The sequence below is a fragment of the Coffea arabica genome, chromosome 5c (genome assembly GCF_036785885.1).
Source record: "Coffea arabica cultivar ET-39 chromosome 5c, Coffea Arabica ET-39 HiFi, whole genome shotgun sequence".
Classification (NCBI taxonomy): Eukaryota; Viridiplantae; Streptophyta; class Magnoliopsida; order Gentianales; family Rubiaceae; genus Coffea; species Coffea arabica.
In genome coordinates this window covers 31,251,261-31,323,349 of record NC_092319.1, presented here as the reverse complement: position 1 = coordinate 31,323,349, position 72,089 = coordinate 31,251,261, and the positions used below count along the sequence as shown (strand labels likewise).

The 72,089-nt window shown below is 40.5% G+C and overlaps 2 protein-coding genes across 2 annotated transcripts; one reads left to right on the top strand and one right to left on the bottom strand.

Annotated features, from left to right (window-relative positions):
* Positions 1-35,440: 35,440 nt before the first annotated feature.
* On the top strand, positions 35,441-66,739 carry LOC140007263 (uncharacterized). The gene is made up of 7 exons (XM_072049971.1): positions 35,441-36,427; positions 36,482-36,813; positions 46,009-46,207; positions 46,541-46,724; positions 47,685-47,956; positions 57,209-57,400; positions 66,611-66,739. The coding sequence occupies exons 1-7, from the start codon at positions 35,441-35,443 to the stop codon at positions 66,737-66,739; spliced, it is 2,295 nt and encodes a 764-aa protein (XP_071906072.1).
* A 3,138-nt stretch (positions 66,740-69,877) lies between these two features.
* LOC140007262 (uncharacterized) lies at positions 69,878-71,973 on the bottom strand. The gene is made up of 3 exons (XM_072049969.1): positions 71,560-71,973; positions 70,024-71,466; positions 69,878-69,916 (listed from the first exon to the last, which is right to left on the bottom strand). The coding sequence occupies exons 1-3, from the start codon at positions 71,971-71,973 to the stop codon at positions 69,878-69,880; spliced, it is 1,896 nt and encodes a 631-aa protein (XP_071906070.1).
* Between the last annotated feature and the right edge of the window lie 116 nt (positions 71,974-72,089).

The window sequence follows — 72,089 nt, the reverse complement described above, 5'->3', positions numbered from 1 at the left end:
TTTGCGTCTTTTTTTTTATCGAGGTATATAAGTTAGAATTCGGCCGAAACTTGTACTCTTGGAAAAATGAAATTTACGACTAAAAGAAATACGTTTTCTCCATTTTTTTCGACTCAAATGGTAGTTCAAAGTATAATTGCTTCCAAGTTTCAAAGTTTTAAGAGCGAGCATGAATTTTTCGGAATTTGATAAGTATCTTGAATACTACTTAAACGAGTTGAATTTACTTGATTTTCTTGAAGCGAAACTCCTATGTTTCGAACTCTGGAGAGTTTTACATTCGCAAATGATATTTTATCGCAGATTTGGACTCCAACCAAGGAGTTGGACCTAAACGTGACTTTTGAGAGGCACTAGATCTTTGGTGAGTGCTTCTAAATACCTGATTGAACTGGACACTTGTTTTCAATACTTGACCAATGTGATTTAATGATATGTAATTTGTTTGATCGGGCAAGAGTGTACTTTATCGCACTTGCCCTAACATGATATATACTTGTTTATTATTGCAATTGATTTGATATACTTGTAGTTGACTTATAAGTGCTGAGCGGCTGCATGTACCACACTCAATCCGAGTGGGAGGTGCCTCTCCTTCTCGTCTCCATACTTTTATCTTGATTCAGTTGATTGGAGTGTTATCTCATCGACTTTTGGGGACCCAAATCCCATTGGCTAGTTAATCGAGTCGAGTCGGCAAGGGTTTAGTCAATTAGATAACGAACCATGGGTATCTAGTGTTGTCAAGTGGAGTGCTATCTCCTCGACTAATTGGTATACTCGACTATTATCACTAGCGTTTAGTTGGTGTTCGGGCCCGGTAAGGGGGTTGAATGGTGGACGGATTGGAGTTAAGCGAAATACTACTGGATTGGTTACTTTACTTGAAAGTTGACAGAGTGTCAACTAATATTTGATCAAACTCTGGTGAAGCAATGGGAACTTGGCTCCTGAGAGCCATCCGTATCCTTATACTTTGAAATGATTATTGTTTATTGGATTATTGTTTCTTTTGAAAAACAAAAGCACTTTACACTTGCTCATTTTGAGATTTGCTATTTGAAGCATTATTGCTCACTTTTATGAACTTTTCATGCTCATTACTTTGCTACGTGATACTTCTACTTTGAAATAATGGTCAACTTGCTATTTGGAACCTCACTGAACTTTTAGCTCACTCTACGCCATTTGTTTTTCTTACAGGGGTACGAGCGAGGCGTGAGACTTGTACAAACTAGTGTGGTCTAGTTTGTTTTGGAATTTGCAATTGTTCTCGCGCTAGCACCCTACTAGGGGTTGATTGTACTTGGACTATAAACATTTTAATGTATTTGGGCATGTATGAGACTTGTAGTTGGATTTAAGTATCAATGTATATGCTAAGTTTGAAATTGTTGTTTTATTTCCTTTATATGGTTGTAAGTTCTTTCTTGAGTTAAGCGTGATTGAATCTTGGCGAGAGTTGGGCAGGCGGTTCACTAAACTCTAGGGTATGTCCTAGGAGGAGATGGGGCTGTCACATAAACAGTTAACATATAATTCGGAAAACACTCACCAAGGATTCAAATGACCACTCTCGAGTCTCGAGTTGGTTTCCTGGTTCACGGCTACTTCCTAGTACAAGTTAATAAGTTCAAAGTAAATATATACTTTGTAGTCGATCATTTGTGTGAGACCCCGGTCAGTTCTTAAGTTTGATATTAGGTTATATTCATTATTTGTACGGTAACATTAGGTTTTGGGACTAATTCGAAAACCCTAAGTTGGGGTTAGGATTGAAACCCTAGTTTTTGTATTAATCATAAGTTCGAGTGGTGGTTAAAGTTAGTTATTCTAGTGTATGTTTTAGTGTGGGTAAGTATAGGATTTGATCCATTTTATATAGGTTAAGTGAGTTTAGAAGTTAGGAAAACCCTAAACTAGAAAAAAAGCTTCTAGTGTTATGATTTGTTAGAATTCTAAGTTGGGTTCAAAACCCTAATTTTGCCTATGACAAAAATATTGTTGTACTTTTATGTGAGATAAAGTATGCTTAAGTATAGATGATTAAGATAGGAAAGTGATTAGTGAAGTAATTAAGTGTGATTATATGTTTTGGACTAGATTAAGTTATAACCCATGGAGTTAAGTGAAAGCTTTTCAAATGTTTAAGGGCAAGAGTTGATCAAATGCAAAGTTGAAGGTGTAAGGGCTTGAGAGCAAATTGGGAGCTTTTAGGTGATTGGTGGAAGTAGAAATATCTTCCAAGGATTTGACCAAGCTTAAATACCATAGGATGGGCAAGATTATCATAAGAAGCAAAACAAAATAAACTAAAGAGAAAGAGAGAGTGAGAGGCTGAGAGAGAGAGAGCAAGAGAGAAAGGGAAAGTTCTTCCAAGTTCAACTTCTTCTAGCTTCCATCTTGGTCTTGGAGTTTAAGACAACATCTTTGCTACTTGATTGTTGTGGGTTAATCATCAACAAGGTTGGATTGAAGGTAAATCATTTGATTTGAAAGATAACTCTTGGTGATTAAGTCTTGAAACCATGAAAGTGATGCTTTTGTTGTGATTATGCATTTTTATGGGTTGTATGATGATTATGGAGTAGTTTTATGGTTTATTTTGATGGTTATGTTGCTGATTTTGGTAAAGGCTAGGAGGAAAAGGTAGGGTTTCTTAATTTATGATTCATAGAGTTGGTTTGGTTGGGTTTTGGCTTGTTAATGGCATCTTTGATGTATTGATTTCACTTGTATGGTTGGTAGGTAGCAAATTCCAGATTTGTCATGAAACCCTAATTCAAAGAAAAGTTAGTTTGGTTGGGTTAGGGCTTAAGTGATTAGAGTTTGGTTGATTAGGTGGTGAAACTAGTGAAGTTAGTAGGATTAGCACCTAGATTATGGTTAGTTTTGGATAAGTCTTGGGATGAAATTGGGAAAAGGAATTTCGGTTCACTTGGAGAGCAAATAGGAGGTGATTTATGTGTGTTTATTTGGTATGAGTTTGCTTGGGAAACTTGTATAAGAATCGTAGCAACGGACTGTGCGGTTGCGATGTACAAAACCGGCAAAACTGGAACAGGGCAGTCCACAAATCCGAACTTGAGCTCTGTTTTTCTTTATGTTGCGTGCTGATTCAGAAGTTTCTCAAAACATGAAAGTTGTATTTTCTTAAGTCCTTAAGGTGTCTGCAAAATTTCAGGTCAAACGGATTAGTGTAGCCTGAGTTATAGCCAAAACACTTGCACCTATTTTAAACACTGGATTGTGTTACGTTTTTGAATTTTGCTTCTGACCATGTTCTGTCCGTCTTGATAACGTGTGAACTGGGTGTTGATCCCTTCATAAGAAATATAGACCTTGGTCTTAGCTTCGAAACAGTATAAAGTGCATCCAAATCCAAGTTCCGTAGCTTCAGTTATGACCAAAACAAGATCGGTTGTCAGAACTGCCTTCGAATTTGGACAGTTCTGACAGGAACTTTGAACCCCTTTTTCCCTATGCTCCATACTGATTCCGATTTTGGTCAAAACACAAAAGTTATATCCTTATAAATAAGCTTTCTAACGCCTCTAAAATTTCTTGATTCCGATCTCTAAGTCGTGAGTTATGGTCTTTCAAACAGGTAACCCTGGCTGGAACTATTTTGTACATTTTTGTCCTAATTCCATTGAGATCTGGTTTGAGGTGTCTTCATGAAAGTTGTAGCCCTTCTTCTTAGCTTCATAACGGTACCTCATGCACTTCGATCCAATAACCGTAGCCAGAAATTTGATCAAAACGGTTTTAGGTGCCAAATCTGCCGTTTCCGTTGCCGGCCGTTCACGTTTTCGTTTGCCGTTTTCCGCACTTGCATGTGCCAATTTTGCCGTTTTGCTTGTTTTAGTCATGTTAGTAGCCGTTTGTGATATAATGTGATGCAATCTTCTATTTCAGACAGTGGTGAGCTAGACGAAGCCGGTGGGGCCTACTAGCTATCCTTCGCGACTCGATTTTCATACTTTTGCTATCTTGGTTCTTTGAGTAAGTATTCGGGCCATTTTGTATATATAACTTGCTTATGTGTTTAAGGTGAATGAAAGGGTGCCTAGGTGAGGGTGTACTTCATCACACTCGACCTAAACCCTAATTTACATGCATATTCATAAATGACATGTCTAAATGAATTATTTTGGGTTTGAGCCCCTTGAACTTGTAGATCGGGGTGACGTTTGTGAGTTGGGGTCGATCTCCCGACCTAGATGGACAATTTGAGCTAGCCGGGGCTTGGTCGAAGCCAGTCCAACCTAGTCTGAGGTTACCAAGTTTGTGAATCCGGTTCACCGAGAATGTGAACCAAGTTTGTAGGTTCAAGTTGTGAACCAAGTTTATGAACCGAGCTTGTGAACTAAGCTCAATTTCGTTCGCTCGAGCAAGTTTGTGAGGTGATTGGCCAGTGAGGGTGATAAGGTGTTAGGTGGGAGTACAAGTGGAATTCTACGGACCTAATTTATGGTCGACGGAGTGTCGGCAGGAGATCACGCATGGCAAACAACTTGGCTTTGGAGCCAACCTGTATCCTTCCTTTGTATTTTTACTTTTGCACTTGACTGGACATTTTTGTGAAATAGTTGTTTATCTAAATGTGAAATTTATGATTTTACCCCGTTTACTTACTAAGCATATAGCTTACCCCGTTTCCTTTGTTTTCCTTAGTAGGGGACGACGCGGGGAACTCCTTGGCACATTCACTAGTATAGTTAGGTTTGCTTGTAATAGTTGGACAATTAAGATATTTGTTTTTGTTTTGGTGGGTTGTATAAGGACCCTCCTTAGGGTCCACTTTCTGCTGGTTGTTCATAACGTAATATAGTGGTCTAGATAGCTACTTTTGGAGATGTAAATAGAAATCTTTTGGCGTTGGATATATTGTGAATAGTACGCTTTTAGTTTATCTAGTTTTATTGTTTTGAAATTTCGAGTCCTGGCACGAGCTAGACAGGTATCCCGCCGATACCCTAGGGTTCGCCCTTGGGAGAAGCGGGGGCGTCACAATTTGTTATTCTTTTATTTAAACTTATTAAAATCAAGTTTGACCTTAAACTACAACTATAACATTCTCAATATTTATTTATCATTTTATTTTCGAAACTTATTGACTTTATTATTTTTATACCATGAAATACCTATCTTCAAGTTTATAAACTTGTATAATGTTTAAACTAATATACTTTCTCAATCCAGTATTAATTATGGCTTATAGATATTCCATTTTCCCTTTTAAGACTAACTAAGCTCTAGGTTGTTTGTGAAATAAATTTTGTTTCACAATCTTAACTTCTCATGTTTTATAGTCTCTTAAATATCATAAAAACTAATTTAAGTGATTAGGAGCCATTTCGTGTATATAGCTATAACAAATTACCTTAGAGTTTCTAAAACATTATATAAGTCTTCATCTCATTACCAATTCAACCATTCAACATAATTCAGCAATATTACTTCAAAATCCATTAAGTTTGGTAGTTCTAAAACAAGGTTAACGTACATATATAAATTTTAAGATCTTATAAAACATTTGAGCTAAGATTAAATCATTTCATTCTAATCTTAATAATTAAAGCTGATGGAACATTTATTTCTTCCCTTTTAGACTGAACTAGACTCTAGTTTGCATGTTATTCATATTTGTTCCACTTCACTAGCCTTCGAGTTTTAAATTCTTTAAAGTATTCAAAACAAGGTTAAGATGCTACAAACAGTGTGATACCCCAACTTTTAGGACCATCTTTTGTTAGCCTCAAAGGGAATATTAAGGTTTCTTTATTTTATTGTTTTGTTTTACATACTAGAAACCCTAAATTCTAGAAATAAAGTCTAATCAAAACCCTAGTTTCACTTGTGACTGACCGTTTTTTCAAATTTCTCATATTTCAACCGAAACCCTAAATTCAATTTATGGAATTGTAAAATCCCTCATGTTTTCTTAAAAATACCCTTTTATTTGGAAATTATTCATTTACTATAACCCTACTACCCATTCATTCCACAATAAGTGCAAATGAACCTAGAAAGTAAGGTTTCACTTTTCGTTTCCAAGTTGGAGCAAGTTAGGGTTTTCACGTGTATCCGCAGTATAATTATCCGGTACGGAGCGAGGATCAAATTTGGTGCTTAAGAGTGACTTTTGGGTGAGAAATAATGTGTGATTAGGAGCAATGATAAAAAGTTAGTGAATAGGAAGTAAAAACCCTAGTACGTGTGATTTAAGCAAAAACGTTGCGAACCGACGGGTACCGTGCACTACCGATTGAATGCATCACTTGACCACCACTTTCTTACCATACAAGTTCATTAATATTTGAGCAAAATATCTCCTTATTTCTAGCTGGCTTTGACCAAAATTTAGGGCTAAAAATGCAAGGAAAGAAAAAGAAATTTTTGTTGGCTTTGGTGGTGACAAGTGTCACACCCTTATGGCTCCTTGACCAAGCCAAGTCCAACCTTCTTATCATCTTGTTGGCTTCATTTTCACTCCATTTTTCTGCTGGTTGGCTGAGACAAGAGAGAGGGAAAGCGAGAGCAAGAGTTTCACCATTTCATCTTGAGTTTGAGCCATCCAAGTAAGGAAACAAAATTCTAAACCGATTAATTTGTGAGTTGTGACTTTGGGAAGCTAGGGGAACCAAAAATTTCAAGAGGAGGTGAAGTATTACTCTTGCAAGCTTCTTTTGTTGAGGTATAAGGTCTAACCCATAGCTTTGGTTCTTTTATTTTTGATTAAGATGTTATATAATTCATGTTTTGGTTAGATTAGTTGTGATACAACTTGTTGTGATGATTTTTAAGGTGATATATGTAAGTTAGGGTTTGATGATTTCTGCCTATACTTGCTATATGGAGGATATATGTTGTATCTAAGCTTATATAGGAGGTTGTGGTGGTGGATTGAGGCAAGAAATGAAGAAACTTTCATTGAATCCCAAAATTTCCAGATTTCTGGAAAATTTCAGCCTTGTTCTGTCCGGTTTTATTGCATCATGTTAGAGGATTAATTAGGCTTAGCATAAAACATGAAATTTGTATAGAATGATATTTTATAGGTGTCTACAAAATTTCAGCTCAATCGGAGCAACGTAGCCTGTGAAATGACCAAAATACCCTCGCTGCCCTAGGATATTTCCAGTGACCCGTTTTAGACAGTTCATCTAGTTGACTGCATATGTTCACTACTAGGAAAGTTGTACGCTTGAGAATTACAATCATGACTACTAGGAATACATTTTCCTTGTACTTTCGACTCAAATGGCATTTCCAAGTATAAATAATACAAAGTTATATAGTTTGAAAAGCGAGCGAGTGTTTCACGAATATTCTCCAAGTGAATTTCTATTTCTTGATTCTTATTGAATGAAACGTCTAAGTTTCGAATCTTAGTCATGTTTCAAAGTTCTCAAACTGAGTTTTATCGCAGATTTAGACTCCGAACCCGGAGCACAACCTGAAAGTGACCAATAAAGGCACTATATCTTTTGGTGAGTGCTTTCAAATACCGAATTGAACTTGATACTTGTATTTGATACGTGACCAATATGATTACATGTTATATACGTGAATTGTTAGGGCGAGAGTGTACTTTATCGCACTTGCCCTTACGTGATATATACTTGTTTATTGTTACAATTGATTTGATATACTTGTTTATGAGGTGTGCACTTCCTGGAATTCCAGAAACCCTGTGGCGAGTTACTTAGGTCGGGCCGGCCAGGGCTTGGTCGATTGAGTAACGAACCCTGGGTCTCTTGTTTTGTCGAGTGGAGTGATATCTCCTCGATTAATCGGTGTACTCGAGTATTACCACCCATGTTTATTGAGGATTTTGGACCCAGTAGGGGGTGTGAATGGTGGACGGAGAGTAGTGTAAGTAGTGCTCTACTGGATTGGTTACTTACTTGAAGGTTGACGGAGTGTCAACTATTCCTTGATCAAGCTCTGGTGATGCACTGGGAATTTGGCTCCTGAGAGCCATCCGTATCCTTATGTTTTGGAATGATTATTGCTTATTGGATTATTGATTCTTCTAGAAAACTTTTACACTCGCTTACTTTGAAATTTACTACTTGAAGTGTTATTGTTCACTCTTATGAACTTTTGATGCTCATTGACTTGCTACGTTGATATTCGTACTTTTAAAATGGTCAATTTGTTATTTGGAAACTCACTGGGCATTTAGCTCATTCCACGCCATTTGTTTTCTTTACAGGGGGTACGAGCGAGGCATGAGACATGTACAGACTAGCGGAGTCTAGTTGTTTTGAGTTTTGCTTTTGTACACATGCTAGTACCTGACTAGGGTTGAATGTACTCGAAATTTTAACACTTTGAAGTTTTTATTTGGTGTGTAGAAACTTTGTATCTGGATTTGAGCATCAATGTATATATGAAGTTGAAGTGGATATGTTATTCATTTTCTATGGATGCACGTGATTTTGCTTGAGCTATGAGTGAGTGCGTGAGTGAGTCCTGGCGAGAGCTGGGCAGGCGGTCCGCCGAACCCTTTGGTTTGCCTTAGGAGAAGGTGGGGCCGTCACAGATGGTATCAGAGCTCCTATCGAGCTCGTGCCGGGAGAAGGTTCTGGGATTGTGGGGATTGACTTGTTAAGTGTGGAACAATTGTCTATTGTTGGGGACCTTAGATATGTATGTTGGGTAGGAATCTCTAATACGGGTGATTTGCTCTTGAGCCTGGCCAGCTTGAGTAGTGGATTACCATATTTTTTGAATTCTTGTCCCCGAGTACCAAAGAGTGATACCTTTATGATAAGTTGAGATCTCGAGTAATATTAGGATAAGTTTGGATGGCAGAAGCAAAAACACAGGGAATGCGAATAGTCTGGACTTGAAAGATATTGAAGATATTCATGGGATTTGGGATCCTTATTATTCACGTGCTTCGAGTTTTGATTAAGTGTAGTGCCTGAGCAATACTTAGGATTAATGTCCTATAGGTTATGTGACTTTTTTGCTATGTATATAAAGAACCTGTTTATTATGCGTTTTATTACCTCTGTTTATCCCTTTGAAACGTGCTACATGAGCCATTTCTTATGTGACAGCCCCACCTCCCCCTAAGGTGAACCAAAGGGTTCGACGGACCGCCTGCCCAGCTCTCGCCGGGACTCAGTCGTTCACTCAAACAAATCAGAAATAAAACCTCAAGAAAGAGCAAACCAGGATCCAATTCATTACAGTCCTCGATCAAAACCAGAATTCAACCACAGAAATACATAGTACACGAATCCAAAACTTAAAGCGGAACTTATATACATTCCTATCTCAAAGGAGTTGCAAAATCAAAGGTACAAAAGTTCTCGAGTCATCATACATCCGACCCTTGCCCAAAGCTAGGGCGAGAACCATAACAAAAGAAAACCAAGAGTTAGACCCAGCTAGTCTATACAGGCTCTCGTCCTTGCACGCCTTCCCCTGTTAAGGAAAACAAAAGTAAAGGGATGAGTTGGAAAGCTCAGTGAGGTTCCGAACACATAGGCAAACAAGAAGTTCATTGCATTCATTACACGTAACCAATAATTCAAGATACAAAGATAAGATAAAGCGATAAACACATTCATTAAAAGGATACGTGCTCACAGGGAGCCATTCGTTCATTCGTTCGTTCATTCATTCTCCTTTCGTTTCCTTATACCTTCAATCATTTGAAAATGCATTTTATATAAGTAAAACCCTCATTCATTCATTCGTTCATTCATTCATTCACCCCCTTCCCTGACCGTTGGCCAGGCTCCACCAGATTTCAAGGTAATACTCGAGTATACCAAAACGTTCACCCAGGTCCCTAATCGCCCGACCGAGTCCGCTTCTGGCTCGAGATGACCGGTAACAAGGGGCAGTGGCCAGTTCAGCCAAAAGGCTTACATTCATGCACAAATAACATTTCAATCGTTCAATCATTGAAAACTTCACAATCATTTAGGCCAAGTGCGATAAAGTACACACTTGCCTAGAAAACTCATTTTAACAATCATTGAAAGCATTTAACATGTTATCAATCATTCATACCAGCCATGTAATCATGTAACATAACAAGCAAGGAACACTCACCAGACATGCGAGTGAAATTTCATAAACTTTCGCCCAAAGAGCGTCTTTAATCACCGTCAAGCCCTAAAATATTCACACAAGCACGATAAGACTCGATTACATATCATAACCAAGTCCACATACCACCAAAAGAAAGTTCCACAAGAAGATATAAACACTAGAGCAAACCAAGAAAATCCGGAAATGGAATTAGCTTTAGCCCTGAAAAAAACAGTTTTTGACCTCATTTTGCGGTAATGGCACCAAAGGCACTACGATTATCGGATGAAGGTACAAGACCCACCGTTTCGAAGCTAAGAGATAGGGCTACAATGTTCCAGAAGGAAACTATGTCCAGTTTCACAAAATGCATTCTGGTGTAAACAGCATAACTCAGCCTACTTAAGTACAAATCTAGAAATTCCAAAGCCATCTGAAAGCTTAGAAACAGGGCTACATTTCATCAAAAGACCTCAACAACCAATTCCGAAGCAATTCCAGCCAAAACAACCAATTACAGGCGCAATTCTTACATTCGGGTAAAACCAGGACAGCAAGGGTAATTTCGACTTTTCTCATTCTATTCTACTCCGATTGACCTGAAATTTTGTAGGAACCTCTAAAATATCATTCCCTAAAACTTTCATGTTTTAAACTAAGGCCAATTCGGCCTCTAACTAGGAACGATAAAACCGGGCAGAATGAAGAACATTGAAACTCTAACTTTCCAATTTTTCTTCCAAACAGAAATTGCTTGCAATTATCCACTTTTTCCACCTCCTAGATGCCTTAAATACCATTTCCAAACATCATACATAGCCACACAATCATATTCATATGAAAACAGAAAAATCCCCAATAATTAGAAAACTTCATCAATTCAACCAAAAATCAAGATTTAATCTAAAAAATTGCATCTCATACCACCACTAGTCATGATTTAAGCATCATTAGAGGGAGGAGAGTGGTTTTTTCACAACTCACCTTATAAGACAAGAAAGGAAGCAATTCAACACCTTAGCCTTCCAAACAACTTCACCAATCACCTTACAAGCACTAAACTAAGAGGTTTTATGGAAGGAATTCAAGATTAAACGGTTAGTTTGTGAGATTGGGCAAGATTGGAGCTTGAAAATTGAGAGAGTTTTCTTTCCTTTGTGCTTGAGAAGGGCCGGCCACAAGCTTGGAGATTTTGGAAGATTTTTGGTCAATTTTTGGTTTTATTTAGTAAATGGTAAAAGGATGAATAGTAAGTCAAATGTAGGAATTAATCTCTAAGTGACACATGTCACTTTCATTAATTGCTTGCCTAACTTTTTTTGTCTCTCTTACAACAATCCACTTGGCAACCTCTAAATATCTCATAACACTTGGTAAATTAAACTCAGTATCCAAAATTTAACCTAACTGGCCGAATTTTTCCGAACTTTTCGCACTAGCGGGTCCCACGTCCGAGATATGCTCTTAATTTTTCAAAAACTATCCGATACTAGAAAAATCATTTAAAAACTAACTTTACTCATAAAAATTATGTTTAAAACTTTCCGAATAAAGAAAATGTGGAAAAACGTGCAATTAAAAAAAATAAAACCCTAAAAATTTAGAAAATTACGGGTCCTCACACTCTCTCCGCCTTAAAGAAATTTCGTCCTCGAAATTTTTACCTTCATTAGCCTCAGACGAGTCCGGAACTGGTTGGTTATCCAACGCATACACCTTTGCCGGTACACTTGTTCGGTTTCTCTTTTCATTTGCTTGTTTTGATTTGGCTCCATCCCGTTGCGGAGTACTACTTTCACGTAACTGTCTCCTCGGACAGTTGCTAATTTGATGCTCACCACTTCCGCAGATTAAACACTTCCGCCCTTTCCGCCAACAAGCATCCTCGGTGTGGTTGGCCTTTCCACAATAGCCACAAGTCAAGTGGGAAGTCATCTTTTGGCTATCTTGCGAAATCTCCTCAGGTTCGATTTGGCTTCCTTTAGTAGACCTTTCACCTACCGCCCCTAATGTCCATGGTGGCCGGAATAAAGGAGTCACTTTCTGCACTTTCGGAGGTGTTATTGTTTCACTAAGTGCCTCACTCATGCTACTAGCTGCATCTCTGTTCCGAGTTTGGGAGGCTTTTACTTGTGCCTTTGCATTCTCAATTCGTTGGGCCTTCTCAAGGGCCTCCGTAAATGTATTCACTTGTGCTGCTACCAATGCCTCCTGGATGTCCAAATTTAGTCCCTGTATAAACCGTCTTACTCTTCGCCGTTCAGTGGCTACCAGTTCAGAAGCAAACTTGGATAACCTGGTAAATTTTGTCTCATATTCGGCCACATTTAATGTTCCCTGGCGTAGCCCAATAAACTCCTCCTCCCTCCTTTTTTGAACTAAAGGTGGGAGGTACTTCTCATGAAATTCTCTTATGAAGTTCGCCCATGTCCAGATAGTCTGTTCTCTTTCCCACTTTGCTCTAATTACGTTCCACCATGATCGAACCGGTTCCTCAAATTGAAACACTGCAAAGTTCACTTGCCTTTACTCAGTGTAGTTTAGGGCTGTGAAGATATTAACCATGGTTTCTATCCATTGTTCAGCTATGTCCGGATCAGGCCCTCTAGCGAATTTTGGAGGTGCAAACTTATGGAACCTCTCAAGAGCCTTATCCTCGCCCATCTCAGGGTTCCGGGTTTGGTTTACGGGTATTTGGCCTTGTTGATCCACTAATCTTGCTAAGATATCCGTCATTTGTTGCATTGCCGTCGCCATTTGGTCTCTGGTTGCAACTCTCGGTCCTTGTTCTTGCTCGACTGACGTTTCCCTTTCCGCTCTTGGTTCTGGGGTCCGTTTAGTTCCACGGCCTCGACCACGTCCCTGACTACGCCTCCCGTCCATATATATATTTTTTTTCCTTCTCTCTTTTCTTTTCCAGAGGTAATTTAATGAATAAAGGCGATAAAATAATTGAGATACCAAGTATACAAATAAACATATGTGCACATAACACTCCACATATCAAGAGAATAGAGGATCAATTACACAAGTACGGATCAAGTCAGGCAACTATTCATATACACATTTACATCAATGGACGTCATGTACTAAAAAGATACGGACGAATCAAACGAGGAGGTGATGTGTCGTCCCAGTCTCAGCTAAGGTAACCCCGGCCGGTCCCTCATGTCACTTACTATTCAAACCAGATATCCCTTAACCTCTCGTACTCACTCCAATCGAACAAAGCCTGTTCATATTCCCACAATACAAGTCTCAAATACTTAGCACTACCTCAACTCTGAAGTACTCGGGTACGAGAATCCGAAATAAGATAATTCACCGCTCGAGCTGGCCAGTCCCAAGAGTAAACCATCTACAATCGGAATTCCTCCCAGACGTACCTATCTATGGTCCTCAGATTCCACAGGAAAATTTAAGGCCTATAACGTTCACAACTCATAGCATATGCTCGAACGAGCACTTAATCCTTCATACCTATTCACCACTCAGTCCAGACTCACTCCGCGCAGAGACCACGCGAATCAGGTTCTGATACCAACTGTGACAGCCCCACTTCCCCCTAAGGCGAACCAAAGGGTTCGGCGGACCGCCTGCCCAGCTCTCGCCGGGACTCAGTCGTTCACTCAAACAAATCAGAAATAAAACCTCAAGAAAGAGCAAACCAGGATCCAATTCATTACAGTCCTCGATCAAAACCAGAATTCAACCACAGAAATACATAGTACACGAATCCAAAACTTAAAGCGGAACTTATATACATTCCTATCTCAAAGGAATTGCAAAATCAAAGGTACAAAAGTTCTCGAGTCATCATACATCCGACCCTTGCCCAAAGCTAGGGCGAGAACCATAACAAAAAAAACCAAGAGTTAGACCCAGCTAGTCTATACAGGCTCTCGTCCTTGCACGCCTTCCCCTGTTAAGGAAAACAAAACTAAAGGGATGAGTTGGAAAGCTCAGTGAGGTTCCGAACACATAGGCAAACAAGAAGTTCATTGCATTCATTACACGTAACCAATAATTCAAGATACAAAGATAAGATAAAGCGATAAACACATTCATTAAAAGGATACGTGTTCACAGGGAGCCATTCGTTCATTCGTTCGTTCATTCATTCTCCTTTCGTTTCCTTATACCTTCAATCATTTGAAAATGCATTTTATATAAGTAAAACCCTCATTCATTCATTCGTTCATTCATTCATTCACCCCCTTCCTTGACCGTTGGCCAGGCTCCACCAGACTTCAAGGTAATACTCGAGTATACCAAAACGTTCACCTAGGTCCCTAATCGCCCGACCGAGTCCGCTTCTGGCTCTAGACGACCGGTAACAAGGGGCAGTGGCCAGTTCAGCCAAAAGGCTTACATTCATGCACAAATAAAATTTCAATCGTTCAATCATTGAAAATTTCACAATCATTTAGGCCAAGTGCGATAAAGTACACACTTGCCTAGAAAACTCATTTTAACAATCATTGAAAGCATTTAACATGTTATCAATCATTCATACCAGCCATGTAATCATGTAACATAACAAGCAAGGAACACTCACCAGACAAGCGAGTGAAATTTCATAAACTTTCGCCCAAAGAGCGTCTTTAATCACCGTCAAGCCCTAAAATATTCACACAAGCACGATAAGACTCGATTACATATCATAACCAAGTCCACATACCACCAAAAGAAGGTTCCACAAGAAGATATAAACACTAGAGTAAACCAGGAAAATCCGGAAATGGAATTAGCTTTAGCCTTGAAAAAAACAGTTTTTGACCTCATTTTGCGGTAATGGCACCAAAGGCACTACGATTATCGGATGAAGGTGCAAGACCCACCATTTCGAAGCTAAGAGATAGGGCTACAATGTTCGAGAAGGAAACTATGTCTAGTTTCGAGTGTAACAAGGTCAAAAATGCAAGATACTACATCAGAACCGGAAAAACAGATTCACAAAATGCATTCTGGTGTAAACAGCATAACTCAGCCTACTTAAGTCCAAATCCAGAAATTCCAAAGCCATCCGAAAGCTTAGAAACAGGGCTACATTTCATCAAAAGACCTCAACAACCAATTCCGAAGCAATTCCAGCCAAAACAACCAATTACAGGCGCAATTCTTACATTCGGGTAAAACCAGGATAGCAAGGGTAATTTCGACTTTTCTCATTCTATGCTACTCCGATTGACCTGAAATTTTGTAGGACCTCTAAAATATCATTCCCTACAACTTTTATGTTTTAAGCCAAAGCCAATTCGGCCTCTAACTAGGAGCTATAAAACCGGGCAGAATGAAGAACATTGAAACCCTAACTTTCCAATTTTTCTTCCAAACAGAAATTGATTGCAATTATCCACTTTTTCCACCTCCTAGATGCCTTAAATACCATTTCCAAACATCATACATAGCCACACAATCATATTCATATGAAAACAGAAAAATCCCCAATAATTAGAAAACTTCATCAATTCAACCAAAAATCAAGATTTAATCTAAAAAATTGCATCTCATACCACCACTAGTCATGATTTAAGCATCATTAGAGGGAGGAGAGTGGTTTTTTCACAACTCACCTTATAAGACAAGAAAGGAAGCAATTCAACACCTTAGCCTTCCAAACAACTTCACCAATCACCTTACAAGCACTAAACTAAGAGGTTTTATGGAAGGAATTCAAGATTAAACGGTTAGTTTGTGAGATTGGGCAAGATTGGAGCTTGAAAATTGAGAGAGTTTTCTTTCCTTTGTGCTTGAGAAGGGCCGGCCACAAGCTTGGAGATTTTGGAAGATTTTTGGTCAATTTTTGGTTTTATTTAGTAAATGGTAAAAGGATGAATAGTAAGTCAAATGTAGGAATTAATCTCTAAGTGACACATGTCACTTTCATTAATTGCTTGCCTAACTTTTTTTGTCTCTCTTACAACAATCCACTTGGCAACCTCTAAATATCTCATAACACTTGGTAAATTAAACTCAGTATCCAAAATTTAACCTAACTGGCCGAATTTTTCCGAACTTTTCGCACTAGCGGGTCCCACGTCCGAGATATGCTCTTAATTTTTCAAAAACTATACGATACTAGAAAAATCATTTAAAAACTAACTTTACTCATAAAAATTATGTTTAAAACTTTCCGAATAAAGAAAATGTGGAAAAACGTGCAATTAAAAAAAATAAAACCCTAAAAATTTAGAAAATTACGGGTCCTCACACTCTCTCCGCCTTAAAGAAATTTCGTCCTCGAAATTTTTACCTTCATTAGCCTCAGACGAGTCCGGAACTGGTTGGTTATCCAATGCATACACCTTTGCCGGTACACTTGTTCGGTTTCTCTTTTCATTTGCTTGTTTTGATTTGGCTCCATCCCGTTGCGGAGTACTACTTTCACGTAACTGTCTCCTCGGACAGTTGCTAATTTGATGCTCACCACTTCCGCAGATTAAACACTTCCGCCCTTTCCGCCAACAAGCATCCTCGGTGTGGTTGGCCTTTCCACAATAGCCACAAGTCAAGTGGGAAGTCATCTTTTGGCTATCTTGCGAAATCTCCTCAGGTTCGATTTGGCTTCCTTTAGTAGACCTTTCACCTACCGCCCCTAATGTCCATGGTGGCCGGAATAAAGGAGTCACTTTCTGCACTTTCGGAGGTGTTATTGTTTCACTAAGTGCCTCACTCATGCTACTAGCTGCATCTCTGTTCCGAGTTTGGGAGGCTTTTACTTGTGCCTTTGCATTCTCAATTCGTTGGGCCTTCTCAAGGGCCTCCGTAAATGTATTCACTTGTGCTGCTAGCAATGCCTCCTGGATGTCCAAATTTAGTCCCTGTATAAACCGTCTTACTCTTCGCCGTTCAGTGGCTACCAGTTCAGAAGCAAACTTGGATAACCTGGTAAATTTTGTCTCATATTCGGCCACATTTAATGTTCCCTGGCGTAGCCCAATAAACTCCTCCTCCCTCCTTTCTTGAACTAAAGGTGGGAGGTACTTCTCATGAAATTCTCTTATGAAGTTCGCCCATGTCCAGATAGTCTGTTCTCTTTCCCACTTTGCTCTAATTACGTTCCACCATGATCGAACCGGTTCCTCAAATTGAAACACTGCAAAGTTCACTTGCCTTTACTCAGTGTAGTTTAGGGCTGTGAAGATATTAACCATGGTTTCTATCCATTGTTCAGCTATGTCCGGATCAGGCCCTCTAGCGAATTTTGGAGGTGCAAACTTATGGAACCTCTCAAGAGCCTTATCCTCGCCCATCTCAGGGTTCCGGGTTTGGTTTACGGGTATTTGGCCTTGTTGATCCACTAATCTTGCTAAGATATCCGTCATTTGTTGCATTGCCGTCGCCATTTGGTCTCTGGTTGCAACTCTCGGTCCTTGTTCTTGCTCGACTGACGTTTCCCTTTCCGCTCTTGGTTCTGGGGTCCGTTTAGTTCCACGGCCTCGACCACGTCCCTGACTACGCCTCCCGTCCATATATATATTTTTTTTCCTTCTCTCTTTTCTTTTCCAGAGGTAATTTAATGAATAAAGGCGATAAAATAATTGAGATACCAAGTATACAAATAAACATATGTGCACATAACACTCCACATATCAAGAGAATAGAGGATCAATTACACAAGTACGGATCAAGTCAGGCACCTATTCATATACACATTTACATCAATGGACGTCATGTACTAAAAAGATACGGACGAATCAAACGAGGAGGTGATGTGTCGTCCCAGTCTCAGCTAAGGTAATCCCGGCCGGTCCCTCATGTCACTTACTATTCAAACCAGATATCCCTTAACCTCTCGTACTCACTCCAATCGAACAAAGCCTGTTCATATTCCCACAATACAAGTCTCAAATACTTAGCACTACCTCAACTCTGAAGTACTCGGGTACGAGAATCCGAAATAAGATAATTCACCGCTCGAGCTGGCCAGTCCCAAGAGTAAACCATCTACAATCGGAATTCCTCCCAGACGTACCTATCTATGGTCCTCAGATTCCACAGGAAAATTTAAGGCCTATAACGTTCACAACTCATAGCATATGCTCGAACGAGCACTTAATCCTTCATACCTATTCACCACTCAGTCCAGACTCACTCCGCACAGAGACCACGCGAAGCAGGTTCTGATACCAACTGTGACAGCCCCACTTCCCCCTAAGGCGAACCAAAGGGTTCGGCGGACCGCCTGCCCAGCTCTCGCCGGGACTCAGTCGTTCACTCAAACAAATCAGAAATAAAACCTCAAGAAAGAGCAAACCAGGATCCAATTCATTACAGTCCTCGATCAAAACCAGAATTCAACCACAGAAATACATAGTACACGAATCCAAAACTTAAAGCGGAACTTATATACATTCCTATCTCAAAGGAATTGCAAAATCAAAGGTACAAAAGTTCTCGAGTCATCATACATCCGACCCTTGCCCAAAGCTAGGGCGAGAACCATAACAAAAAAAACCAAGAGTTAGACCCAGCTAGTCTATACAGGCTCTCGTCCTTGCACGCCTTCCCCTGTTAAGGAAAACAAAACTAAAGGGATGAGTTGGAAAGCTCAGTGAGGTTCCGAACACATAGGCAAACAAGAAGTTCATTGCATTCATTACACGTAACCAATAATTCAAGATACAAAGATAAGATAAAGCGATAAACACATTCATTAAAAGGATACGTGTTCACAGGGAGCCATTCGTTCATTCGTTCGTTCATTCATTCTCCTTTCGTTTCCTTATACCTTCAATCATTTGAAAATGCATTTTATATAAGTAAAACCCTCATTCATTCATTCGTTCATTCATTCATTCACCCCCTTCCCTGACCGTTGGCCAGGCTCCACCAGACTTCAAGGTAATACTCGAGTATACCAAAACGTTCACCTAGGTCCCTAATCGCCCGACCGAGTCCGCTTCTGGCTCTAGACGACCGGTAACAAGGGGCAGTGGCCAGTTCAGCCAAAAGGCTTACATTCATGCACAAATAAAATTTCAATCGTTCAATCATTGAAAATTTCACAATCATTTAGGCCAAGTGCGATAAAGTACACACTTGCCTAGAAAACTCATTTTAACAATCATTGAAAGCATTTAACATGTTATCAATCATTCATACCAGCCATGTAATCATGTAACATAACAAGCAAGGAACACTCACCAGACAAGCGAGTGAAATTTCATAAACTTTCGCCCAAAGAGCGTCTTTAATCACCGTCAAGCCCTAAAATATTCACACAAGCACGATAAGACTCGATTACATATCATAACCAAGTCCACATACCACCAAAAGAAGGTTCCACAAGAAGATATAAACACTAGAGTAAACCAGGAAAATCCGGAAATGGAATTAGCTTTAGCCCTGAAAAAAACAGTTTTTGACCTCATTTTGCGGTAATGGCACCAAAGGCACTACGATTATCGGATGAAGGTGCAAGACCCACCGTTTCGAAGCTAAGAGATAGGGCTACAATGTTCCAGAAGGAAACTATGTCCAGTTTCGAGTGTAACAAGGTCAAAAATGCAAGATACTACATCAGAACCGGAAAAACAGATTCACAAAATGCATTCTGGTGTAAACAGCATAACTCAGCCTACTTAAGTCCAAATCCAGAAATTCCAAAGCCATCCGAAAGCTTAGAAACAGGGCTACATTTCATCAAAAGACCTCAACAACCAATTCCGAAGCAATTCCAGCCAAAACAACCAATTACAGGCGCAATTCTTACATTCGGGTAAAACCAGGATAGCAAGGGTAATTTCGACTTTTCTCATTCTATGCTACTCCGATTGACCTGAAATTTTGTAGGACCTCTAAAATATCATTCCCTACAACTTTTATGTTTTAAGCCAAAGCCAATTCGGCCTCTAACTAGGAGCTATAAAACCGGGCAGAATGAAGAACATTGAAACCCTAACTTTCCAATTTTTCTTCCAAACAGAAATTGATTGCAATTATCCACTTTTTCCACCTCCTAGATGCCTTAAATACCATTTCCAAACATCATACATAGCCACACAATCATATTCATATGAAAACAGAAAAATCCCCAATAATTAGAAAACTTCATCAATTCAACCAAAAATCAAGATTTAATCTAAAAAATTGCATCTCATACCACCACTAGTCATGATTTAAGCATCATTAGAGGGAGGAGAGTGGTTTTTTCACAACTCACCTTATAAGACAAGAAAGGAAGCAATTCAACACCTTAGCCTTCCAAACAACTTCACCAATCACCTTACAAGCACTAAACTAAGAGGTTTTATGGAAGGAATTCAAGATTAAACGGTTAGTTTGTGAGATTGGGCAAGATTGGAGCTTGAAAATTGAGAGAGTTTTCTTTCCTTTGTGCTTGAGAAGGGCCGGCCACAAGCTTGGAGATTTTGGAAGATTTTTGGTCAATTTTTGGTTTTATTTAGTAAATGGTAAAAGGATGAATAGTAAGTCAAATGTAGGAATTAATCTCTAAGTGACACATGTCACTTTCATTAATTACTTGCCTAACTTTTTTTGTCTCTCTTACAACAATCCACTTGGCAACCTTTAAATATCTCATAACACCTGGTAAATTAAACTCAGTATCCAAAACTTAACCTAACTGGCCGAATTTTTTCGAACTTTTCGCACTAGCGGGTCCCACGTCCGAGATATGCTCTTAATTTTTCAAAAATATCCGATACTAGAAAAATCATTTAAAAACTAACTTTACTCATAAAAATTATGTTTAAAACTTTCCGAATAAAGAAAATGTGGAAAAACGTGCAATTAAAAGAAAATAAAACCCTAAAAATTTAGAAAATTACGGGTCCTCACATCTTACCTTGTTTATATGTCCATAGTTGGTTAAATCCAAAACATGGAGGGTAGAAGAAGTCAAGCCAGGGGAACTAACCGAGAATGCGGTCCTAGTCGGGGCCGTGGGGGTAGACAAGCACAGGAACTGGTGCAAGAACCGAGAGAGGAGAGAGAGGCAACGATTGAGCCACAACCTGAACCCCAGGCTGTAGGGGAGATCAAGTGGCAACCGCAATCTAACAAATGACTAATATTCTGGCCCGTTTACTGGAACAACAGGGACAAGCCCCTGTAAATCAACCTAGGGACCCTGAGATGGGCCAAGATAGGGCCTTAGAGAGATTCCAGAAATTCTCTCCACCTAAGTTCCTGGGAGGACCAGACCCGGAGGGAGCCGAGAAATGGCTAAAGGCCATGATCAACATCTTTGCCGCTTTAAACTATGCAGAAGATAGGCAAGTACAATTCGCCGTTTTCCAGTTCGAAGGCCCAGTCAGAGCATGGTGGAATGTAATTAGGGCCAAATGGGAAAGAGAGGGGATTGCATGGACTTGGGTGAACTTTGTACGGGAGTTTAACGAGAAGTACCTCCCTCCTATCGTCCAGGAGAAGAGAGAGGACGATTTTATTAAGCTTCGACAAGGAACTTTAAGTGTATCGAGTATGAAATCCAATTTATGAAGTTGTCTAAATTTGCTCCTGAATTGATAGCCACGGAACAAAGAAGGATAAGGAGGTTTGTGCAAGGGTTCAATGTGGAAATACAAGAGGCCTTGGTGGCAACCCAGATTAATACGTTTACGGAGGTTTTGGAGAAGGCCCAACGAATAGAAATTGCTAGAGCACAAGTGAGAGCTTTTCATGCAAAAAGGAGAGGTGTGCCTGGTGGAAGTCAAAGGCAAGGACAAGGAGATTTAGATATGCCACCCTTTAAGATGGGTCAAGGAGATGGTGGCGAGAAAATTTCAGAGACATCTAAGGAAATTACTCCAAGAGGAGCCTCGCGTGGCAGGAAGCAAGCAAAAGGTGCCTCACAGGGAGGCCAAACTCGAGTATCTTGTGGGTACTGTGGGAAGGCCAATCATATGGAGAATGATTGTTGGCGAAAGGCAGAAAAATGTTTATGGTGTGGTAGTGCCGAGCACCAGCTTGCAACTTGTCCCCGTAGGTCACACCTAAACCCTGAACATGCAAATGTGGGAGGAACTAAGGCAAGTGTGCCAGTTAGAGTGTACGCCTTGGACCAGCAAGCATTACCTGAACCATCAGAGATAGTAGAAGGTACGATTCGTGATTTCTATTGTTTAATCAAGTTCTAGCAGTAGTGAGACCTGAGAGCTAGAAACGGATATACAAGGAAAATACCCTACGCTATTTAGGAGTGCATGGATGAATTTCGAGGACGAAATTCTTTTAAGGAGGGGAGATTGTGATACCCCAACTTTTAGGACAATCTTTTGTTAGCCTCAAAGGGAATATTAAGGTTTCTTTATTTTATTGTTTTGTTTTACATACTAGAAACCCTAAATTCTAGAAATAAAGTCTAATCAAAACCCTAGTTTCACTTGTGACTGACCGTTTTCTCAAATTTCTCATATTTCAACCGAAACCCTAAATTCAATTTATGAAATTGTAAAATCCCTCACATTTTCTTAAAAATACCCTTTTATTTGGAAATTATTCATTTACTATAGCCCTACTACCCATTCATTCCACAATAAGTGCAAATGAACCTAGAAAGTAGGGTTTCACTTTTCGTTTCCAAGTTGGAGCAAGTTAGGGTTTTCACGTGTATCCGTAATATAATTATCCGGTACGGAGCGAGGATCAAATTTGGTGCTTAAGAGTGACTTTTGGGTGAGAAATAATGTGTGATTAGGAGCAATGATAAAAAGTTAGTGAATAGGAAGTAAAAACCCTAGTACGTGTGATTTAAGGAAAAACATTGCGAACCGACAGATACCGTGCACTACCGATTGAATGCATCATTTGACCACCACTTTCTTACCATACAAGCTCATTAATATTTGAGCAAAATATCTCCTTATTTCCAGCTGGCTTTGACCAAAATTTAGGGCTAAAAATGCAAGGAAAGAAAAAGAAATTTTTGTTGGATTTGGTGGTGACAAGTATCACACCCTTATGGCCCCTTGACCAAGCCAAGTCCAACCTTCTTATCATCTTGTTGGCTTCATTTTCACTCCATTTTTCTGCTGGTTGGCCGAGACAAGAGAGAGGGAAAGAGAGAGCAAGAGTTTCACCATTTCATCTTGAGTTTGAGCCATCCAAGTGAGGAAACAAAATTCTAAACCGATTAATTTGTGAGTTGTGACTTTGGGAAGCTAGGGGAACCAAAAATTTCAAGAGAAAGTGAAGTATTACTCTTGCAAGCTTCTTTTATTGAGGTATAACGTCTAAACCATAGCTTTGGTTCTTTTATTTTTGATTAAGATGTTATATAATTCATGTTTTGGTTAGATTAGTTGTGATACAACTTGTTGTGATGATTTTTAAGGTGATATATGTAAGTTAGGGTTTGATGATTTCTGCCTATACTTGCTATATGGAGGATATATGTTGTATCTAAGCTTATATAGGAGGTTGTGGTGGTGGATTGAGGCAAGAAATGAAGAAAGTTTCATTGAATCCCAAAATTTCCAGATTTCTGTAAAATTTCAGCCTTGTTCTGTCCGGTTTTATTGCATCATGTTAGAGGCTTAATTAGGCTTAGCATAAAACATGAAAGTTGTAGATAATGATATCTTTTAGGTTCCTACAAAATTTCAACTCAATCAGAGCAATGTATCCTATGAAATGACCAAAATACCCTCACTGCCCTAGGATATTTCCAGTGACCCGTTTTAGACAGTTCATCTAGTTGACTGCATTTGTTCACTATGATCCATGCTGATTTAGCTATTTGCCAAAACATGAAAGTTTTACAACTCTATCTTAGCTTTTAAATGCTTCAAAGAATGCTTTAAATGGACTTTGGTAGCCTGAGATATGACCATTTAAATGTAGTCCAGTTAATTAGTCACTTTGTTGGAACCTGGTTCGGTGAACTAGGAATTTGACTGGGTTACACTGGAAATTTGACTAAGTAATCTCATGAAAGTTGTAGGCCTTCATCTTTTCTTCGAAACGGTATAAGTTGCATACCAATCCGATAAGCGTAGCCTCGGATGTGTCCTTTCCGGAAAACCCTATCAAATCTGTCTTTTACTAAAGCTCATTTCCGCACTTGTTATTAACTTGAATTTTGTACTTGTATTGTCTTGAGCCTATTGAATGGCTATTGAAATGAATTTGTGTCGTGTGTAACTTTGGGGTTGATTGAGGAAAAGAATGAAGCCATAAACGGTTGGAAATAGGAAAATACAAAGGGCATGCTGCCCAAATTTCCGCTCGAGGACTAGAGAAATATACTTGCGACTTGAGTAAGGGTTAAGAGCGATTACTACTTGAACTATCTAGGATATTTGCATCTTCTTTTATCGAGATATATCAGTGAGGATTTGGCCAAACTTGTACCCTTGAGAATTACAATCATGACTACTAGGAATACGTTTTCCTTGTACTTTCGACTCAAATGGCATTTCCAAGTATAAATAATACAAAGTTATATAGTTTGAAAAGCGAGGAGTGTTTCACGAATATTCTCCAAGTGAATTTCTATTTCTTGATTCTTATTGAATGAAACGTCTAAGTTTCGAATCTTAGTCATGTTTCAAAGTTCTCAAACTGAGTTGTATCGCAAATTTAGACTCCGAACCCGGAGCACAACCTGAAAGTGACCAATAAAGGCACTATATCTTTTGGTGAGTGCTTTTAAATACCGAATTGAAAATGATACTTGTATTTGATACGTGACCAATATGATTACATGTTATATACGTGAATTGTTAGGGCGAGAGTGTACTTTATCGCACTTGCCCTTATGTGATATATACTTGTTTATTGTTGCAATTGATTTGATATACTTGTTTATGAGGTGCGCACTTCCTGGAATTCCAGAAACCCTGTGGCAAATTACTTAGGTCGGGCCGGCCAGGGCTTGGTCGATTGAGTAACGAACCTTGGGTCTCTTGTTTTGTCGAGTGGAGTGATATCTCTTTGACTAATCGGTGTACTCGAGTATTACCACCCATGTTTATTGAGGATTTTGGGCCCAGTAGGGGGTGTGAATGGTGGACGGAGAGTAGTGTAAGTGGTGCTCTACTGGATTGGTTACTTACTTGAAGGTTGACGGAGTGTCAACTATTCCTTGATCAAGCTCTGGTGATGCACTGGGAATTTGGCTCCTGAGAGCCATCTGTATCCTTATGTTTTGGAATGATTATTGCTTATTGGATTATTGATTCTTCTGGAAAACTTTTACACTCGCTCACTTTGAAATTTACTACTTGAAGTGTTATTGTTCACTCTTATGAACTTTTGATGCTCATTGACTTGCTACGTTGATATTCGTACTTTTAAAATGGTCAATTTGTTATTTGGAAACTCACTGGACTTTTAACTCATTCCATGCCATTTGTTTTCTTTACAGGGGGTACGAGCGAGGCATGAGACATGTACAGACTAGCGGAGTCTAGTTGTTTTGAATTTTGCTTTTGTACACACGCTAGTACCCGACTAGGGTTGAATGTACTCGAAATGTAAACACTTTGAAGTTTTTATTTGGTGTGTAGAAACTTTGTATCTGGATTTGAGCATCAATGTATATATGAAGTTGAAGTGGATATGTTATTCATTTTCTATGGATGCACGTGATTTTACTTGAGCTATGAGTGAGTGCGTGAGTGAGTCCTGGCGAGAGTTGGGCAGGCGGTCCGCCGAACCCTTTGGTTCTCCTTAGGGGAAGGTGGGGCCGTCACAAACAGATATATATATATATATATATATTTATATTTATATGTATAGTTACAACAAACTATCTTAGACTTTTGTTCACAAACTTCAAGGAAAGTTCATCTCTTCCCTGTTTTGGCCAACAAGTATAAGTTCCAGCAATAACATTCAAATTGTTCAACAAATCTCCATCTTTTATGTGCTTGAAACACTAAACACATAGCTCATAATTTGCCCACCCAAACTAGAACAAATAACACACAATTCCAGAAAAGAATCCCACTCAAAGCCTCAACTAATTCGGCCAGCAACATATTACAATTTCCAGCAGTATATCAATTTAACATATGGTGCTTTCTCCATAATTTTCTTCAGTTTTAACTCCAACTCATCATGCAAAAGATGATTCTCCAACTACAAAGTAAACTTGATCATCAATATAAAATTTTACAGCTAGAATTTCAAAGGAAAAACTGATCTGAAGTCTATTTCTCTATCTCGGTCAAGCTGTGATTGTTTTGGACAGCAATCAGTTTTTTTTAACAAGAAATTTCTCCATTAACTACATCAGTTCCCATTCAACTCCAACATGCATGCTAAAACTAAAAAATTATGAAAGGTATTCAGCTTCAACGTAGGAATTGGAACCCAAAAATCTGTCAAGAAAATTGTGAAATTTCCTTACTTCATCTCTCGGCTAGCTAGACAGAACCTCCAACTATTTCTTGCAAATATTCTCACTTAAGTTATCAACTCTGCTTTAGTTTCTCAGTTAGCACAAGAGTGTAAACATATAAATTGAATTCTTAAATAAAAATTGTTCCATAATCTCAAATGATAAGCTACATATCCAGTCCCTTTCTCTCGGATGATGCTATAAGAATTCCAACAGGTTTCTTTCTTTGTTTTCAACTCAAAGTTCCAACATTTACAAGTTCCTATAGCTAAATTTCACTTTATGCTAGAAATAAACATTTTCATTGTGACAGCCCCACCTCCCCCTAAGGCGAACCAAAGGGTTCGGCAGACCGCCTGCCCAACTCTCGCCGAGACTCAGTCGTTCACTATAGTCCTCACTTAAAACCGGAATAAAATCACAAGAATAAGCATAACAACGATCCAATACTTAAAGCGAAACTTATATACATTGCTATCTCAAAAGTAAGTATACACATCGAATATACAAAGGTTCTCAATATTGCATACATCCAACCCATGCCAAGCACTAGGGCGAGAACCATTACAAAATCAGAGATCTAGCCTAAGCTAGTCTATACAAAGCTCCCGTCCTGGCTCGCCTTCCCCTGTTAAGGAAAACAAAACTAAAGGAATGAGCTAAAAGCTCAGTGAGGTTCCGAACACATAATCACACAATCAATCCAATACATTAACATAGAGTATCACTAATTCAAGCAATATTTACAATGGAAAGCGATAATAACACATACACTAAAGGATACGGGCTCACAGGGAGCCATTCGTTCGTTCGTTCTCCTGTCATTCCCCTTATTCCTCCAATCATTTGAAAATACATTTTTGTAAGTAAAACCCTCGTTCGTTCGTTCATATCATTCACCCCCTCCTGGACGTTGGCCAGGCTCCACCAGAATACAAGGTAATACTCGAGTATACCATACGTTCATCCAGGGTCACCATATCGCCCGACCGAATCTGCTTCTGGCTCGAGTCGATCGGTAACGAAGGTGTGAAGACTCAAAAAAAAAAAAACTATTATTTTATGCCTGATTTATGGCTTAATAAATTATTTAATTGGGTTTTATTTCCAAGGAATATTTTCTAGTCTTATTAGACCTAAATACATGGTAATGTAACTTCGTTATATTTTTAAAATGATTCGTTTCAAAAATTAATTTCCTAGAGCGCGTTTAGTAAAAATAGTGAATAGTACTTGGAGATTTTATCCGCGTAGTAGCACAATAAGCTTGGAATATTGGAGACTTGTACTATGGTCCTAAAATAGGTAATCTTATGAATAAATATTCAAGTGAGAGTTAATAGTGCAATCGTTATAAGAATTTTTCGAAAGTTTCGCGTTATAGCGGTAAAATTGACGGTACGCGTTTTCACACGCGCGACTTCATTTGAGGGACTTTAGACCCTTATTTCGGGACAATTAAGAGTGAATAATATTTACATGAATATATATGCATTGGAGGTTTAGTGCACTAGCGAACCAAACGCGCGAGAAAAATCGAGTCCAAACGCATCCTAATTGCACTATTTCAAGTTGACTTTGAGATGGGTTTTGCACCACACAATGAATCTTACTTAGGAAGCCACAATTGAACCAACACCTTCTCTCTCCTCACTTCATTTGGCCGTGCAACAAGAAAGGAGAAGAGCTCTCCATTTGTCTTCATTTTTCATCTTCAATCCATGCACCAAAATTCATCCAAATCACACCAAACTTGGAGACCACTTAGCAAACCACTTGGAGGCTATTTCTAGCTAAGGAAGAGGGGAGCTTTCACGGTTTCTTGGAGCTTCAAGAGGGCCGAAAATTCTGACCTTGCAAACCAAAGGAGTAGGTAATGATCAACCCATGGATTCTTATCTTTTGGAGATTATATGGCAAGATTAAGCTCATGCATGCACTTAGTTACTTGATTATGGTGTAAAAATGTGATTGTGGGCTCTTGGAATTCCCACACTTGGGTTGTTGTTGCTGATGTGATAATTAATGGTGATTATATTGTTGGTTTAGTGATTATAATGATGCATTAGTGGTGGGTAATTAGTAGGAACTTCATTGGGTGCAAGAAGCAAAAACTTCCGATTCTACCCCTGTTTTATTCTGCCATTTTAAGGCCAGTTTTTAATGAACTAATGGCTTGAACTGGATGCTTATATGATGTATTAGAGGTGTGGAAAATTTCATTGAAAAATAATGAGGTTTGAATGGGCAAATGAATTTTTTTTAGAAACCAGCAAATCTGGAAAACTGATTCGAGTATGCTCTGACCAGCAGTAGTATTTTAGCTATAACTCTGTCCTCGGATGTCGAAATCATGTGCCGTCGGTGGCGTTTGAAACTAGACATTCCTAGCTTTAATTTGGTATAAAATGCACGTTCTAATTCTTTGTGAGAAAGCCGAACCAAATGTTTTAAGTTAGCTGTCCTGTTGCTCTGTTCGTCTGGAATGAAGTGGTCAGGCAGCAACTTGATGCCCGAATTTGAACCAGTTGGGTGCCGAATTTGGGAACGATTTCTTCTGTGATATTTTAACTCTATGAATGCATTTTCCAACGGCGTAAGCCATGCTTGATTTCGAGCTATAATGACTGAGTTGTGACTGAAGCAAGTGGACTGCTCTGTTTTGGAAAACCCTAATCTTTGGACTGGTTTGGAACAAAATCTTGGAGTGAACTTGTTAGTTGATGTTCTTGATATTAAACACTTACCAAAGGTATCATGGGTATATCTTAGACCCTTATTTCACAAATGAACCATGGTTGGATAACTTTCTTGGTTAAACGATTGGAATTTTGGAAAAAATGAAAGTCAAAGGCAGTTTGCCTTAGGATTTTTCTTGAACTTTGGTAGGCTAATTAACTACCTTGCCGAAGGTATTTTTCCCCGAAATTCTATAGAGGGATACTTTCCATATAGTATTGAAATACTGCCAATTTTGGTACCAATTCGAGTTCGTTTCGATACCCAATTAAATTACTAAAGTTAGAGGTTCAAATCTGGAAAATTCTCATCCAGTCTTGAATTTGCTCAACTTTGAACTACCGTATCTCGGTACTCGAAACTCCGATTCTTGATCCGCTTGTTTTGTCATACACCTCACTTGCAACACTAATTGAGCTGAAAATTTCAGAGGCCGGTTTGCAACGTGTGAATCGTGCCGAATTTTCAAAGTTGGCCGAAATCCAACTTAATTCTGCCATGAAAACCGACCCTGCGTCTTCAAGCTCATTTTTGACCACTTTTCACTTCGATTCATGGAAAAGTGTTTTCTAGGAACTTATAGTACTCTCTAACAGGTTTCCAACGGTATAAAGTTTTCCAATTCTCGACTTATACCGAGCGAGTTATGATTTTTCAAAGATTCATCATAAAACTGAAAAATTTTCCAATTCCAAAGAGATAGAGTTTTTCAAAAACTCTTTGTTCTTTTGATATTCTTAAACGTTTTGCTTACCATTTTCAAGATAAAAACTCAAATATTATTGTACATAATAAAAGGCAAGTTGAACCTCGATTTACGTGTAATTGAGGTTCCTTTTGTGAAATAATCCATAGTACAATCTTCTTGATAAGTGGGTTAATTGTATGATTATTCGCTATTAAATTGCCAGGCGCGCAAGGAGACCTTCAAGAGGATCTCACCGCGGACACTTGAACTCCCAGAAAATAATTCTTATTGAATTGCTCGGTGAGTGTCAAGTGTGTGAATTTTGATACTTGCGTAATTGTGGTATTTGTTGAAAGTTTTAAAAATAAGGGCGGGTGCGTACTTTATCGCACTCGTTCTAATTTCAAATGAATGAATGGAATGTATTGAATGAATGAATGAAATGCAATGTTATGTCATGAATGCTTGTGTCGTTGGAGTGAACCTCCTCGACCTTCAAATGAATGGGGGACGCCCAAACTCATAGGCCGTCCTTAGACTCGAGCCAGTAATGGGCTTGGTCGGGGATTGGGACGAGCCATGAGATTCAAATAAGCTCGACCTAATAAGAGGTCTTGCTTGGCATACTCGTTGAGTATCGCCCAATATTGGCCATTGTGGGCCCTTGGGGTGTACGGTGGACGGAGAGAAGTAAGTGGTGATCTACGGAAATAGAAATACCGACCCGGTTGACAGGAGGGTCAATGCGGGAAGGTATACGAACGACAACGGTAGATCGAGTGGAACTTAGCTCCTGAGAGCTACTATATCCTTGAATTGTTTCTGATTACTTTTCCTGTTTGATCGATTGATTATTGAAAAGACACGGCTTTATTTATTAAATCTGGGATTGTTATTTGACTAAGTGCTTGCATGTGTGTTCTTGGCCTCACGAGCGTTAGCTCACCCTATAGTTTTGTTTTCCTTAACAGGACCGACTTTTGGAGAAACATGGAGAAACCATCCGTTGTAATTTTGTTAAGACTCCTGTTATAAATTTTGACTAGGCCCTGGTTTGGGTTGTACTTTTGGAAATTGTAAACTTGAAAAGTTTGGACCCTGATGTGTACTTTGAATTTAAGTCGTTTCATGATTACCCGATGTACTGGTTATACATTAAGTGACTTCTTAAGCTTGAACGCTTCCGCATTATTGTATTCATGTCACTCTCATCGAAGTGTTTAGTTCGGTTTGAAATTGAATGGAATTGCTTGAGTCCTGGCGTGAGCTGGGCAGGCGTCCGCGGATACCCTTTGGTCCGCCTTAGGGAGATGTGGGGCGTCACAGTTGGTATCAGAGCACTAGGTTAGAGGTCTATATGCGAGACATATTAGATACTCTACCTTTAAGACTCGATATGGGATGACTTAATCCTACCCTAAGTGATACTTGAGGCGAGCTAGCAACTAAGTTAGTCCTACCTCAGGTGACGAATGGGATGAACCAACGATTAAGATAGACATGCATTGCAGGATTTTGGATCTGAGTAGTGCTTTAAGTTTCTAACCTGAAAAATATTATTATTGTTATTATTTTGCAGGGATGGCTGATGGAAACGGAGCCCCGGCAGCTAACGGGAATGGCCATGCGAATGGTCATTACGAGCCTCTTAGGACTATCTTCTACCGAGCTCTGGCAGGAGGAGATCGAGTTCGCTACTCACCTTACGATAGATACCCTCGATGTTCGTGTAGGTTGACTTTCGCCTACCTGAACCACTTGGTGCTTGCTTTGGACGACGAGCGTCGTCAGTTGGTGGATGCTAACCGCGATCTACAGGCTGAGGTAGACGCGCTTAGGCAGATGGTTAGCGCTCAGGGTGAGCGGATTGCCGAGCTTGAGGAGGTGCTAGAGGGTGAGGTAGCCACATCTGCAGTGGTTAACCAGGAGCTTCGGGATACTAGGGCTCGACTTACTAGGCTAGGACGGGATGTCCGTACTCGGGCTTTCGAGATTCTGGCTGATGCGACTAGTTTGGTTGAGGACGCTGCTGAGGTGATTCCTGAGGAGGAGGAGGATCCCGAGGAGGAGGTTCCTCCTGATAGCCCTGCTATGGACTAGGATCTTGGTCGTTGACCCTTTTGACTTTTGACTGGTACAGTTAGGACTAGTTAGGGTGACGCGAGTGCTGAGGCCATTGTATTTTGCATGCTTGTGTGGCCTACTTTTGGGCACTTGTTCTTACTTTAGTCTTCTGTGACTAAAAGTATACTTTTGAGCACCTGTGTGCTATATTTTGTGAATTGTCCCTAACTTGCTAATTGTACAAACTTGACATGCTTATGAATGTAAATTATTGTTAATTTCAATGCTTTCTTGGTTAGTTCTAAATTCGATATAATTCTTGTTTTCTTCTTAAATTAATTTATTTCTTTGCACTAGGCACATTTAGGCTAATGGAAGGACTAAGAAGTGGTCGAGGCCGTGGGCGAGCGTCTAGACAGGCCCAACCTCAGGGGGATGACCAGGGATCGGCAACTGGACCGACCCAGGGACAGGAAAACGTTGAGGGTAACCAAGTGGCTACTGCCATCAATAGGATGACTGATATCCTAGAACGTCTAGCGGAAAGACAGGGTCCTGGACCATTTAACCAACCTGGGGGCCAGGATAGAGGAGAGGATAGAGCTCTGGAAAGATTCCTAAAGTTTAACCCGCCTAAGTTTATGGGTGAACCTGACCCCGAGATAGCGGAGAATTGGTTAGAAAGGATGACCAACATATTCGCCGCTCTAGACTACACTGAGGATAGGCGAGTGAACTTTGCTGCTTTTCAATTTGAGGGAATAGCCCGTTCTTGGTGGGATTTAATAAAAGGAAAATGGGAAAGGGCTCGAACCCCTTGGACTTGGGAGAATTTCGCAAGGGAGTTTAATGAAAAGTTTCTTCCGCCCTTAATTCAAGAAAAAAGGGAGGACGAATTTATTAAGTTGAAACAAGGAACCCTTACAGTAGCAGAGTATGAAGGGAAGTTCACTAAACTTTCCAAATATGCTCCTGAGTTAGTAGTCGATGAACGGAGGAGGATTAGAAGGTTCATACAGGGACTTAATGTGGAACTTCAGGAGGGCTTGGCTGCGGCCCAAATCTCTACTTTTACTGAGGCTTTAGAGAAAGCGCAAAGGGTTGAGAATGCAAGATCTCAAGTGAGGGATTTCCACAATAGAAAAAGGAATTTCCCTAGTCGCACTTCTGGGCAGACCAGTAAGTTTGTACACTCTTCTAAAAAGGGAAGAGGGGAAGGAGGAACGAGAACTGCTGGAGCTTCGAGGGGAGCTCTATCTAGGGGAGGTCGTAGCGGGACGACTCAAGCTAGGGGAGTACCATCTGTAGGATCGACTGTGACCCCTCAAGTTACTTGTGGGTATTGTGGTAAATCCAACCACTCTGAGAATGACTGCTGGAGAAAGCTGGGAAAATGCTTGCTGTGTGGGAGCACTGAGCATCAAATCGCGAATTGTCCGAAATCGTTGAAGACAGGGGGAAGCCTGCAGAGGCCTGAAAAATCAACCTCTAAGCAGACCAGTGCCGGAGGGAGTCGACCGAAAGTACCGGCTAGGGTCTACGCATTGGACTATCCACAAGCTCCAGATGCGACCGAAGTGGTCGAAGGTACAATTCCAATCTTTCACCGCCTAGCTAGGGTTTTAATTGATCCGGGTGCAACGCACTCTTTTGTAAACCCTGATTTCATGAGTGGAATAGACTTGAAGCCCATTAAGTTACCATATGACTTGGAGGTTAAAACACCCACTGGGGACAAAAGTCTAATTGCTAATATGGTGTATAAGAATAGTGAAATTTGCGTGAGGGAAAGAAAATTGCTGGCCGATTTGATAGGCTTAGCGATTAAAGGATATGATGTGATCCTAGGGATGGATTGGTTAGCCCGATATAATGCTCAGTTAAATTGTAGGACGAAAATTGTAGAATTATGTATTCCAGGGGAAGCAACCCTGAAATTGGATGTGAGGGGTAAGTTAGCCTCGTCTGCACTTATTTCGGGAATTCGGGCTAGAAAATTGTTAAGTAAAGGAGCTCAAGGGTATTTGGCTTTTCTTATTAATACCCCTAGCGATAAGGTGAATCTGGAGGACACACCGGTAGTAAAAGAATTTTCTGATGTGTTTCCTGAAGAATTGGAGTCTCTACCCCCGGAACGGGAAATAGCTTTTAAAATTGATTTAACTCCGGGAACAGCACCTATATCAAGGACACCATACAGGATGGCTCCGGCTGAGTTGAAGGAGTTGAAGTTACAATTACAGGATTTGTTGGAACGGGGTTTTATTCGAGAGAGTGATTCCCCGTGGGGAGCCCCAGTTTTGTTTGTAAAGAAGAAAGATGGGAGTTTGAGGTTATGTATAGATTATCGAGGCTTAAATGATGCTACGGTTAAGAATAAATACCCACTACCCCACATTGATGAACTGTTTGACCAACTGCAAGGGGCGGTAGTATTTTCAAAGTTGGATCTAAGGCAAGGTTACTATCAATTGAGGATTTTGGAGAAGGACATACCTAAGACTGCTTTTAACTCGAGGTATGGGCACTTCGAGTTTGCAGTAATGCCTTTTGGGTTAACCAATGCACCTGCCGCTTTCATGGATTTAATGCATAGGGTTTTTAAGCCTTACTTGGATCAATTTGTGGTGATCTTCATTGATGACATTTTGGTGTATTCTAAGAATGTGAAAGATCATGAGAAACATTTGAGAATGGTTTTACAAATCTTGAGGGAACATCAGCTATATGCTAAGTTTAGCAAGTGTGAATTCTGGCTAAAGGAAGTGACTTTCCTAGGGCATATAATTTCTAAGAATGGGATTAAAGTGGATCCAGCTAAAGTGGATGCTGTTTCGAAGTGGAAACGACCGGAAAACCCAACGGAAGTTCGGAGTTTTATAGGACTGGCAGGGTATTACCGGAGATTCATCCAGGATTTTTCGAAAATTGCTGGACCTATGACTGAGTTGACCAAGAAAAATGGAAAATTTATTTGGAGTTCTAAGTGTGAAGGAAGTTTTCAGGAGTTGAAAAGACGGTTAACTAGAGCGCCTGTTCTAGCTCTACCAAATGGACATGATAGTTTTGTGGTTTACACCGATGCATCTAAGGAAGGTTTGGGATGTGTTTTGATGCAAAATGATAAAGTGATAGCTTATGCCTCTAGAAAATTGAAACCGCATGAAGGAAATTATCCGACCCATGATTTGGAGTTAGCGGCTGTGGTCTTTGCTTTGAAGAAATGGAGACATTATTTGTACGGAGTAAAATTTGAGGTTTTTACAGATCACAAAAGCCTTAAGTACTTATTTTCTAAGAAGGAGCTGAATTTGAGGCAACGTAGATGGATGGAATTTCTGGAAGATTATGATTGTACGATTAAGTACCATCCTGGAAAGGCCAATGTAGTGGCCGATGCTTTGAGCCGTCAGGTACAAATGGCTGGATTGATGGTTAAGGAATTTCGATTGTTGGAGGAAGTTAGTTATTGGAATCCTCGATTAGAACCAAGGGAAGTGATTTTGGGGAATATTGTGATAACCTCCACTCTATTGGAACGTATTAAGGAATCTCAGGAAAAGGATCCTGAAATGCAGAAGTTGGTGGAGAGAGTCAAGATAGGAGACCAGACCGATTTCACTTTGGGATCAGATGGAATATTGAGGTTTCGAAATCGGGTGGTTATGCCAAAGGATGAAGGGCTTAGAAAAGAAATTTTGGAAGAGGCACACCGATCAAAGTTTACAGTACATCCAGGAGGGAATAAAATGTACCAAGACTTGAAGAGTCTATATTGGTGGAAAAATATGAAGAAGGAAATTGCCCAATTTGTTCAGACATGCTTGGTTTGTCAACAGGTTAAAGCCGAACATCAGAAACCATCTGGGCTTTTGCAACCTCTAGAAATACCTGAGTGGAAATGGGAAAATATTACCATGGATTTTGTATCAGGCTTACCAAGGACACAGAGAGGCCATGATGCCATTTGGGTGATAGTAGATAGATTGACTAAATCGGCTCATTTTCTGCCGATTAATATGAAATATCCATTGGAGAAGTTGGCCAGATTGTACTTGGATGAGATCATCAGATTACATGGTATACCTGTGAGTATTGTGTCGGATAGGGATCCAAGATTTGTTTCGAGGTTTTGGCAAAAGATGCAAGAAGTGTTGGGGACTAAGTTGAACTTTAGTACCACCTATCATCCCCAGACTGATGGACAATCTGAAAGAACAATTCAAACTCTTGAGGACATGTTGAGGACTTGTGTACTGGATTTTGGAGAGAATTGGAGTAAGTTTTTGACTTTAGTGGAATTTGCCTATAACAATAGTTTCCACTCTTCTATTCAAATGGCTCCGTATGAGGCACTGTATGGTCGGAAGTGTAGATCCCCAATTTGTTGGGATGAAGTAGGTGAACGGAAAATCTTAGACACGACTACTGTATCATGGATTGAGGAGGCTAATGAAAAGGTGAAATTGGTACGGCAAAGAATTCAAACCGCTCAGAGTAGACAAAAAAGTTATGCCGACAATCGGAGGAAGGATTTGGAGTTCACTGTTGGAGATATGGTATTTCTCAAGATTACGCCTTTAAAAGCAAGTTTGATGTCCGGAAAAGGGAAGAAACTACAACCAAGGTTTGTAGGGCCTTATAAGATTATTCAGAGAGTTGGGAATGTAGCCTATAAGCTGGAATTGCCACCGAGTTTATCTCGTATTCATAACGTGTTTCATGTGTCCATGCTTAAGAAGTATCATCCAGACCCCTCTCATGTTTTACAACCGGAGAATATTGAGATTGATGAAACCCTGACCTATGAGGAGAGACCGGTAAAACTTCTGGATCGAAAAGTGAAGGAATTAAGGAACAAACAGATACCACTAGTGAAAGTTCTATGGAAGAACCATGGAGTAGAGGAAGCAACATGGGAAGTTGAAGAGACAATCAGAGAGAAGTATCCAAACTTGTTCATCAACCAAGGTAAATTTCGAGGACGAAATTTTCTTAAGGGGGAGAGGATGTGAAGACTCGAAAAAAAAAAACTATTATTTTATGCCTGATTTATGGCTTAATAAATTATTTAATTGGGTTTTATTTCCAAGGAATATTTTCTAGTCTTATTAGACCTAAATACATGGTAATGTAACTTCGTTATATTTTTAAAATGATTCGTTTCAAAAATTAATTTCCTAGAGCGCGTTTAGTAAAAATAGTGAATAGTACTTGGAGATTTTATCCGCGTAGTAGCACAATAAGCTTGGAATATTGGAGACTTGTACTATGGTCCTAAAATAGGTAATCTTATGAATAAATATTCAAGTGAGAGTTAATAGTGCAATCGTTATAAGAATTTTTCGAAAGTTTCGCGTTATAGCGGTAAAATTGACGGTACGCGTTTTCACACGTGCGACTTCATTTGAGGGACTTTAGACCCTTATTTCGGGACAATTAAGAGTGAATAATATTTACATGAATATATATGCATTGGAGGTTTAGTGCACTAGCGAACCAAACGCGCGAGAAAAATCGAGTCCAAACGCATCCTAATTGCACTATTTCAAGTTGACTTTGAGATGGGTTTTGCACCACACAATGAATCTTACTTAGGAAGCCACAATTGAACCAACACCTTCTCTCTCCTCACTTCATTTGGCCGTGCAACAAGAAAGGAGAAGAGCTCTCCATTTGTCTTCATTTTTCATCTTCAATCCATGCACCAAAATTCATCCAAATCACACCAAACTTGGAGACCACTTAGCAAACCACTTGGAGGCTATTTCTAGCTAAGGAAGAGGGGAGCTTTCACGGTTTCTTGGAGCTTCAAGAGGGCCGAAAATTCTGACCTTGCAAACCAAAGGAGTAGGTAATGATCAACCCATGGATTCTTATCTTTTGGAGATTATATGGCAAGATTAAGCTCATGCATGCACTTAGTTACTTGATTATGGTGTAAAAATGTGATTGTGGACTCTTGGAATTCCTACACTTGGGTTGTTGTTGCTGATGTGATAATTAATGGTGATTATATTGTTGGTTTAGTGATTATAATGATGCATTAGTGGTGGGTAATTAGTAGGAACTTCATTGGGTGCAAGAAGCAAAAACTTCCGATTCTACCCCTGTTTTATTCGGCCATTTTAAGGCCAGTTTTTAATGAACTAATGGCTTGAACTGGATGCTTATATGATGTATTAGAGGTGTGGAAAATTTCAATGAAAAATAATGAGGTTTGAATGGGCAAATGAATTTTTTTTAGAAACCAGCAAATCTGGAAAACTGATTCGCGTATGCTCTGACCAGCAGTAGTATTTTAGCTATAACTCTGTCCTCGGATGTCGAAATCATGTGCCGTTGGTGGCGTTTGAAACTAGACATTCCTAGCTTTAATTTGGTATAAAATGCACGTTCTGATTCTTTGTGAGCAAGCCGAATCAAATGTTTTAAGTTCGCTGTCCTGTTGCTCTGTTCGTCTGGAATGAAGTGGTCAGGCAGCAACTTGATGCCCGAATTTGAACCAGTTGGGTGCCGAATTTGGAAACGATTTCTTCTGTGATATTTTAACTCTATGAATGCATTTTCCAACGGCGTAAGCCATGCTTGATTTCGAGCTATAATGACTGAGTTGTGACTGAAGCAAGTGGACTGCTCTGTTTTGGAAAACCCTAATCTTTGGACTGGTTTGGAACAAAATCTTGGAGTGAACTTGTTAGTTGATGTTCTTGATATTAAACACTTACCAAAGGTATCATGGGTATATCTTAGACCCTTATTTCACAAATGAACCATGGTTGGATAACTTTCTTGGTTAAACGATTGGAATTTTGGAAAAAATGAAAGTCAAAGGCAGTTTGCCTTAGGATTTTTCTTGAACTTTGGTTGGCTAATTAACTACCTTGCCGAAGGTATTTTTCCCCGAAATTCTATAGAGGGATACTTTCCATATAGTATTGAAATACTGCCAATTTTGGTACCAATTCGAGTTCGTTTCGATACCCAATTAAATTACTAAAGTTAGAGGTTCAAATCTGGAAAATTCTCATCCAGTCTTGAATTTGCTCAACTTTGAACTACTGTATCTCGGTACTTGAAACTCCGATTCTTGATCCGCTTGTTTTGTCATACACCTCACTTGCAACACTAATTGAGCTGAAAATTTCAGAGGCCGGTTTGCAACGTGTGAATCGTGCCGAATTTTCAAAGTTGGCCGAAATCCAACTTAATTCTGCCATGAAAACCGACCCTGCGTCTTCAAGCTCATTTTTGACCACTTTTCACTTCGATTCATGGAAAAGTGTCTTCTAGGAACTTATAGTACTCTCTAACAGGTTTCCAACGGTATAAAGTTTTCCAATTCTCGACTTATACCGAGCGAGTTATGATTTTTCAAAGATTCATCATAAAACTGAAAAATTTTCCAATTCCAAAGAGATAGAGTTTTTCAAAAACTCTTTGTTCTTTTGATATTCTTAAACGTTTTGCTTACCATTTTCAAGATAAAAACTCAAATATTATTGTACATAATAAAAGGCAAGTTGAACCTCGATTTACGTGTAATTGAGGTTCCTTTTGTGAAATAATCCTTAGATTGTACTAATGTACAATCTTCTTGATAAGTGGGTTAATTGTATGATTATTCGCTATTAAATTGCCAGGCGCGCAAGGAGACCTTCAAGAGGATCTCACCGCGGACACTTGAACTCCCAGAAAATAATTCTTATTGAATTGCTCGGTGAGTGTCAAGTGTGTGAATTTTGATACTTGCGTAATTGTGGTATTTGTTGAAAGTTTAAAAAATAAGGGCGGGTGCGTACTTTATCGCACTCGTTCTAATTTCAAATGAATGAATGGAATGTATTGAATGAATGAATGAAATGCAATGTTATGTCATGAATGCTTGTGTCGTTGGAGTGAACCTCCTCGACCTTCAAATGAATGGGGGACGCCCAAACTCATAGGCCGTCCTTAGACTCGAGCCAGTAATGGGCTTGGTCGGGAATTGGGACGAGCCATGAGATTCAAATAAGCTCGACCTAATAAGAGGTCTTGCTTGGCATACTCGTTGAGTATCGCCCAATATTGGCCATTGTGGGCCCTTGGGGTGTACGGTGGACGGAGGGAAGTAAGTGGTGATCTACGGAAATAGAAATACCGACCCGGTTGACAGGAGGGTCAATGCGGGAAGGTATACGAACGACAACGGCAGATCGAGTGGAACTTAGCTCCTGAGAGCTACTATATCCTTGAATTGTTTCTGATTACTTTTCCTGTTTGATCGATTGATTATTGAAAAGACACGGCTTTATTTATTAAATCTGGGATTGTTATTTGACTAAGTGCTTGCATGTGTGTTCTTGGCCTCACGAGCGTTAGCTCACCCTATAGTTTTGTTTTCCTTAACAGGACCGACTTTTGGAGAAACATGGAGAAACCATCCGTTGTAATTTTGTTAAGACTCCTGTTATAAATTTTGACTAGGCCCTGGTTTGGGTTGTACTTTTGGAAATTGTAAACTTGAAAAGTTTGGACCCTGATGTGTACTTTGAATTTAAGTCGTTTCATGATTACCCGATGTACTGGTTATACATTAAGTGACTTCTTAAGCTTGAACGCTTCCGCATTATTGTATTCATGTCACTCTCATCGAAGTGTTTAGTTCGGTTTGAAATTGAATGGAATTGCTTGAGTCCTGGCGTGAGCTGGGCAGGCGTCCGCGGATACCCTTTGGTCCGCCTTAGGGAGATGTGGGGCGTCACAGAAGGGCAGGGCCCAATTCAACCAAAAGGCTTACAGCATGCACAAGTAACGTTTCAATCCTTGAAATCATTGAAAATTTCACATTCCTTTAGGTCGAGTACGATAAAGTACACACTCACCTAGAAAACTCATTTTGGAAATCCATGAAAGCACTTAACACATTATCAAACAATAACACAAGCCATGAAGTCAAGGAAAATATAGCAAACAAGGAACACTCACCTATGTACGCAAAACAACGTGCAAAATATCCTTCCGGATATTACCCTCAGTCACGGAGAAAACCTAAGATTAAACAAGAAAGAATATTACAGTTCATCTAGCACAAATAATTAGGCGAAATCGAAGAAACCCGACAAATGATGAGTAGAACGTATAAAAATGACTTTAAAGTGAAACTAAGGCATTTGGACCTGTGGACAGAAATAACTAGGGTTTCATAAACCAAACGTAGAACTAAACTCAAAAGGGTTATAAATTTCCAACAGAAAACACTTGAACCAAAGACAGGTCGGAATCCAACTAGATAGGCGAAGAAATATTGTTTTCGGGATCGTTTATGTAGTTCAAAATCAACTCATATTCAAGTAGCTAGAATTGCCTAAATGTCTTGATGAAAATCATGTGAAAAGGAGGACAAAAATACCTTAATTTCATACTTAAAATCTCACTTAAAAGTAGTTCATTTGTTGCCGAGAAAACCCTAACTCATCTGATGCGATTGAGCACGAGACCCAAAGTGTACAAGTAGACCCTGTGAAGGTGCCCCTAGGCCCGGTGACACGAGCACGAGCTAAGAGATTCAAGGAGTCCCTCCAAGCCTTGGTACGTGCCATCCAAATCCAAGAGAAACGTGCCATTGAAGGAATTGAGTTGGAATATCCTTGCACGACTACCAAAATGCTGCTTACAATTGAAGATGCAAGTGTTCAAGCTCCAAATAGCGGGTTAAGCTGCGGTTAAGTACCCGAGGCCTATGATCTATAGTTAGTTGGGCTAGCTTTCGGTCAAGTGAAGGCCCAAGGGGCTGGCCGAACTTTCCTTGTTATTTTTCCAGTTATTAGGTCTTAGTTACGGCTATTAATAGCCTCAAGCCGCATGTTACATTCAGTTTTTGAGAGTATTGAATAAAATTTCCAGAATTTCGTCCATTCCTTGTGGCAAATTCCCTTAGCTTGTGAAAGCTAAGTTGAACATCCTAGAGTTGATCCTAGGCTGTTCTTGACTTATCAATCAAGCACACATACTTGATTGTGGCGTCCTCTACCGTTAAATCTGTTCTTGAGTGGTCCAAGTTCAGATTCAACTCCATCAAATCTTCATCGTGTTCCTCTAGATCCGAAGTAGCTTCCGCGTCTCGCATCAGCTGGCATCAGAGCTGGTTAGAGGTATCACGAATATCCCTTTTTATTGTTTTTAGATCTGTTTTAGTCTTCTAAATTCGTAGCTCAAGTGCTCGGGTTTGTCAAGTCCTAAATCTGTCTTGGTTGTTTCCTTGTCAGAAATCTGTCTTTGTTGTTTAGTTGTTGTCCGAAATTTTCTGTCCAGTTTTGTCTTGTGTTTATGTTCTGTTTAAATCCAAAAAAAAAATCTATTGTGATGCATACCTTATTGTCATTCCCTTGAGTCGTTGCTGGAATTAATTTGTTGGGATGCCGAATCTGTTTGCACTTGTTTCTTGAACCTTTGTGTTGTTGCTTTGCAAAACTCGAACATCAAAACCTTATTGGGGAAGTCTTGAGCTTCTTGGATCAAAGAGGTTAATCTTGGCAGTCTTGAAACCTGAAATAAACCTTCAACCGTGTTCTTGTTTTCATGGAACTTTGATCTTGAAACCAAATCTGTCCAAGTTGTTTACGTTAATTGCTGTGAAATTGTGGTCTAAACTAGCTGGCTATTGTGTGAAAACACCCCAACAGAAGTCAAAAAAAAAAAAAATTTTTCAAGAAAGACGGCTCTAGTTTCCAACTCTTGACCAGCCTTCAAGTTTTACCAAATCTGAACAACCTCCAATTCTTGACCAGCCTTCAAGTTTTACCAAATCTGATTCAAACTTGGACTTCCAAATCTGAACAGCCCTAGTCTTGGTCAGCCTTCAAGCCACCAAATCTGAGTCAAACTTGGACTTCCAAATCTGAACAGCCCTAGTCTTGGTCAGCCTTCAAGCCACCAAATCTGAGTCAAACTTGGACTTCCAAATCTGAACAACCTCCAATTCTTGACAGCCTACAAGTTTACCAAATTTGGTGCAAAATCTGACTTCCAAATCTGACCAGCCCCAAAATTTCGAATTTGAACCACTTGGGACTCCCAAATCTGACCAAACTCCAAGGTTTCCAATCCTTGGCAACCCCAAGTGTCCAAATCAGATCACACTTTCCAATTCCGAATCTTGAATTCTTGAATGTTCCTAAAACCGTTGGAGCAATTGTGACACCCGATTGGGCTGAGTTTTAGGTAGTAGAGTGCCCATTATTTGAGCAGCCTAAGGCTACCCAAAATACTCCAAAACCCTTACCAAAAGGCCACGGACCAGCAGCTCAACAAATTCCAGAAAATTGGGTTTCAGGTAGAGTTTTCTAGTATTTTCAAAATTTCAGCATTCAAGTTAATTGTCTTACTTTCTTTTGAGTCGTTAGTTATTGTCCAGCTATATTCTGAGTCTTGAGTCGTGTCTGGGTCTTCAGTCATTCAACTCCATTTTATTGCTACTAGCTTGTGTGTCACCTGTTGACTAGTCAAGAACGTACATTGTGGTGACGCCTAGTTTGTTCAACTCAAGCAACTAGCAAGCCAAGGAATTGCTTGGTAAGATTATTAGAGAGTGATACACTTGAGTGAAACACGAGTGTGAGTGACCTAAACATCGTATTAAAAAAAGAAAAAGAGAGAGGAACTCGTTTTGTTTATTTGTTTTGCAGGTGGACTAAAATATGTCTAGTGGAGTTGGTGAACAAACCATGGACATCAAACTACAGTTGGAAGCCATGATGAGGGAGTTCAAACGATTGCTTAAGAATGAAATTGAGCCATTGCATGATCGAATTGATCAGTTGGAGAACTCGAAACCTCCACCTACCCCGAGTAAGGGCAAAGAATCGGCATACTCAAACGATGAAGAGGAAGCATTTGAGGGAAGGTACCAAAATGATCAAAGGTTCCAACGTCGAGGAGACGACACCATTAAAGGTGTCAAACTCAAGATCCCCTCATTCCAAGGCAAGTCGGACCCCGAGGCGTACTTGGAATGGGAACGAAAAATTGAGTTAGTCTATGAATGCCACACCTATACGGAGGAGCAAAAGGTGAAGCTAGCAGCCGTAGAATTCACTGACTACGCCTCCATTTGGTGGGACCAACTTAGACTAAGTCGAAGGAGAAATCGTGAGAGACCTGTGGAAACTTGGGAGGAAATGAGGAGTCTGATGAGAAAAAGGTTCGTTCCGAGCTACTATAGTCGAGATCTACACCGTCGGCTACAAGCTCTCAACCAAGGGTCCATGTCAGTTGAGGATTATTACAAGGAGATGGAAATGGCCATCATGAAGGCGGATTTGCGTGAAGATGGAGAGGCCACTATGGCTCATTTTCTACATGGATTGAGGCCCGAGATTGCCGAAGTAGTGGAACTCCAACACTACCTCGACATGAATGAAATGCTCGAGAAAGCGGTTACAATTGAACGACGCCTCAAGAGGAGGGGTACTGCGCGACAAAGCACTACTTATCAAGCTGGAAATTGGCGCACTTCTCAACCAAAGAGGGAGGAGAAGGCCGCAGCTCCTTCTTACCCTCCAAGGCCGAATGGCCTCCCTTCCAAGGCAACGCCCAAGCCTGACTTTAACGCTAATAATGCAGCTTCCAAACCACGTGGTCGAGACACCAAGTGCTTTAAGTGTCAAGGATTTGGCCACATCGCTTCTCAATGCCCCAGCCAAAGGACCATGCTGATGTTGCCAAATGGGGAAATTGTATCAGATGAGGAAGAGGAGTACGAGGGGATACCGCCTCTAGAAGAGGAAGAGAATGAATCGAGTGAGGAGATACCTACGCATGAGGAGATTGGATGCCTAGTGGTTCGAAAGGTCCTCACTACCCGCGCCAAAGAGGAGGAAATGGAGGTACAACGGGACAACCTTTTCTACACAAGGTGTCATATCAAGGATAAGGTGTGTAGTGTTGTTATTGATAGTGGGAGTTGTGCCAATGTCGCTAGTCTACTCATGGTAGAAATGCTAGGGCTCCAAGTTATCAAACATCCAAGACCTTATCGCCTTCAATGGTTGAACAATGAAGGGGAAATACGTGTGTTTAGACAAGTGAAAGTGCCATTCCGAATTGGCAAGTATGAAGACGAGATTACTTGTGATGTCGTGCCAATGCAAGCAAGTCACCTCATTCTTGGACGGCCTTGGCAATATGATCGCGATGTCGAATTCAAGGGAAGAGCTAATAAATATGTCTTTACTCATTGCAATAGAAAGGTGACACTTGTACCCCTCACCCCAAAACAAGTGTATGAAGATCAAATGAGGCTGCAAAAGGAGTATGAGCTAGAACTTGAGAGGAAAAAGCGAGAGAAAAGTGAGGAAGAAAAAGGAGAGAGTAGGGCCGAACCCCTAGGGAAGAAAAAGGCAACAAGTGGGTCGGCTATGAGAGAAGAAAATAAGGGGAAGCTAAGCTTGCTAGCAAAAGCCAAAGATGTAAGGCGAGCTTTGTCTTCCAACCAACTCTTACTTATGCTCGTGTGCAAAGAAGAGTTGGTCACTTCATTCATACCCACTGACTCCTTGCCTTCTACTATTTTACCTCTCTTGCAGGAATTTGAGGACATATTTCCTGAGGATGTACCTGATGGACTACCACCACTAAGGGGAATCGAGCACCAAATTGATCTCATTCCTGGAGCACCATTGCCTAACAAACCAGCCTATAGAATGGGTCCTGAGGAAACAAAGGAATTGCAAAGGCAAGTGGAGGAATTGTTGAGGAAAGGTTGGGCTAGAGAAAGTCTAAGTCCATGCGCTGTACCAGTGATTCTCGTGCCAAAGAAAGATGGAGCGTGGAGAATGTGCACCGACTGTCGAGCAGTCAATGCAATCACGGTAAAAAATCGTCACCCTATCCCTAGGTTAGATGATATGTTAGATGAATTGCATGGTGCCATTATATTTACTAAAATTGATTTGAAAAGTGGTTACCACCAAATAAGAATGAAAGAGGGAGATGAGTGGAAAACCGCTTTCAAAACTAAACATGGTCTATATGAGTGGTTAGTAATGCCATTTGGTTTAACTAATGCACCTAGTACCTTCATGCGTTTAATAAACCATGTTTTGAGACCTTTTCTTGGGAAATTTGTAGTGGTTTACTTTGATGATATTCTGATTTATAGCAGAAGCTTAGAGGAACACCTTGAGCACCTCAAAGCCATCTTTGAAGTACTTCGAAGGGAAAGGCTATATGCCAACCTTAAGAAGTGCACATTTTGTACTGATCGTGTTGTGTTTCTAGGATATGTTGTAAGTGCACAGGGCATTCATGTAGATGAAGAGAAGATTAAGTCCATCCAAGAGTGGCCAACACCTACCTCAGTAAGTGATGTGCGCAGCTTTCATGGATTAGCAAGCTTCTACCGTCGTTTTGTGAAGGATTTTAGCACCATCGCTGCACCTCTTACCGCAGTCATAAAGAAGAACGAGAAGTTCTTTTGGGGGGAAGCCCAAGATAAGGCTTTCCAATTGCTGAAACACAAACTCACACATGCACCACTCCTTGCAATACCTAACTTTGATCTCACTTTTGAAGTGGAATGTGATGCATCAGGTGTAGGAGTAGGAGCCGTACTCATGCAAGGAGGGAGACCGATTGCCTACTTTAGTGAGAAATTAAATGGCGCGGTCCTCAACTATTCAACTTATGACAAGGAGATGTTTGCCCTTGTACGTGCTTTGGAGACATGGCAACACTACCTACGTGCCCGGGAATTCGTCATCAAAACTGACCATGAGTCTCTCAAGCACCTAAAAGGACAACAAAAGCTGAGCAAACGACATGCCCGATGGGTAGCCTTCATTGAGTCTTTTCCATACGTCATCAAATACAAAACAGGTAAGTCTAATGTCGTAGCTGACGCTTTATCTCGTAGACACATTTTGCTCACTGCTTTAGATGCTAAACTCCTAGGCTTTGAACTCATGAAGGAGTTGTATAAGAATGACTTGGATTTTGCGAACGCTTATGCGAATTGGGGAAAATCTGACTTTGAAAAATTCTTCGTACATGATGGGTTCTTATTTTATCTTACCAAGTTGTGCATTCCTCGAGGGTCCATACGTAACTTACTTATTCAGGAGTCACATAGTGGTGGACTAATGGGACACTTTGGTGTCACCAAGACATTAGTTGTATTGCAGGAACACTTCCATTGGCCTCGCATGCGCAAGAACGTGGAGAGAATTGTTGAAAGATGTGGCGTGTGCCACAAAGCTAAGTCTCGGGTCAACCCAAACGGTTTGTATACTCCTTTACCCATACCTCACCAACCTTGGGTTGACATTTCCATGGATTTCGTGCTTGGGTTACCTCGTTCAAAGCGTGGCCATGACTCTATATTTGTTGTGGTAGATAGGTTCTCCAAAATGGCTCACTTTATTGCATGTCATAAGACGGATGATGCTTTACACATTGCTGATTTATTCTTTAAAGAGGTTGTTCATTTGCATGGCATACCTAGGACTATAGTATCTGATAGAGATGTCAAGTTTTTGAGCTATTTTTGGAAATCTTTATGGGGTCGGTTGGGAACCAAACTGTTGTTCTCTACCTCTAGTCATCCTCAAACGGACGGACAAACTGAGGTAGTCAATAGGACTTTATCCACACTCCTACGTGCAATCATAAAGAAAAATATCAAGTCATGGGAGGAGTGTCTACCTCATGTTGAGTTTGCATACAATAGGGCTGTGCATAGTGCTACACAATTCTCGCCTTTTGAAGTTGTGTATGGTTTGAACCCCTTAACTCCCTTAGATTTGTTGCCATTACCTTCTTCTGAGCATATGAACTTAGATGGCAAGAAGAAAGCTGAGTTCGTGAGATCATTACATGACAAGGTTCGTACCAATATCGAGAGGAGGACGGCCCAATATGTCCAACAAGCTAATAAGCACAGGCGCAAGCTTGTCTTTGAACCAGGTGATTGGGTCTGGTTACATTTGCGCAAGGAGAGATTTCCAAACCAACGGAAAAGCAAGCTGTCACCAAGAGGAGATGGGCCTTTTCAAGTCATTGAGCGCATTAACGACAATGCATACCGCTTAGATCTGCCTGGTGAGTACAATGTTAGTGCTACATTCAATGTTGCTGATCTAAACCCATTTATTGCAGGGGACGAGTACGATTTGAGGGCAAATCCTTTTCAAGAGGAGGGGAATGATGCGATTGAGCACGAGACCCAAAGTGTACAAGTAGACCCTGTGAAGGTGCCCCTAGGCCCGGTGACACGAGCACGAGCTAAGAGATTCAAGGAGTCCCTCCAAGCCTTGGTACGTGCCATCCAAATCCAAGAGAAACCGGCCATTGAAGGAATTGAGTTGGAATATCCTTGCACGACTACCAAAATGCTGCTTACAATTGAAGATGCAAGTGTTCAAGCTCCAAATAGCGGGCTAAGCTGCGGTTAAGTACCCGAGGCCTGTGATCTATAGTTAGTTGGGCTAGCTTTCGGTCAAGTGAAGGCCCAAGGGGCTGGCCGAACTTTCCTTGTTATTTTTCCAGTTATTAGGTCTTAGTTACGGCTATTAATAGCCTCAAGCCGCATGTTACATTCAGTTTTTGAGAGTATTGAATAAAATTTCCAGAATTTCGTCCATTCCTTGTGGCAAATTCCCTTAGCTTGTGAAAGCTAAGTTGAACATCCTAGAGTTGATCCTAGGCTGTTCTTGACTTATCAATCAAGCACACATACTTGATTGTGGCGTCCTCTACCGTTAAATCTGTTCTTCAGTGGTCCAAGTTCAGATTCAACTCCATCAAATCTTCATCGTGTTCCTCTAGATCCGAAGTAGCTTCCGCGTCTCGCATCATCATCCCTCTTTATGTTGGTAAGGAGTAAATAAACATTTGGAATTTCAAATTGAAGAGGTATCATGTTTTAAAATAGTAAAATGGCCATGATATTCACCAAGCGGAAGTATATGAGTTCAAATGAAAAATAGCTTCTCGAACACTCTTCGAGAGCACCAAAGTAGTTTTCCATGAAATACGCCCAACTTGACACAAAACACATTTCAAAAACCACTCTAACCTACTCACATTACAAGGAAATCAACGGACGACATGTCCTCTTAAATTTTTCGCTTTCACCCTACAATCCAAAACCCAACCTTACAAGAATCAAACACAATCATACATTCAGTTTATAAACGAGAAAACACGTTTAATTAAACCACAATACCCTTCAATCAAAGCTAATTAGAAGCTCAAAAGCCAGCCATTAGAAAACCCCCAAATTAAACCCTAAAAACCGGAATTTATCCCCTCAAGCGGAAATTTTCCGCAAACAACCGCAATTAATGTATAAAGGTTCCATTTAACACTATTTTAGTCCATCAATCCAAGACCAATCCATGACTATCATATAAAATCAGAAAAATTCCCAATAAATCGGAAAATGGTCCAACTTGACTTTGAACCATAAAATCATCCATAATATAGCATCTTTACCCTTTACAAACCACTAATTAACCAACTTTAGAACAAAAAGGGGGTTTCTTAACAACTCACCTTATGAGTTCAAGAAAGGTAAAAACTTAAGGCTTCTCCTCAAAAAATAACTCTACTATCACCTTTAACCCACCTTAGCTAGCACTTATACGGAGTGGTTTGAAAATCCAACGGTGAAATCTCAAGATTTGAGTGAAAATAGAAGTTGGAAAATAAGAGTTTTCTCCCTTCTCTCAAAGACACACGGCTGAGCTGAGGAACAAATGAAGATATTTTGGGCCAAAAGTAGGATAAGAAGGAAGGAAACAGCCGGTCAAACCTCATGACTAACTGTGACACGTCACAATCCGGCCGGATTCTTGGCCGGATTCAGGGCAGTATCAAAAACCATTTTTTTTCAAAACCCCAAAACAATCCGGCCAGCAATCCGGCTAAGAACTGGCCGGATTTGGCCCTTCAGCTTTTTCACAAAATTTCTCCTCTTTTCTGAGTTCGATTGCCGTGCTCAACCGCATTTCCAACACATACACATATATACATATCTCATACACAAATACGCGAAATAACAAATTGGTTAACAAATTTTCACTTAAAAGGGGGAATAAGAATAAACCAAAAGGCTGAGAAAATGCGAAAGGTTTAGGGTTCTCACACTCTCCCTCCCTTAAGAAATTTCGTCCTCAAAATTTTTCCATTAACGGAATCCATCAAAATCTGAAATAACCAATGGCTTGTATGTGAGGACTCGTAAAAACTATTATTTTTAAGCCTAATTTATGGCTTAATAAATTATTTAATTGGATTTTTACCACGAGGAATATTTTCTAGTCTTATTAGACCTAAATACATGGTAATATAACTTCGTTATATTTTTAAAGTGACTCGTTTCAAAAATTAATTTCCTGGAGCGCGTTTAGTAAAAATAGTGAATAGTGCTTGGAGATTTTATCCGCGTGAGAGTGCAATAAGTTTGGAATATTGGAGACTTGTACTATGGTCCTAAAATAGGTAATCTTATGAATAAATACTCAAGTGATAGTTAGTAGTACAATCGTTATAAGAAATTTTCGGAGGTTTCGCGTTATAGCGTTAAAATTGACGGTACGCGTTTTCACACGCGCGACTTTATTTGAGGGACTTTAGACCCTTATTTCGGGACAATTAAGAGTGAATAATATTTACATGAATATAAGTGCATTAGAGGTTTAGTGCACTAGTGAACCAAACGCGCGAGAAAACGAGCCCTAACCGCGCCAAACGCACCCTAATGTGAGTTGACTAATGGGTAATTTGTGGCCACAAGTTAGTATCTTCTCTTGGAAGCTTAAAAATCTGATCACTCTCTCTCTCCTCCTTCCCAAGAGTGCCGACCAGCCCTCTCTCCCTCTCTAACTCCATTGTTTCAAAATTTTACTTCACAAATCCTACTCAAACCACCACCAAAACATCTCCAAATTCAACCAAACTTGCACCATACTTAGCTTAACACTAGGAGATCATTTTGAGCTGCAAAAGGGTGCTGGAAATCACGGTTTCTTGGAGCATTTTGAGGGCCAAAAATTCTGATCTAGTACATTAAGAAGGTATAATATGATCCATCACCTTAAACTTGATTTATAGTAGTAGATATGCATCTCTAAGTACTTGCATGTAAGTAGATGACTTGATATTGTTGGAAAAATGTGAAAGTGGGTTCTATGAACTCCCACTCTTGGGTTGTTGCTGATTTGATGATTAATGGTGGATATATTGTTGGTTTAGTGGTTAAAATGATGGATTAATGGTGTGTAATTGATAGGAACTTCATTGGGTGCAAGAAGCAAAAGTTCCCGATTTTGCCCCTGCCTTGTTCGGCCATTTTAAGACCAATTTTAAATGATCAAATGGCTTGAATTTGATGTTTATATGACGTATTAGATGTGTGAAAAATTTCATTGAAAAATAATGAGGTTTGGTTGGGCAAATGAATTTTTTTTGTGAAACTAGCAAATCTGGAAACTGTTCACGTATGGCTTTGACTAGCGGTAGTGTTTCGGCCATAACTCTGCCCTCGGATGTTGAAATCACGTGCCGTCAGTGGCGTTTGAAACTAGACATTCCAGGATTTAATTTGAGATAAAATGCACATTCTGATTCTTTGAGAGTGAGCCAAACCAAATGTTTTAAGATCGCTGTCCTGTTACTCTGTTCAACTGGAATGAAGTGATAAGGCAGCAAATTGATGCCCGATTTTGAACTAGTTGGGTGCCGAATTTTGAAATGATTTCTTCTGTGATATTATAGCCCTATGAATGCATTTTTCGACGACATAAACCATGCTGTGTTCTGAGTTAAATTGACTGAGTTGTGACAAAAACAAGAGGACTGCCCTGTTTTGGAAAAACCATAATACTTGGACTGGTTTGGGACAAAACCTGGGAGTGATCTTATTAATTGAAGTTTTTGATGCTAAACACTTACCAAAGGTATCATGGATGTTTCTTAGACCTTTATTTCACAAATGAACCATGGTTGGATAACTTTCTTCGTTAAACGATTTGAATTGGGAACAGAAAGTCAAAAGGCAGATTGCCTTAGAAATTCTCCTGAACTTTGGATGATTAATTAACTACCTTCCCGAAGGTATTTTTCCCTGAATTTTGATAGAGCGGTACCTTTCATAAAGGAGTAACATACTGCAAAATTTTATACCAATCCAAGTTCGTTTTGATACTTAGCTAAGGTTCCAATTTTGGAAACTCAAATCTGGAAATTGTTCACCAGACCTGAATTTTCCTAACTTCGAGCTACCGTATTTCGGTACTCGAAACTCCAATTCTCAATCCGCTTGTTCTGACCAAAACCTTACTTACACCTCTAATTGAGTTATAAGTTTCAAGAGCTAGTTTGGAACGAGTGAATTCTGCCAAATTTCCAAAGTTAACGAAAAACCAACCTTAGCTCAATCCTGAACATTCTGGAACAGTGATTTCAAGCTCATTTTTGAATACTTTCCACTTAGATTCATGGAAAAGTGTCTTCTAAGAACTTTTAACACTTTCCAAAAGGTTTCTAACGGTATAAAGTTTTCCAATTTTGGGCTTATATCGAGAGAGATACGAATTTTCAAAGATTTATAATAAAACTGAAAATTTTCAATTTTCAAGGCAAAGGAGTTTTTCCAAAAACTCTTAATTCTCTTAGATTACTCAAACGTTTTGCCCTCGATTTTCATGATAAAAACTTAATTAATATTGTACTTAATAAAACGCAAGTTGAATCTCGATTTACGAGTAATTGAGGTTCATTTTCGTGAAGTATTCTTTAGATTGTACTAGTGTACAATCTTCCTTGATAATTGGGATATTTGAGTGATTATCCACTATTATCTGCCCAGGTGCACACGAAGACCTTCAAGAGGATCTTACAGTGGACTTTTGAACTTCCAGAAAATAATTCTTATTGAATTGCTCGGTGAGTGTCAAGTGTGTGAATCCTTGATACTTGCTTATTTGTGGTAATTGTTGGAGATTTTAAAAATAATGGCGGGTGTGTACTTTATCACACTCGTTCTAATTTCAAATGAATGAAATGTATTGAATGAATGAATGAATGAAATGTATTGAATGAATGAATGAAATGCAATGGTATGTTATGACTACATACGTCGTTGGAGTGAACCTCCTCGACTTTCAAATGAATGGGGGACGCCCAAACTCATAGGCCGACCTTGGACTCGAGCCGGCAATGGGCCTGGTCGGGAACTTGGGCGAGCCATGAGATATATAAGCTCGACCTAATGAGAGGTCTTGCTTGGCATACTCGTGGAGTATCGCCTTATAAATGACTTGTGGGCCCTGGAGGTGTACGGTGGACGGAGGGAAGTAAGTGGTGATCTACGGAAATGGAAATACCGACCCGGTTGACGGAGGGTCATCGCGGGAAGGTATACGAATGGCATTGGCAGAGCGAGTGGAACTTAGCTCCTAAGAGCTACTATATCCTTGAATTGTTTCTGATTACTTTTCCTGCTCGAATGGTTGATTATTGAAATATCACGGTTTTATGTAATAAATTTGGGATTGCTATTTGAACAATGTGCTTGCATGTGTGTTCTTGGCCTCACGAGCGTTTAGCTCACCCTATAGTTTTGTTTTCCTTAACAGGACCAAATCTCGGAGAAGAATGGAGAAACCCTTCGTTGTTCTTTTGTTTAGAATTTCTACTATATTTTGGCTATGCCCTGGTTTGGGTTGTACTTTTGGAATTGAAATGTAAAAAAATTTGGGCCCTGACGTGTATTTAGAATTTAAGTCGTATTATGATTACCCGATGTACTGGTTACATGTTAAGTGACTTGTTAAGTTTGAATGCTTCCGCATTATTTGTATTCATGTTGCTCTCTTCGAAATGTTCGGTTTGGTTTTAAGTTGAATGGAATTGCTCGAGTCCTGGCGAGAGCTGGGCAGGCGTCCCGTGGATACCCTTTGGTTCGCCTTAGGGAGATGTGGGGGCGTCACATTGTACCTTCTACGTTCTCAAAAGAAACGAGAATCTTCATTCCACTCCCTTCTTCATTTGACGGTCCAGGGTTGGTCTTGGTTGGTTGTTGGGTTCCTTTCTTTTCACGCAATTGCACCGGGCAATTAGCAATCCGATGCTTGGCGCTCCCACAACGCAGACATCTTCCCCCTTTTTTCCAACAACCCACCTCAATATGATTGGGTTTTTCACAATAGCCACAAAATGGGAAAGGAATTGAGGTTTGATCTCCTTGTGAGATACCTCTCAGTAGTCCTTCTCCACTTGGGTTTCTGTGAGAACCCGTAAATCCCTAATAATTTTCTTAGGATTTTTCCCATTTAAAGGCATAGTTTTTGCATTTTCTGGCTTAGGAAAATTCTCCTGGTAAATTTTATGAGTAATTATAGTTTTTAGATGATTTTTCTAGTATTGGAGAGTTTTTGAAAAATTACGAGTATATAATGGACGTGGGACCCACTAGTGCGAAAAGTTCGGAAAAATTCGGCCAATTAGGTTAAATTCCGGATACTGTGTGAAATTTATCGGGTGTTAAGAGATAAGTAGAGAAGGTGATTTGATTGATGTGAGAAGGAACCAAGTGATAAAGATGCATTTATGAAGTGCCAAGTGTCACTATATCCTTGGTTGGACACTATTCACCCTTTTTGACTTTTACCATTGAGTTAAATATCTCCAAAAAAATCACTAAAATTCACTCTTTTCTTCTCCTCCATGGCCGGTTCTCTCTTGAGCAAAGAAGAAAGAAACTCTTCAACATTTTAGCTTCCATTTAGCTCAATCTTCCAAAACCAATCACATAAATTAGTTTCTACTCCATAAAATCCCTTCCTTTGGTGCTAGTAAGTGTTTTTGTGGAAGTGTTCAAGGAAGCTAAGGTGTTCTACAACTCCTTTTCTCTTGTTTACTAGGTAAGTGGTGCTTGAACTTCCTCCTACACCTAATGATGCTTAATTTGTGCCTAGTGGTGGCTAAAGTGCTGAAATTTGTGGTTTATTTCTTGGTTTGAGATGAATTGGTGAAGTTTTTATTTTATTGATGAATTTTCTGGTTTAATGTGATCATGATGTTGTGGTTATTTATGATAGTTGGTAATGAGGGGTAATGACTCTAGTAGGTGTAAATGATTGGTAATTGCAACCAATTTTGGGTTTGGAAGGAATTTGAGGATGTTAGGGTTTCATAACCCCCTTTTCTGTCCGGTTTTGTATCATATGGTTAGAGGCCGAATTGGCATTTCCTTAAAACATGAAAGTTGTAGGTATTTATGTGTTTGAGGTGCCTGTAAAATTTCAGGTCATTTGGAGTAGTGTAGAGTGAGATATGTCGATTTTACTGTTGCTATTCTGGGTTGATCAGAATGTGCGAACTGCGCTTGTAATCGTCTGTTTTGACTGGAATTGCTTTGGATTTGGATGTTGGTGTCTTCTGATGAAATATGGCTGGATGTATTGGCTACCGCATGCCTTTGGAATCAATCCATTTGGACCTGTATAGACTGAGTTGGACTAATTACAGCATAGTGTGATTTGTAAACCTGCAATTACGGTTCTGGTTTGGTATTCTGCATTTTTGACCTAGTTGTGCTAGGATTTGGACTGAGTGACCTTCTACATTGTTGTAGCCCTGTCTTTTAGCTTCGAGATGGTGGGTCTTACACTCTCATCCGATAAGCATAGCGCATTTTGTGCCATTACCGCATAAGGAGGCCAAAACTGTTTTGTTGTTAGGGCTAATATAGTTACATTTCCTGATTTTCTGGTTTGCTATCATGCTTATATATGCATATGAAACCCTATTGGGGTTGTGATTGGCATGACTTTATGACTCGTTGTCGAGTCTCATGGTATTTGTTTACGTGTTCTAGGGCGTGACGTTAGTGCACGACGTACTTTGGACGGCGGTGCATGAAACCTCACCTACGTGAGTGGTGAGTATACTACTCACTTGGATGTTTATAATGTGGCTTTGCTATATGTGATTGTGATGCCTTGAAGGCTTGTTTGGCTATTGGAAATGATTAGGGTAAGGGTGTACTTGACCGCCCTCATTCCTTTTATTCCTGTGAATGACTGTTTACCGTTTCACTGTATTACTGTACTTGCTATATGAGTTATTGGATTTCATTCATGGGATATTGTTTGGGTGTCGGTTGGACGAGTATCCAACGGCCCTACTGTATTACTGAGCTCGACCCCGTTGGTAGTCACTTGAATCGAGCCAGCGAGGGCTTGGTCGTGAAAATTGACTAGCCACGGGGACTGAAATGGGAATCTTGTGGTAATGAGACCCTTGGTTCCGATGTACTCGAGTATCACCTAAAGTTACTGCTTGGAGTGCGGGCCCGGTTGGGGTATGTTGGGTGGAAGGAATGGAAGTAAAGTGAGGTCTACGGTTTGGTACTTTTAACATTGACGGAGGGTCAATGAGGTTGGATCAAGAATATAAGCGAGGAAATGGGCTCTTGAGAGCCGTCCGTATCCTTTTACCGTTTTGTTTCATTCCTTAATTGTGTACTTTAATTGAAAGGACATGCTATATGCTCTTTGTTGCTTATGTGGTAGTAACTCACTGGGCTTAAGCTCATTCCGTTCCATTTGTTTTCCTTACAGGAAAATGATCACTTTTGGAAAGGTTGTACTAGCAAGTTGAGCTCATGTAAATGTATCTTTTGAATAGCTCTTTGAATGAAACCCTAATGTGTATTGGGTTCGTTTTCTTCTGATTGGCAAACCAAACATGTATATTCATGATGAATGGTTTTTGTGGCATGCCATTTGGTTGTAAATGTTGAATTTCAATGTATGTATATGTTGGATTGATGTTTGGTTGAACTCCGGATTTTGACGTGGCCGGTACTGTTCATCATCGGCTTCGATTTTCATTTTTTTTTATTTTGTGATTTTGGCTTGTTTGCGCGCATTGGTATGTTCCGGAACGTAATGGATGGACGTATACTGATTCGTTAGTCCTGGCGAGAGCTGGGCAGGTAGTCCGGTAGCCCCTTTGGTTCGCCTTAGGGGAAGGTGGGGCTGTCACAGGTGGTATCAGAGCCTAGGTTTGAATTAGCTTGGGTGTTATAGGACTGCTTGATTTGAGGATTTGTTGTTTATGGCCTGTAAGCTTATATTTATGGTTAATTGTTCTTGTGGTGTAGGATGGCCGGACAGGGTGACCCTAGTACTAGTCCTTCGGGAGTGAGACCTCGCAGAGCACTCCCCGTGATCCCATATCAGATACGGCCAGGAGGGGCCGTTATTCGTTAGAGCCCATCTAACCGTCTCCGACGGTGCGCGTGTAAAGAGAAGTATGCCTATCCGAACGCTCTCGTGTTTGCTCTGGACAAGGAGCGTAAGGTGTTGGCTAGAGAGAATGCTCGACTTGAGGTCGAGGCGATCCAGGATAGGGCGACCAACGAGAAGCAAGCTGCACGTATTACAGAGATAGAATACGACGTGCTTGAGGTCGAAAATAGGGTTGACGACCTCTGCGCTCAACTGAGGGAGGCACGAGAGCGCGAGATTAAGCGAGCTCGTAAGGTCAGGGGTCGCGCTGAGTCGATCCTTAATCTTTGTGATGATGGCCTTGAGGAGTATAGCGATGAGGCTTCGTGTGCGGGGGCCGAAGCTAGGGAGGAGTCTACCCCGTCGCCTGGGTCCCAGACCCCGGCAACTGACTAGGCCTTGACTTCTAGGCTTCTTTTGGGATAGTTTGGTGGTTTTTGTATGTACATAGGGATAGGGATAGAGCCTTAGCTAATCGTTTTGGTTGTTGGATTAGCTACGTGTAAATTTCTTTTGATATGGCCATTCCTCGGGGGATCGTCTATGTTTTTCTGACTTGCCTGTACATGACTCGACTGATTGTATATATGTGTGTGGCTTGATCTTGCTTGGCTTGTATATATGTTTGTGATCATGTTTGCAATGTATAAATATGTGTTATGTGAAAGTTTCGAGTGTTACTTACATGCCTTGTTACTACTTTGGTTTAGTACTCTTGTCTAGACCAAGTAAAACTTATGGAAGGTACTGGAGTGGTCGGGGACGTGGGCGCGGAACTAGACAACCCACACCGGTTAGGGGTACGGGGGAAACCTCGACTGGACCCGATCTTGAACCACAAGCCGACCCTAATGTGCAAATAGCTGCTGCTATGCAGCAAATGACAAACCTGCTAGCACAAGTAGTGCAGCAACAAGCCCAGAAATCCTGGAAACCCTAATCCTGGAAACCCCGGAAACCCTGGCCATCATATCGAGAGCGAAGATAGAGCTCTCGAACGTTTTCAAAAGTTTGCTCCACCGAAGTTTGTTGGGGGACCCGATCCGGATGTTGCCGAGAGGTGGCTTGAAAAGATGGTTGACATATTTGTAGCCCTACACTACCCTGATGAACGGCATGTGACTTTTGCCGTGTTTCAACTTGAGGGGGCAGCCCGTTCCTGGTGGAACGTAATTAGACAGAAATGGGAAAGGGAGCAGACACCCAGGACTTGGGTGAACTTCATTAGAGAGTTTAATGCAAAGTTTTTCCCTCCTCTAGTCCAGGAGAGGAAGGAGGACGAGTTTATTAGGCTTCGCCAAGGGACTCAAACTGTGGCGGAATATGAGAGTCAGTTCACCCGCCTGTCCAAGTTTGCACCTGAGTTAATCATGACTGAGCAAAGACGGATTAGGCGCTTTATTCAGGGTTTGAATGTTGAGATCCAGAAAGACCTCGCCGTGGCTCAAATCAATGTGTTCAGCGAGGTTGTGGAAAAGGCTCAACGAGCTGAGAGTGCACGGTTGCAAGTCCGGAACTTCCAGGCTAAGAAGCGTGGCTTCCCTGGGAGTAGCTCTGGACAGGGTGAAAAGAGTACTCCCTCTAAATTTGGACGAGGAACGGGTGGTGGTCGACATTTTGGTTCAAGCAGAGGGACTCCATTCAGGGGTGGTCAAGCTGGGCGAGGACAAAGGGGAAATGCTCAGAGTGGCTCGGTTTCAGCATCTCGCGGTCCCTGCGGGCATTGCGGGAAGTCAAACCACAACGAAGATAACTGCTGGAGGAAACAGGGTAAATGTCTGCGATGTGGAAGCGCAGACCACCAATTGGCTACTTGCCCGGTCCTGAAACAAGATGGAAAAGGAAGCCAACTACCGCCGAGGACCAATACTGGACCAGCCAAGGGAGATGGGTCCAAACCTAAAATGCCGGCTAGGGTGTACTCTATAGAGCCCCATCAGGTCCCAGAGTCTTCGGAGGTCGTAGAAGGTACGATCCCTATTTTCCACCGTTTTGCCAAAGTTTTAATTGATCCTGGTGCCATTCATTCGTTTGTTAACCCTGATTTCATGTGTGGCATCGATATAAAACCTGCTAGTTTACCATATGACCTAGAAGTTAGTACACCTACGGGAAATCAACGTTTGGTGACTAGTATGGTTTATAGGGATTGTGATGTATGGGTAGGTGAAAGGAGATTTTTAGGAGACCTGATTAGCTTATCCATTAAGGGGTATGATGTGATTTTGGGTATGGACTGGCTAGCTAAATATAACGCCCAACTGGATTGTAAAACGAAAATAGTAGAATTTCGCATTCCTGGCGAGGCAACCTTAAGGTTGGATATAAGGGGTAGGTTAGCCTCATCTGCTTTAATTTCGGGCATCCGAGCTAGGAAACTGATAAGTAGAGGGGCGCAAGGATTTTTGGCCTTTTTGATTAACACCCCTACGGATAAATTAAAGGTGGAAGACGTGGCCGTAATGAGGGAATTTCCGGATGTATTCCCTGATGAGTTAGTAGCCTTACCTCCAGAACGGGAGATAGAATTCCGAATAGACCTGTTACCTGGAACTTCACCTATCTCAAAAACCCCTTACCGAATGGCGCCTGCAGAACTTAAGGAGCTTAAGCTGCAATTACAAGATCTTTTGGAGCGGGGATTCATTCACGAGAGTGGGTCTCCTTGGGGGGCTCCTGTCCTATTCGTGAAGAAAAAGGACGGAACCTTGAGGATGTGTATTGACTATCGGGGTCTAAACAACGTAACAATCAAGAATAAATATCCACTGCCCCATATCGACGAGTTGTTTGACCAGCTGCAAGGAGCAGTGGTTTTTTCAAAGTTGGACCTCCGACAAGGATATTATCAGTTGTTAATTAGGAAGGAGGATATTCCGAAAACTGCTTTCAACTCGAGATACGGGCATTACAAGTTCGCCGTTATGCCCTTTGGACTGACCAATGCTCCCGCCGCCTTTATGGACCTAATGCATAGGGTTTTTAAACCCTATCTAGACCGATTTGTTGTTGTGTTCATCGATGACATTTTGGTCTACTCTAAGACACGCGAGGAGCATGAGGAGCATTTGAGAGTGGTGTTGCAGACGTTAAGGGAACATCAGTTGTACGCTAAGTTTAGTAAATGCGAGTTCTGATTGGAGAAAGTAGCATTCCTAGGACACGTAATCTCCCACGAAGGCATTTCGGTGGACCCGGCGAAGGTAGAGGCCGTGACAAATTGGAAGAGGCCAGAAAATCCCACGGAAATTCGCAGCTTTCTAGGGCTAGCTGGGTACTACCGAAGGTTCATTAAAGATTTCTCTAAATTAGCAGGACCTTTAACTGACCTGACGAAGAAGCATGGTCGATTTGTCTGGAACGCTCGATGCGAAACAAGTTTTCAGGAACTAAAGAGAAGATTGACCATGGCTCCAGTGCTAGTTTTGCCAAATGGAGTGGACGGGTTTGCGGTGTATGCCGACGCATCGCGAGAAGGATTGGGGTGCGTATTGATGCAGAACCGGAATGTGATTTCTTTCGCCTCTAGGAAATTGAAGCTTCACGAGCAGAACTACCCGACTCACGATCTGGAACTAGCTGCAGTTGTCTTTGCACTGAAAAAGTGGAGGCATTACCTATATGGGGTGACCTTCGAAGTGTATTCGGATCACAAAAGTCTTAGGTACCTTTTCTCCCAGAAGGAATTGAACATGAGGCAACGAAGGTGGATGAAATTCCTGGAAGATTACGACTGCACAATCAATTACCATCGAGGAAAGGCAAATGTGGTAGCTGATGCCTTGAGTCGTAAGGTGCAAGTAGCAGGGTTGATGATTAAGGAGTGGGATTTATTAGAATCCGTGTGTGAGTGGAGACCCTGTCTTGAGGGTCATAAGGTGATATTTAGTAATGTTAGGGTAACCTCCACTCTACTGGAACGTATTAAAGAGGCGCAAGGCGAAAATTTGATGGTACGGAAGTGGAGAGAGAAAGTGGAAAAAGGTGAAACTACGGACTTCAATTTAAGTCCTGAGGGCATTTTGAAGTATCGAAACCGAATAGTGGTACCAAAGGATGAGTCGTTGAAAGCAGAGATTCTGGAGGAAGCTCATCGGTCTAAGTATACAATCCATCCGGGCAGCAGAAAAATGTATCAGGACCTGAAAGGAACCTATTGGTGGGACAATATGAAAAAGGAAATCGCTCAATACGTACAAAAGTGTCTCGTTTGCCAACAGGTGAAAGCCGAACATCAAAAACCATCGGGTTTGTTACAACCCTTGGAGATACCCGAATGGAAGTGAGAAAACATCACCATGGACTTCGTTTCAGGTTTACCGAGAACGCAAAGAGGACATGATGCCGTTTGGGTGATCGTGGATCGATTAACCAAATCGGCCCATTTCTTGCCGGTGAACATGAAGTATTCAATGGACAAGTTGGCCCGACTGTACATGGACGAGATAGTAAGACTACACGGTGTTCCTGTGAGCATCGTCTCCGACCGGGATCCACGGTTTGTATCTCGGTTTTGGCAGAAGTTTCAAGAAATCATGGGGACGAAACTCAATTTGAGCACGACCTATCATCCGCAGACGGATGGCCAGTCAGAACGGACGATTCAAACGCTCGAGGACATGCTACGAACGTGCATTTTGGACTTTGGAGGCAACTGGGATCAGCACATGACCTTGGTAGAGTTTCCGTACAACAACAGCTTCCATTCGTCAATTCAAATGGCTCCGTACGAAATCCTCTACGGACGCAAGTGCCGGTCGCCGATTTACTGGGATGAAGTTGGCGAAAAAAAAGCACTAGACCCAGCAACTATTCCATGGATGGAAGAGGCTCAAGAGAAGGTCAAGTTGATACGGCAACGAATCCAAACAGCTCAAAGTCGACAAAAGAGCTACGCAGATAATCGAAGAAAAGACTTGGAGTTTGAAGTTGGAGATCATGTATTTCTCAAGATCACACCCTTACGAAGTATCACAGCGGGCAAAGGAAAGAAACTTCAACCGCGGTACGTCGGACCCTACAAGATCCTTCAGAGGGTAGGAGTGGTCGCGTATCGATTGGAACTGCCATCCAGTCTCCCTCGAATCCACGATGTGTTGTGGCGACCCCACTTCCCCCTGAGGCGAACCAAAGGGTTGGCGGGCCGTCTGCCCAACTCTCGCCAGGACTCACGCAAGCATTCTAGCCCAAATCCTTTCAAGGATAACTTAATTTATTACAAAAACAAGTTTTCTCGAATGGAGTCATCCTTAAAGTCACAGAATCTTCAAAGATAGCGATGATGAAATCGCCAGTCGAGGCCCTTAAACGTCCTACGTGCTACTTATCAAAGTACAAAGTCATCGCAAACCGTATAGATAAAATTCATAAATCCATAATACAACTTACAAGCCAAGTAATCGAATTAAGGTTACACATTTTCCAGCTTCAAGTGGCAATCCAAAGGAAAAGTGAATTATTTCAAATAACACATTACAGTCCACATAATAAGTTATAATATTCAAATACAATTCAAAAAGGAAAACATAAGTAAGCTTCCAGCTTTCAGTTTCCAGAACCTGTTAAGGAAAACAATAAACGTGGGGTGAGCTAAAGCTCAGTGGTGCCCCAAAACATGCAATCACATAAATCAAACAGCGGTTAATAATTTAAATCAAATCGAAACAGTTAGGAAAGCGTGTAACAGCACAAGGTAGGATACAAGGGCTCTCAGGAGCCATTTTCCACGCTTGATCAGATATCATCGTAGTTGACCCTCCGTCAACTTTCCCTACTTAATTTCCATGTAGATACACTTATTTTAATCCTAACCCGTCACCGTTCATACCTCTGCTTTGGGCCCAAACTTCATCTACCGACGCAGTATACTCGAGATATACCCGTAATAAATTTGTCGAGGGATTCACCCAACGACGTTTTGGTAGTTGGATTCAGATGTCGAGGGATTCACCCAACGACGCAACTACAGATTCAGATGTTATGGTAGTTGGATTCAGATGTCGAGGAATTCACCCAGCGACGCAACTACATTTAGATTCATTAGAAAATGTTTCACACATGTCACCACTCGAACGGCTAGTGCGATAAAGTACACACTGCTCACTTCGATGGATCAAAATCATTTATTGCATTTTGACAATTATCACATAGCGAATTGATAAAGCGCTTAACCACATAACATAGAACAAGCAGGGACACTCACCAAGAGTGAAGTTCAGATATTGGATTGAGGATCGAGTTCCGCGTCCTCGTAAAATCCTAGAATATCAGAATTTAAGCCATAAGTTTTCTATTGGAACTGTTGGCTTGCGCATGTAGAGTTTTCTAGCATGTTGCTAGTTTATTTTTTTCAAAATATTTTACTTGGAATCGAGCTTGTGAGAACCGTACAATATTTCTTATAAGATTTCTGGAATGCTTTTCCTCGAAGAAAATACTATTATTATTTTCTTAAAATAAGTCGGCAAGATAATTAATATCAAGGCTAAAAGTAAACCTTAAAAAAAAATGTTCATTGGAGTGGTTGTGCCTACAAAATCTTTGCTAAGGCTTTAGGGTAAGGTCTATTGAAAAATGTTGCTAGAATAAGGTTTTTCTTTTCTTCTTGCCAAGCAGGTTTCTACGTTTAAAACCAAAGTGATCGAGTTTCACCTTTCAAATTTTCCTTAGTTCCGACTAGCCTTAAATGATTTATAAAGAACGAAGGAATTTGGAACAAAACTAAGGTTTTGAGTCTGGGAGAATCATTTTCCCAAATTGATAAGGCTAGTCTAACTTAAGGAATAAAAGTCATGTTGCCCAAGTTTCTAAGGCAAAAATAGTAGACACTATGTTTAGCAATACGATGCTAAATCTGTACCGTTCGAGACTTAAGGAAAAATATTTTTCATTTACTTAGTCAAGCGTTTACTTGGAGTCACAAGGTCGGTACAACTTCTCACATTTTCGATTCCAATCCAAAATCTCATTTCCTCAATATTGCACAACTAGAATTTAAACAGTAATAACACTAGGGCTCGTCAATTCTTAGCCCTGTGTTCCAACAAATTTATATCTAAGCATAAGCAGGAAAATTTACCAAGGCTTCGTCAATACTTAGCACTTGGTAATCAGTACTTATATCAACTCACAGTTTCACAAAATAGTAGCACAGATTTCTAAACAATTTCAGCAATTCAGTTATCCATGCAGGGTGGGAATTCATAGTGCCCACCACCAACCAATTTCCAATAAATCAACCATCAATTCAAAAGTGGGAATTCGTAGAGCCCACCGTCAACAATTTCGACACATGATGCTCCAATGAAAATAATGTCGACCATTAGCTTTGCGAACATTGGAATACGAGTAGAAATTGTTTCACTAGCCAGGCTTAAGCATACGTTTAGCAAGTACCTTCTTACCCTCTAATTCTTTGTAAAATTCAGGAACACCCTAGGGTCAAACCACAATTCAGTCAAGAGTTTGAACCACTAGTAATATAAGGTCTCAATCCGATTTCAAGTTGAGATTTAAAATGAAACAGGTCATTCATGCCAAACAGTTTACTTTGAAAATTCACCGACAGTAGTACACATGGAGTAAAAATACGAAATTTCTACAGGGCGAAGATCTATGATTCTAGTTTCAAATGCCGCTGACGGCGCCTTAAACGGATTTTCCTACACCAAGATATAACCGTTTTATCGAGACTGGTCAGGGACTTCCGAAAATCTGGAGTTTCATTTTTCACTTATGAAAAACTCCTTTTTCTTTTCTTTTCACACCAAAAGTTTTTATTCAAACCATCGTACATTTCTTATAGGGCTCCAAAACAACATCTTCCAAGCATCATTTTTCAAGAAAAATTTCCAAGAACCAAGCAAATTTTCAACTCAATTCTCGGTTGTCTCAACGAAAATTCCAGCAATTGTATACTAGCGTTTTTTGGTTTCAGCTTTATATGTACTAATTGGTTCATTGCTGAACAAATTGTATATCTTAAAATTTGTATCTCTTATGAAATTCTGAGCCACCATAATCCAAGGAAATAAAATAAATTTCCAGAAACAACTTGAAATTTTCCAACGATATTGAAATTCTGGTTCATACCCCTTCGGCTATCACCCAAAATTTCCAGCAACCCATCTACTTTAGTTCGAATTTTTCCCTTGGTTTAATCATGGTGTTAGTTACTCAAATTCAGCATTTAAACACATAGCAAGATAATGAACATTTCCAGATTAAGAGTTGAATTTAAACCATGGTTACAAACCCCAAAATTTCCAGAAATTTTTCTGTTTGGTCCGGATGATCTTGCTTTAAGGCAGATTGCACTTTTGAATTTTTATTCCTCTGTTTTAACAACTAATTAGCTACATGCAGGGCCTAAGTACTTATTATTAGCTATATAATTATGATTATAAGCCCAAATTACAAAAATCAAAACCAATTTAAGCTGCACTACCCCAAGCAAGCTCACGGCAAAATTTTCTAGCCAAGACAGAATTTTCCACAGCTTTGTTTTCACCATTTGATTGCGAAATTTAACACATGCAAGACTCTAATCCTGATAATCATCCAAAATCCAGTTAGATAAACATCATTCATGCTCAGATTGTCCAATTCAAACCCATTCAGCAGCCAAAATAAAACAAGTGCATCAAGCTCACAGCAGGAGCTTTATAGCTAACCAAATTTTTTTTTTTTTTGTAGGCCTTCACTATGCCATCCGAAGGTACAATCAGCATGCAAAATAGAAATCATCACATTTTCATATGACTAAATCCACTTAAGTGCTCAAATCGTCACAGGAAATCAGAATTGGAGTGCGTTATCATCTCAGCTTTCGGATGGTACCTCATCATTCAAAACAGAATTTTCTAATGATTCCATTCAACTTCCGAATGCTCTAACATCACATACATATTACTAGATAACTCCAACTACCTCAGATTAATCCTAAAATGATCCAGAAATTACCTCACCACTAGTCAAGCTTTCACACGAAAATCTGGAAAATGTTTTCCTCCTCTCGGCTCACAAGCACGTGACAGGGTAGTGGTCCTGGTTCAGTGGGTTGCGGCTGGAATTGGCGAGGTGCAGAGTGGTTAAGGTTGCAGTTGTGATGTTGGTCTGAGGTTATCGAAGGTGGTGATGGTTCTCTGGTTTCTCCCTCAGCTTACGGACAAGACAAAAGGGAAATGCAACTCGCGGATAGCACCAGAATTGGAATTTGCAGCTCTCAACTTCCTCCCTCACTCTCGGCTATATGGTGCAGCTCAAACTTTTCTCTTCATTCTCGGTCGATGATAACCAAGTGAAGGTGGGGTGTTTTGGTATGTGGAATGGACTGAGTGAAGTATTGCCGTGGTTATTGAAACATATGTGGACAGAATTTGTGGAGTGTGCGAATTGTTTTGCTTGTGGAAGTGGTGATGGTCTTGATTGGTGGATGTTGCGGTGCTGCCTTGGTTGTCTGTTCAGTTTGTGGCTGTGAATGGAAAGGGTTGTATGGTGTTGGCTCAGTTGGGGTGTGGCCGAGCTTTGTGTGCTGCAGTGGAGAAGAGTTGTGGAGTTTGTGAGTTTTTTGATTGGCTAAGTGGGCGGCAATGAAAGGTTGTAAGAGGGAGTGTTTGGCCGTGCATGATGATGGTTGTGGTATAGTGGAGATTTGGTGAATTGCGAAGGGCATTTTGGTCCTTTCACTTGGCCCCCTAACCTCTTCTTAATCCTCAATTCTATCTTAATTTCAACAATTGTCCCCAATTGTGATTTGATGGTCTAATATACGTTAGTATACTTAAACCGTTTTATCGAATCTTTATCGTTTACTATTTGGTATTAAGGTTCCTACATTCTTACTTTATTAATTCCTTATTAAAATCAAGTTTGACCTTGTAATAAAAATCTAACATTTATCGTTGGCACTAAACAGAAATTATCATTGGAATTTAAATAATTTATTTTAAGGCGAAAATTTAATCCAACCCTAAAGATATTAATTTAGTCAATTAAAACAAAGAAATTTCATAACTTTGGAAAAGTATAGTATTTTTCACATAAACCTATTTTTACACGCTTAATTGTGAACAATTAAAAGTAATGCTAGAAGTTATTGAACAATAAAAGAAATGCAAATGAAATATGCACTAATTTATATATCCATTTTTCAGGGTTCTCACATCCTCCCCTCCTTACAAGAATTTTGTCCTCAAAATTCACAATTTCTAAGAAAATAAATCAGGATACTTTTTCTGCATATCAACTTCTAATTCCCAAGTTGCTTCCTCAAGTCCATGATTTTTCCATAGGACCTTCACCAGAGGGATTCTCTTATTTCTCAACTCCTTTACTTCCCTTTCCAAAATCTTGACTGGTTCTTCTTCATAGGTTAGTGTCTCATCCACTTCAATTCCTTCCAGTTGTAGCACATGGCTCGGGTCAGGATAATATTTCCTAAGCATGGAAACGTGAAATACATCGTGAATCCTAGCCATGCTTGCAGGCAATTTCAGCTGGTATGCTACATTCCCAACTTTCCTCAAAATTTCAAAAGGTCCGATATACCTTGGCTTCAGTTTCTTACCTTTCTTAGATACTACTCCGCTCTTCAAGGGTTTAACTCTTAGGAAAACCTTGTCCCCTATTTCAAACTCCAAATCTTTCCTCCTTGTGTCGGCGTAGCTCTTTTGTCTACTTTGGGCAATTTGAAGCCTTTCTCTAATTAGTTTCACCTTCTCCTGGGCTTCTTCTATCCAAGGTATGACTGTAGGGTCTATAATCTTCTTTTCTCCAACTTCATCCCAATGAATCGGAGATCGACACCTTCTCCCATACAAAGCTTCATAAGGTGCCATTTGAATCGAAGCCTGATAGCTATTATTATATGCAAATTCTACCAAGGTCATATATTTATTCCATTTACCTCCAAAATCCAATATACACGATCTCAGTAGGTCTTCCAAAGTTTGGATTGTCCTTTCCGATTGCCCGTCGGTTTGGGGATGGTACGCAGTACTAAATTTCAACTTGGTCCCCAAAGACTCTTGAAATTTCTGCCAAAAACGCGAGACAAACCTTGGATCTCGGTCGGACACGATACTCACTGGAATACCATGTAGCCTTAGGATCTCTTCTGTGTACAACTTGACCAATTTCTCCAATGAAAAACTCATGCTCACAGGTAGGAAATGTGCAGACTTAGTGAGTCGATCGACTATTACCCAAATTGCATCAAATCCTTTTTGACTTTTAGGCAGTCCCGTTACAAAATCCATGGTGATGTGTTCCCATTTCCATTCAGGGATTTCTAACGGTTGCAACAAACCAGAGGGCTTCTGATGCTCTGCTTTTACTTATTGGCAAGTTAAACATTTCTGTACATACTCTGCCACATCCTTTTTCAAACCTTCCCACCAATATAAACTCTTCACATCATGATACATCTTGGTCACCCCCGGATGTATAGTATACTTTGATCGATGTGATTCTTCCAAAATTTCTTTTCTGATCTTTTCATTTGCCGGAATCACAATACGATCTCGGAACCTCAATACACCTTCAGACCCCAATTTAAAATCTAGGATTTCCCCTTTTTGCACTTTCTCCAAATTCTTCTGAATCACAGGGTCCGATTTCTGAGCCTCCTTAATATGCTCTAGTAATGGTGATTTCAGAGATAGATTCCCAAATAATATCTTCGATTTCTCCAAGCGAGGGTTCCAATTACTTATTTCTTCTAGCATGTCCCATTCCTTAACCATCAACCCCGCTATTTGGGTCTTTCTACTTAAAGCGTCAGCTACCACATTTGCTTTTCCTGGATGGTGGTTGATCGAACAATCATAATCTTCCAAAAATTCTACCCATCGCCTTTGTCTCAAATTCAGTTCCTTTTGGGAGAACAAATACTTGAGGCTCTTATGATCTGTAAAAACCTCAAAAGTCACGCCATACAAGTAGTGTCTCCATTTCTTTAAGGCGAAAATCACTGCTGCTAACTCTAGGTCATGAGTTGGGTAGTTCTGTTCATGAGGCTTCAATCTCCTGGAAGCATAAGCAATTACTTTACCCTTTTGCATTAAAACACATCCGAGACCTTCTCCAGAGGCATCGGAGTACACGGCATAACCTTCGTCTCCGTCAGGTAACACCAAAACAGGAGCGGATGTTAAACGTCTCTTTAACTCCTGAAAACTTGACTCGCATTTTGGAGTCCAGATAAACTTATTTCCTTTCTTGGTTAGCTCGGTCATAGGTCCTGCAATCTTCGAAAAATCCTTGATAAATCGCCTGTAATAACCTGCTAAACCCAAGAAACTTCTTATTTCAGTTGGAGTTTCTGGCCGCTTCCAATTCATAACGGCTTCAACTTTTGCCGGATCCACGGCAATTCCATCTTTGGAAACCTTATGCCCTAAAAAGGAAATCTCTTCTAACCAAAACTCGCACTTGCTGAATTTTGCATACAAGTTATGCTCTCTTAGTATCTGCAATACTATCTCCAAGTGCTTAACGTGTTCCTCCTGAGTCTTGGAGTATATCAAAATATCATCTATGAAAACTACTACAAATTGGTCCAGGTATTTCTTAAAAATTCTCTGCATTAAATCCATAAATGCAGCTGGTGCATTAGTTAAACCAAAAGGCATGACTGCGAACTCAAAATGTCCATATCTTGTACTAAAAGCAGTCTTGGGCATGTCTTCCTTCTTAATCTTCAGCTGGTAATACCCTTGCCTTAAATCCAACTTAGAGAAGACCACTGATCCTTGCAGTTGGTCGAACAAACTATCAATCAACGGTAGAGGGTATTTATTCTTAATAGTAACCTCATTTAACCCTCGGTAATCGATACATAGCCTCAAACTCCCGTCCTTTTTCTTAACAAATAGAACGGGTGCTCCCCATGGTGAGTCACTTTCCTTCACGAAACCTTTCTCCAACAGGTCTTGTAATTGGATTTTCAACTCTTTAAGCTCGGCAGGAGCCATTCGGTACGGAGTCTTAGAAATTGGAGCCGTTCCAGGCACCAAGTCGATTTTAAACTCCACTTCTCTCTCCGGCGGTAGAGTCGTTAATTCTTCAGGGAAAACATCCAGAAATTCCCGTACCACTAGCACATCTTCTAATCTTACTTGATCACTGGGAGTATTGATCAAGAAGGCTATGAAACCTTGAGCTCCTTTAGATAACATTTTCCTTGCCCGTATTCCCGAGACCATAGCAGAAGATGCTAACCTACCCTTAACATCTAACCTCAGGGTTGCTTCTCCAGGTATACAAAACTCCACTACTTTCGCTCGGCAATCAAGCTTAGCATGATGGTGACCTAGGAAATCCATTCCTATGATAACATCGTAACCTTTTATATCCAAACTGATCAGATCCACTAACATTTTTCGCTCTCCAACCCAGAATTCGCAATTCCTATAAGTCAAGCTAGTGGTTACCTTCTTATTACCCATTGGTGTCCTAACTTCAAGATCATAGGGTAATCTAACGGGTTGCACATCTATTCCAGACATAAAAGATGGATTTACAAATGAATGCGTTGCACCAGGGTCAATTAACACTTTAGCTAATCTATGAAAAATTGGAAGTGTACCTTCCACAACTTCCGATGAATCAGGTACGGGTTGATCATCTATAGCATACACTCTGGCAGGAACTGTTGGCCGGCTCCCTCCAGAAGTGTTTGGTCTAGCTTTCTGAGGAGTCCCTTCCTGCACCTTTGGACATCCTGAGATTTGGTGCTCACTACTTCCACATCTCAAGCACCTTCCTTGCCTCTTCCAGCAACTGTCCATTGAATGACCAGGTTTCTTGCAATAAGCACATGTCACTTGAGGAACTATTGCTCTACCCCCTTGCGGCCGATTCCTAGGTTGTCCTCTTCCAATTGGTCCCCCTCTAGCTCCAATATTTCGTCCTCCTGCATTCCTGGCCCCGTTTCCTCTTGCTTGGGCGCCTCGTGGTGCTCCAGAACTATTCACTCCACTAGTTCCTCGGCCCACTTTGGCCGGTGGAGCATTTCCAAAAGTCGGCTCCCGACTACTGCTAGGAGCAAACCTTTTCTTGGACTGAAAAGACTTCACTTGAGCTCTGGCTACTTCAACTCGCTGCGCTCTTTCTACAGCCTCAGCGAAGGTATCTATCCTTACAACAGCTAAACTTTCCTGTAGTTCCACATTCAAACCCTGCACAAACCTCCGAACACGCCTTTGCTCGGTGGCTATCAACTCAGGTGCAAAGCGTGACAGCTTTGTGAACTGGACTTCATACTCGGCGACACTCATCGCCCCTTGTTTGCATCTAATAAAATCATCCTCTCTCTTCTCCTGAATGAGAGGTGGAAGGAATTTGGCATTTAACTCCCTTGTGAAGTTCGCCCAAGTCCTTGGCGTATGGTTAGTCTCCCATGTAACCCTTACCAGGTTCCACCATGAGCGGGCAGCTCCCTCAAACTGGAAGGTAGCAAAAGTCACTTTTCGCTCCTCAGTATAGTTCAAGGCGGCAAAAATCTCAGTGATTCTCTCCCACCAGCCTTCGGCCACTTCCGGCTCGGGTCCTCCATAAAATTTGGGAGGTCCAAATTTCAGAAATCTTTCCAGTGCCCGATCATCGGAGTCAACTGGGCCTCCTGGTTGATGCACTGGTTCAGTGGTTTGGCGATCAGTCAATCGCTCGAGAACTTCAGTAATACGGTCAATTGCGGTGGCCACCCGGTCTCCGGCCACACCTTCCTGCCCTTGGTCTTGTTCGACCTCGGGTTCCCTATCACCACCCGCTTCCGGGTGTTGTCTAGTGGGTCTTCCCCGGCTCCTTCCTATCACTTGGCGATCCATATTCTAAATCTGCCTATTACGGAAGGATAGGTCAATTAGGCAGAAGTATTATTTATTTATGATTATTACCATTCTTTTTGGTAAATAAAATCAATATGGAAATAGAGAAAAGATAA

Excerpts from the sequence above, each read along its gene's own strand:
- LOC140007263 (XM_072049971.1), top strand. The coding sequence starts at position 35,441 with ATGCAGAAGTTGGTGGAGAGAGTCAAGATAGGAGACCAGACCGATTTC. Across the intron at positions 36,428-36,481 it reads AGTTCACTGTTGGAGATATG|AAACTACAACCAAGGTTTGT; the intron begins GTATTTCTCAAG and ends GGAAAAGGGAAG. Across the intron at positions 47,957-57,208 it reads ATCTGCCTGGTGAGTACAAT|GAGCGTAAGGTGTTGGCTAG; the intron begins GTTAGTGCTACA and ends GCTCTGGACAAG.
- LOC140007262 (XM_072049969.1), bottom strand. The coding sequence starts at position 71,973 with ATGGATCGCCAAGTGATAGGAAGGAGCCGGGGAAGACCCACTAGACAA. Across the intron at positions 71,467-71,559 it reads CCCGCTCATGGTGGAACCTG|GAGAAGAGAGAGGATGATTT; the intron begins GTAAGGGTTACA and ends CCTCTCATTCAG. Across the intron at positions 69,917-70,023 it reads ACTCACCATGGGGAGCACCC|TTTGTTCGACCAACTGCAAG; the intron begins GTTCTATTTGTT and ends GTTGATTGATAG.